Below are 72,089 nucleotides of genomic sequence, written 5' to 3'. Positions count from 1 at the left end.
ATTAGGCTATGTGCACACGGTGCGGATTTGGCTGCGGATTCGCAGCAGTGTTCCATCAGGTTTACAGTACCATGTAAACATATGAAAAACCAAATCCGCTGTGCCCATGGTGCGGAAAATACCGCGCGGGAACGCTGCGTTGTATTTTCCGCAGCATGTCAATTCTTTGTGCGGATTCCGCAGCGTTTTACACCTGTTCCTCAATAGGAATCCGCAGGTGAAATCCGCACAAAAAACACTGGAAATCCGCGGAAAATCCGCAGGTAAAACACAGTGCCTTTTACCTGCAGATTTTTCAAAAATGGTGCGGAAATATCTCACACGAATCCGCAACGTGGGCACATAGCCTTAGGGTTAGGGTTGGAATTAGGGTTGTGGTTATGGTTAGGGGTGTGTTGGGGTTAGGGTTGTGGTTAGGGGTGTGTTGCGGTTAGGGCTGTGATTAGGGTTATGGCTACAGTTGGGATTAGGGTTAGGGGTGTGTTGGGGTTAGTGTTGGAGGTAGAATTGAGGGGTTACCACTGTTTAGGCACATCAGGGGTCTCCAAACGCAACATGGCGCCACCATTGATTCCAGCCAATCTCGTATTCAAAAAGTCAAATGGTGCTCCCTCACTTCCGAGCCCTGACGTGTGCCCAAACAGTGGTTTACCCCCACATATGGGGTACCAGCATACTCAGGACAAACTGCGCAACAATTACTGGGGTCCAATTTCTCCTGTTACCCTTGTGAATCTAAAAAAATGCTTGCTAAAACATAATTTTTGAGGAAAGAAAAATGATTTTTTATTTTCACGGCTCTGCGTTGTAAACGTCTATGAAGCACTTGGGGGTTCAAAGTGCTCACCACACATCTAGATAAGTTCCTTTCAGGGTCTAGTTTCCAAAATGGGGTCACTTGTGGGGGGTTTCTACTGTTTAGGCACATCAGGGGCTCTGCAAACGCAACGTGACGCCCGCAGAGCATTCCATCAAAGTCTGCATTTCAAAACGTCACTACTTCAATTCCAAGCCCCGGCATGTGCCCAAACAGTAGTTTACCCCCACATATGGGGTATCACCGTACTCAGGAGAAACTGGACAACAAATATTGGGGTCAAATTTCTCCTGTTACCCTTGGGAAAATTAAAAAATTCTGGGCTAAATAATTATTTTTGAGGAAAGAAAACGTATTTATTATTTTCACGGCTCTGCATTATAAACTTCTATGAAGCACTTGGGGGTTCAAAGTGCTCACCACACATCTAGATAAGTTCCTTTGGGGGTCTAGTTTCCAAAATGGGGTCACTTGTGGGGGGTTTCTACTGTTAAGCCACATCAGGGGCTCTGCAAACGCAACGTGACGCCCACAGAGCATTCCATCAAAGTCTGCATTTCAAAACGTCACTACTTCACTTCCGAGCCCCGGCATGTGCCCAAACAGTGGTTTACCCCCACATATGGGGTATCAGCGTACTCAGGAGAAACTGGACAACAACTTTTGGGGTCAAATTTCTCCTGTTACCCTTGGGAAAATAAAAAATTGCAGGCTAAAAGATCATTTTTGAGAAAATAATTTTTTTTTTTATTTTCATGGCTCTGCGTTATAAACTTCTGTGAAGCACTTGGGGGTTCAAAGTCCTCACCACACATCTAGATTAGTTCCTTTGGGGGTCTAGTTTCTAAAATGGTGTCATTTCTGGGGGATCTCCAATGTTTAGGCACACAGGGGCTCTCCAAACGTGACATGGTGTCCGCTAATGATTGGAGCTAATTTTCCATTTAAAAAGCCAAATGGCGTGCCATCCCTTCCGAGCCCTGCCGTGCGCCCAAACAGTGGTTTACCCCCACATATGGGGTATCAGCGTACTCAGGACAAACTGGACAACAATATTTGGGGTCCAATTTCTCCTATTATCCTTGGCAAAATAGGAAATTCCAGGCTAAAAAATCATTTTTGAGGAAAGAAAAATTATTTTTTATTTTCATGGCTCTGCGTTATAAACTTCTGTGAAGCACCTGGGGGTTTAAAGTGCTCAATATGCATCTAGATAAGTTCCTTAGGGGGTCTAGTTTCCAAAATGGGGTCACTTGTGGGGGAGCTCCAATGTTTAGGCACACAGGGGCTCTCCAAACGCGACATGGTGTCCGCTAACAATTGGAGCTAATTTTCCATTCAAAAAGTCAAATGGCACGCCTTCTCTTCCGAGCCCTGCCGAGTGCCCAAACAGTGGTTTACCCCCACATATGAGGTATCGGCGTACTCGGGAGAAATTGCCCAACAAATTTTATGATCCATTTTATCCTACTGCCCATGTGAAAATGAGAAAATTGAGGCGAAAAGAATTTTTTTGTGAAAAAAAATTACTTTTTCATTTTTACAGATCAATTTGTGAAGCACCTGAGGGTTTAAAATGCTCACTAGGCATCTAAATTAGTTCCTTGGGGGGTCTAGTTTCCAAAATGGGGTCACTTGTGGGGGAGCGCCAATGTTTAGGCACACAGGAGCTATCCAAACGCGACATGGTGTCCGCTAACGATGGAAATAATTTTTCATTCAAAAAGTCAAATGGCGCTCCTTCCCTTCCGAGCCTTACCATGTGCCCAAACAGTGGTTTACCTCCACATGTGAGGTATTGGTGTACTCAGGAGAAATTGCCCAACACATTTTAGGATCCATTTTATCCTGTTGCCCATGTGAAAATGAAAAAATTGAGGCTAAAAGAATTTTTTTGTGAAAAAAAAGTACTTTTTCATTTTTACGGATCAATTTGTGAAGCACCTGGGGGTTCAAAGTGCTCACTATGCATCTAGATAAGTTCCTTGGGGCGTCTAGTTTCCAAAATGGGGTCACTTGTGGGGGAGCTCCAATTTTTAGGCACACGGGGGCTCTCCAAACGTGACATGGTGTCCGCTAAAGAGTGGAGCCAATTTTTGATTCAAAAAGTCAAATGGCGCTCCTTCCCTTCCAAGCCCTGCCGTGCGCCAAAACAGTGGTTTACCCCCACATATGAGGTATCAGCGTACTCAGGACAAATTGGACAACAACGTTCGTGGTTCAGTTTCTCCTTTTACCATTGGGAAAATAAAAAAATTGTTGCTAAAAGATAATTTTTGTGACTAAAAAGTTAAATGTTCATTTTTTCCTTCCATGTTGCTTCTGCTGCTGTGAAGCACCTGAAGGGTTAATAAACTTCTTGAATGTGGTTTTGAGCACCTTGAGGGGTGCAGTTTTTAGAATGGTGTCACTTTTGGGTATTTTCAGCCATATAGACCCCTCAAACTGACTTCAAATGTGAGGTGGTCCCTAAAAAAAATGGTTTTGTAAATTTCGTTGTAAAAATGACAAATCGCTGGTCGAATTTTAACCCTTATAACTTCCTAACAAAAAAAAATTTTGTTTCCAAAATTGTGCTGATGTAAAGTAAACATGTGGGAAATGTTATTTATTAACTATTTTGTGTCACATATCTCTCTGGTTTAACAGAATAAAAATTCAAAATGTGAAAATTGCGAAATTTTCAAAATTTTCGCCAAATTTCCGTGTTTATCACAAATAAATGCAGAATTTATTGACCTAAATTTACCACTAACATGAAGCCCAATATGTCACGAAAAAACAATCTCAGAACCGCTAGGATCCGTTGAAGCGTTCCTGAGTTATTACCTCATAAAGGGACACTGGTCAGAATTGCAAAAAACGGCAAGGTCTTTAAGGTCAAAATAGGCTGGGTCTTGAAGGGGTTAAACAAAGAAGCCTCCCGGTTAGCAGCATGATGTCCAGGGGCCGCCGGAGAGGTGAGCATATCAATATTTTTTATTTTAATTCTTTATTTTACACATCCCTATTGATCCGATACCGATACCCGATATCACAAAAGTATCGGATCTCGGTATCGGAATTCCGATACCGCAAGTATCGGCCGATACCCGATACTTGCGGTATCGGAATGCTCAACACTAGTCACAACACGTACCGGAGCCACTGACGTGTGAAACCGGCCTAAAGTGGGGTCTACGTCGAACTGTTGCCAGCCTCCATATTCTGACCACCTGGGCAATCGGTTTTATATCGCTAATCTGCTGCCTTTTAAAGACTCCCATGACCGCCCAGAAATAATGCAGAATAATAGTAGCATGATTACCAAAAATATATAAATAACTGAAGAAAATGGTTATCATTATTATAATTGTTATACAAAAACCTAGCTCTTAATATATATTTTATATTTTTTTAAAAATAAGGTAACTGAAACATCAACTTAAAGCTGCACCGAAGATCTTTTATTGCATTGCACATAATGGTAATACTAGTGATTTTTCTTTGCTCTCTTAGGGTATGTGCACACGTTGCGGATTTTGCTGCGGATCCGCAGCGGATTGGCCGCTGCAGATTCGCAGCTGTTTTCCATGCGGTTTACAGTACCATGTAAACCTATGGAAAACAAAATCCCCTGTGCCCAAGGTGCGGAAAATACCGCGCGGAAACGTGTTGTATTCTCCGCAACATGTGAATTCTTTGTGCGGATTCCGCAGCGGTTTACACCTGCTCCTCAATAGGAATCCGTAGGTGTAAAATCGCAGGTGGAATCTGCACAAAATCCGCAGGTAAAACGCACTGCGTTTTACCTGTAGATTTTACAAAAAAGGTGCAGAAAAATCTGCACCCTATTCCACAACGTGGGCACATAGCCTTACTGGTGTTAAGCGGCCCACTTTGGTCCATCCAATGTACTACATGATCCACATTCAGACTTAACTAGTCGGCAATGGCATCCTATGAGTGGACCGGAAATTGTTTCATCACCCTCAATTTGTGACTTCTGGACCACACGTAGGACACTGAATAGTTTGGCAAGTCTTATTACGGGTCATGTGCTACACTGAAGGGACAGCAACGCACCACTCAACAGCACTAGATAAGCTAATAAACATCAAAAGTATTTCTATTATGTGATTTACAAACAGGTAATGTAAGGCTACTTATTTATTATCCCAAAATAAGTCTAAAAAAGTCTAAAAATCGTCCTTCATAAAACACGTTTTAAAAAAGTTATTGTTGCAGAAATGCAAGAAAAAGAAAAACAATTCTTTGCTTGTTGAAGTGGTATTTGGTATTCAGAAAATGAAGTATATAATAAAAAATATTTCATTTATATCACTTTGCATTATATTTTCTGTATTAATTCATCATAGTTATGTGCTTGCTATCATTGTATTGTCAAAGACTGTCAATGGCAATCTGTCTGATTTTTTTTAATGTAATCTGAGAGCAGAATAATGTAGGGACAGAGAGCCTTATTCCACCAATGTACCCCTTTCTTTACTGGTTGGTGAAGTTTTGCTAAAATCCCTGTTTTCTTTGCTATAGGTGTAGTAGTGATATGAATGCTGTGTATATTGACAGTAAGCTGCCAACCAGTGGTGTGGGTGGGGCTACACAGATTAGCTGGACTGCCAGGCACATGACACCTAGTCCTGCAGTGATAATCTTTTGCTGAAAATAAACTGATTGCACCAAAACTACAATAAACTGCTGAACAAGTGACATCTTTGGAATCAGTGTCTCTGTCCCTACATTTTGCTTCTCTAAGATTACGTAGCAAACACCTGCTGACAGATCCCATAGCTAGCTGTACTCTTTGTGTTTGTGAGCCTTAGTGATGACAGCAAGTGAACTTTTTTAAAGCTCCGTGGGATATGTTGGCTCTGTATAGACATCAGAAATCAGTACTAAAGTTGTCATGTCCAAAAAAAGTGTATTAGAATATTATTTTTTAAAATATGTGTGACATTTCTTATTATTATTTCTTATTATTTCTAGTAAGTCATAAACAATGGCTTTGTTCTTAAGGGGGAAATAATCATTTAAAATAATCATTTAAAAAAAGGCTTACCTCGAGCTATATAACAGTACTAGCTACATATAGCTGAATCCTGGTCCGATATATATCTGTGATATACCGGGGACATAACTGTGCATTTTAAATCACTTTGCCCTTTAAAATGACCTTGATCCCTGGGGCTCTATTACGGTAAATTAAGTAACAGTCACACAGCCATAGTAGGTGTGCATTGACCAGTACAGCATATCCTATTGCAATTTGTCCACAACTTCATCAAATTTGAAGGGATAACTTCCTGCAACATGTCAGTACTTAGCTTAAAAATTGCATATACCCAGAAAATCCCTATTACAGGCGAATGGCAAACCTCACTATTTATCTTATTACAGGCTAATGACAGAATATGCTTGTTATTTGTCCATAATGGTAGAATAACTCCAGATGTCTGCCTGTATGAATTACTTTATTGATATATGCTAGTTCCAAAATATGTGCACTGGAGCTTATTCCTGAGTGTATACTTCCTACTTTGTCTTATATGCAGGATGTCTGGAGAGGAAATTCTGTAATTACTAGAAAAACGGTGGTAGGTAATGTCTAGGTTACTTTAATATCCAGCGAGGAGGCTTTTCTTTCAAGGCATCTCATACCTGGAATTCTTCTCTCCTTTCTGCCCATGCGAGTAGTAAATTATTGTTATATATTGTTTAAAGTTTTGCAGGACCTTAGAATACAGATCATTTTCTGGACACTCAAATGTAGGTACATTATTTACGGCTCATTGAAAGGAAAGGAGGGGAAACGCTCCAGAGATTTCCCCAAAAAAACAGAGAAAGAAAGAAGCACTGTTCACATTGGAAAACTTGAGTTATGCAATTGATTGTCAACAGATATCGGTGCTGGAAAGGGACGTGTTATGTGAGCAGTGCGGGGGGTGAAGGGGCCCTATGGGCCAGAGGGCCACACTACTGTCATTAAGGGTATGTGCACACGTTCCGGATTATTCGTGGATTTTTCGCGCTTTTTGCGGGTTGTTTCGGCGGTATTCCGCAGCAAAAACGCATAAAAAACGCATACATTGTGCATCCCATCATTTCCAATGAATTCCGCAATTTTTGTGCACATGTTGTGGATTTTTCCGCAAAAAAAAAAAAAACGCATGCGGAAAAATACGCAGCTTGTTTATTAATTTTGCGGATTTTTTGCGGATTTCCCACTACGTTATTGAATTGGGAAGCTCCGGAAAAAAAAACACGAAAAATCCACGCAAAAAAAACTTGCAAAAAGCGCGACAAAATCGCAAGTAAAATGCGAGAAAAGCGTGTGGATTTTATGCGGAAAATCTCCGGTTTTGCTCAGGAAATTTCCGCATAAAATCTGGACGTGTGCACATAGCCTAAAGCATCTCCTCCTTGGGTACTAACTTGTAGAACACTGCCTAAGGCCACGTTCACACGTTCAGTATTTGGTCAGTATTTTACCTCAGTATTTGTAAGCCAAAACCAGGAGTGGGTGATAAATACAGAAGTGGTGCATATGTTTCTATTATACTTTTCCTCTGATTGTTCCACTCCTGGTTTTGGCTTACAAATACTGAGGTAAAATACTGGCCAAATACCGATAGTGGGAATGTGGCCTATAAGGATTACCTCACTACAGACAACCCTTTATTATGTGATCTAGTGGAATGGTCAGCGTCCCTGACCCACCAAACCTAAAATGAAAAACTGCATTGGTTGCTCATTACAGCCGCTAGGGGAGAAATGGAGTATTGCATGCAGTTATTCCGATGAATAGCCATCTGTGTGGGACAAGGGTCAACAACCTCTGGTAGTCCAGCTGTTGTGAAGCTACAACTCCAAGTCACTGTTCCCTTGAAGCTGTGCGCTTTGCAACTGAAATAGTTAAAACATATTGATGAGGATTAATTAGCACAATGACTGCCAGAATCTGTCTGCAATGCTTAGACCTTTTAACTCTATAATTTCCAAAGCTGACAGCTTAGAAGGAACAGTGCTTCCAGCATTTTCCAACATGTGGCTGTCAGGTGACTGTCAGGAGTTCTAGATTCACAACATGAAGAGCACGGCCGGTGCCAATATAAGGCAAGGACCAACTATGGACTGAGCAGCCTTCCACTGTGGCTTCTAGGCCGGCACTTTTTCACGACAGATTGCTAATGTTTCCTTCAGCTCATTGTTATTGGTGTACTGTGGTATATTATGTATTGAATACCAAAATATATACCTTAGTTGGGAAGTTAACTGTGGTAGGGATGTGTTTATTTTCTTCACAGTGTTGGAAAGTATGGAAAACTTATTTCCCAATAACAAAGTACACTTTAATTAATAGATCTTTTATTAAAAATAAATTATTAATATTAAATTAAATAAATTCCACAAATGAATGTGTTAATCAAAAATGTTTCTGTCCTGAGATAATCTTATAAATGTTCCACTGTGTAATGGCTGTGTCTGACCATACAGGAACATGTTTGGATATACCACAGCTCCTGGGCAGGTGGGAAGCAAAAGAGTGCACAGACAGAACAGCACGGGGTCACAGATGATTCTTTATTTGATGTAAGACAAGTTTTTAAATAGACAGGGAAATGTTTTACCTCACAAAAAGAATCAGCTGAGATCCCCTACTGTATTGTCTGTATACTCTTCCCCCTGCCCTGTGGTATGATTGAACCATGTTCCTGCACGGTCAGACACGGCCATTACACAGTACACAGCAGGGGCACATTTATAAGATTATCTCAGCACAGCAACATTTTTATTTTACTCATACAATTATGGAGCGTATTTTTATTTCAAGATCAATTGATTAAAGTGTGCTTTGTTCATGGGATAACCCCTTTATAAAATAAACATGGTTGTAATAAAAAGGCCAGCCAATTGTTATACCATTCAATGAGAATTAAAGATTTTGACTTTGGACAAGTTCAGAGGAGCTTATTTCATGGTCCATACATGGGCCACAGTACCCAGACTGGCCGTGGGCCTCATAATCAGAACTTACAGTTTAATAGGCACATATGAGGCTGTAAATTTGAGTTGGGAGATCTGCGGTCAATGTGGACCATGAAATGTTCCCCTCTGAACCCAGGCTTAGGATTGTGCCATTTATAGATCACAAGTTGTCTAAATTTCACTGTGTTCAGATGCAAACACAATGACCATATTAGAAATTTTGAAACACCAAAAGTATCACGAGTGTAAGTGTTATGATTCATTATGGGATTCGTGGCAGCTCCGGTTCTGCTATAAATTTTTTTTTCCTTTTGGTCTAGCAAGAGTTAATGTCAGTCTATTGCTGGCAGATTCTTTTAGACTGCTCAGCTGATGTTGGTTGGTGATCACTCCCACATTCCTTTAAATAGTCACATGACCCATCAGCTGATCGCTGGTAATAGTGTTGTTCTATGCATACCAGCTTGGAGTGAGGAGCTCTCTTTTGTCGGTGGTGTTGCTGCTGCTGTGAGAGTTTGGACTCCTGGTGCCATTTTCTATGCTGCTTTTGAGCTTAGCATCAGAGCCTGAAGCTGGTTATTTATTCCTTTAGCTTTGTCTGTCCAGTGTTTGTCACTTCCCCTGTATTATTACCATCTCCAGTGTTGAGGCTGGTGTCCTGGCTGGCCAGTGCACTAGCCAGGGTACATTGAGGTGACAGTCAGAGACTAGGCACGTGATGGTGGCGGTTGGAAGGACCCGCATAGGGCATTAAGGGAGCTTAGGGACAAGCTCAGGTTGGTATCAGAAGGTGTCCTTTCCCTAGCTCCCTACCGTTAGGGCCTTCCTCTCCCTTTTCCATCCTGTCATATCTGTATGCTGTGTCATCTGCTGGACTTACCCGTGTCGAAGAGTGACAATAAAAGATGAATGCTTGTATTTAATGTTCTAAGTATCATGATCCGGTCTGGTTAAACATAAAAAAAACTCCACCAAGTTTTTCGCTGCTATATTCATTCATAGTATTTGTCACTTTTTATCAATCTGGTCAGACACTAATTGGAAACTCATCCTACATCGGTCTTTATGGATAGAATAGCAGCATCTCATTAACCAAAATAAATAATTTTGTGTATTATTTATACAACAAAAATACATCTACGGCAGTGTTTCTTGATGAAATTGGGCACTGATAAGATAGTACAATGGAAAAATGTATAATTTATTTATAAGTGGAAAAGTCGCCTAATGGCTTCCAGCTTTTATTTCTCTTTGGTGGTGAGATCTTTGATCGTGATGGCTCCTATGGACAACTGCTTTACCTCAGTCCATGTTAACATGTTGAAGTCTGGAGTGGCAGTTTTAGAGGAAAAGGAGAGCATTATATATGACCAAACATGTCTGCTGTATTAATGTATAGACACTAATGGATATATCCCATTTCTGTCAGCAAGAGATAAGTAACAGTCCCCCTCCATGAAGTAATGGTGATTATGGGATATAGCTAGAGCATGTCTAGGACAGCGCTATTTATATACTCCTAGAAAACCCCTTTAATTCATTTGTTCCTACTCTCAAAATACCAAGATGACATCACATGAAAACTTGCTCATGGTTTAGTTATTAGCCGTAATTAAAATGTCAAAAATTACAGTCCACATCATTTTTCGAGAATATACGGCTGTGTTCTATATTTAGATGCTTTATGCCCCATACCGTTTTCTTAGGTAAAATAAGAATGGATTATGAGGTGTGATTGTGAACAGGAGCCTTAAAACCACAAGAAAAACTAACAATCGCAGGGCACTTTCATCATATACTTTCCACTCAACAAAATATACACTTTGGTTTCCCTTAAATAACTCGATGCTAATCCATCTATTTGCTCAGTGAAAGTTACTACTCGGCTAACACTTTGACTTGTTGACTTTATAGAGCGCGGTTTAAGCACTGAAAACAAAACACAGAAGACTGGTCTTATTATGTGGGGAATAGTGTATGACTTGTCCTGGACATCCTGTTCACCACCATTCCTTAGTCCTGTGTCTTTTTGGCATGGCTTGGAAATTGGCTGCCTTAAGAAATATGGAATGAAGTCAGGTTAGACTTGATTTATGACCATACGGTCACTTGTAAAAATGCTTCGACTAAATACAAAGTTTTAAGCAAAATATAACTTTTTGGATCAGTCATAATTACACATTGTACAGTATTTTAGTTTTAAAAAAAGTTGGACCTAAAGTGAGTATAGATATGAACACAATGTCCATGAATGGATGATGTGTGAATAAAAAGTTGGCTTTAATGTTATTATTATGTTATATTTCAGGAAACAACAGAAAAAAAAATATTTTGGGTATATGATGTACACAACAAGTTCAACATAAAGTAGTGTTTACTTGAGCTGTGGTTGGAAGTCTATCGAAATGATGCTCACGAAGCTTATCTCGTACATCCTTTGAAGACAGGGGAACATGATCTTCAGTCTTCAGGTCTTAGTGCTATGTAGACAGAAGGCCAACCCTTGGGAGTTGACCCCATGGTTGTAAACTCCTTTCCTATTAAAACTCTTTGGAGAACTTCTAGGCTTTACAGTAGTTAACTAATATAGCTAATATCGGAGATGAATGCTTTTTAGCCAAGATGACCATAAATGATGTCAAAAGAACACATTTTATAAATGTCAATAATATACCATGGGGAAAGTCAGTGCAGTATGAATCAAGCAAATGCTACATGGCTATGCTATAGTTGGCTGGCATCATCATGTAATGTCACATCTCATTAGACATCATTTCACCACTATGAGCAAGAAAAGCAGCAGGTGTGATGATGGAAACAATATTTATAGTATTTAAAGTGAATCTGCAACCAGGATTTGCTATGCAATCTGAGAGCAGTATGATGTAGTCGAGACTCTGATTTTGATTCATTCACTGTTTTTTGTGCTGCGGATCTAGCAGTGCTCTGAATGATGAGCTCTGTATAACCCCATCCATACCCAGGGCCACCATTGGGGAATTACTGCCCTGACTAGCGTAAGGGGCCCGATGACCAGAGGGGGCCCGCATCAGGCCCCATCTCTTCTGGTCATCGGGCCCCAGCAGCAGGATTCTTACGATGCAGAAACTGAACCTACGTCCAAGATGCAGGTTCAGTTAAAATCTATTGCCATGTGGGCCTGGGCCCGCATGGCAATAGTTAAAAGCTGTCAGACAATCGGAGACTGTCAGCTGACGTCAGCGCGCACGTTGCCGGCGTATGACATCATTGTCATTTGCTGGCGAGTGCGCACTTGAACTGTGTGGAGGGAACTTTGCAGCAGGAGTATGGCAAGGTATGGAGAAAGGTTTTTTTATTTTTATTGAAAGCAGCAGGGGGGAAGGATGGAGACATGGGGCAGGATGGGAAACACAAGGGGAAGAATGGAGACACAGGGGGAAGAATGGAGACACAGGGGGCAAGAATGGAGACACAGGGGGCAAGAATGGAGACACAGGGGGCAAGAATGCAGGCACAGGGGGCAAGAATGGAGACACAAGGGGCAAGAATGGAGGCACAGGGGGAAGAATGAAGACACAGGGGGCAAGAATGGAGACACAGGGGGCAAGAATGGAGACACAGGGGACAAGAATGGAGACACGGGGCAAGAATGAAGACATAGGGGGCAAGAATGGAGACACAGGGGGAAAGAATGGAGACACAGGGGCAAGAATGGAGGAACAGGGGGAAGAATGAAGACACAGGGGGCAAGAATGGAGACACAGGGGGAAAGAATGGAGACACAGGGGGCAAGAATGGAGGAACAGGGGGAAGAATGAAGACACAGGGGGAAGAATGGAGACACAGGGGCAAGAATGGAGGCACAGGGGGAAGAATGAAGACACAGGGGGCATGAATGGAGACACAGGGGGCAAGAATGGAGACACAGGGGGCAAGAATGGAGACACGGGGCAAGAATGAAGACATAGGGGGCAAGAATGGAGACACAGGGGGAAAGAATGGAGACACAGGGGCAAGAATGGAGGAACAGGGGGAAGAATGAAGACACAGGGGGCAAGAATGGAGACACAGGGGGAAAGAATGGAGACACAGGGGGCAAGAATGGAGGAACAGGGGGAAGAATGAAGACACAGGGGGAAGAATGGAGACACAGGGGAAAGAATGGAGACACAGGGGGCAAGAATGGAGACACGGGGCAAGAATGAAGACATAGGGGGCAAGAATGGAGACACAGGGGGAAAGAATGGAGACACAGGGGCAAGAATTGAGGAACAGGGGGAAGAATGAAGACACAGGGGGCAAGAATGGAGACACAGGGGGAAAGAATGGAGACACAGGGGGCAAGAATGGAGGAACAGGGGGAAGAATGAAGACACAGGGGGAAGAATGGAGACACAGGGGCAAGAATGGAGAAACGGGGCAAGAATGGAGACACGGGGCAAGAATTAAGACATAGGGGGCAAGAATGGAGACACAGGGGGAAAGAATGGAGACACAGGGGGCAAGAATGGAGACACAGTGGGCAAGAATGGAGGAACAGGGGGAAGAATGAAGACACAGGGGGAAGAATGAAGACACAGGGGGAAGAATGAAGACACAGGGGGTAAGAATGGAGACACGGGGCAAGAATGGAGACACAGGGGGCAAGAATGGAGAAACGGGCAAGAATGGAGACACAGGGGGCAAGTATATAGACACAGGGGGCAAGAATGGAGACACAGGGGGCAAGAATGGAGACACAGGGGGCAAGAATGGAGGAACAGGGGGAAGAATGAAGACACAGGGGGAAGAATGAAGACACAGGGGGCAAGAATGGAGACACAGGGGGCAAGAATGGAGACACAGGGGGCAAGAATGGAGATACGGGGCAAGAATGGAGACACGGGGCAAGAATGGAGGCACAGGGGGCAAGAATGGAGGCACAGGGGGAAGAATGGAGACACAGGGGCAAGAATGGAGACACAGGGGGCAAGAACAGAGACACAGGGGCAAGAATGGAGACACAGGGGAAGAATGGAGACACAGGGGAAAGAATGGAGACACAGGGGAAAGAATGGAGACACAGGGGCAAGAATGGAGACACAGAGGGCATGATGGAGACACAAGGGGCAGATGGAGACACGGGGCCAGTTTATGGGGCAGGATGGAGACAGATGGGGCAGGATCATGGGGCAGGATGGAGACAGATGGGGCAGAATCATTGGGCAGGATTGAGATAGATGGGCAGGATCATGGGGCAGGATGGAGACAGATGGGGCAGGATCATGGGGCAGGAGGGAGACAGATGGGACAGGATCATGGGGCAGGATGGAGACACATGGTGCAGGATAATGGGGCAGGATGGGGATACATGGTGCAGGATGAATACAATGGAGACAGATAGGGCAGGATCACGGGACATATAGGGCAGGATCACAGGACATAACATGGGGGCAGAATGGATACTGATGAGGGCAGGATGGGAGAACGTATGGAGCCAGGATGGGAGAACATACGGCTGGAGCTAGGAATGAGACACACGGGGGCCAGGATGTGGGATATTATTATTATCATAGGGGCTAATTAAAGGATATTATTACTGCAGTCATGAATTTATTTTATTTTTTGAGGATACTGTTTTAAATGGGGGGCGGTCCTTTTACTGTGCAGAGCGACACTATGTCCCCTTTTTTGTCTTCATCTGGTTTAGTGTAGAAATTGGGAAAAAATTAATGTGTTCTGCAAGGGTGCTCTAGATAACTGTGTTGTTTCCTGTGGAGACGAGCCCTGGCTGGAAGAAGTGATGACGGTCTGTGCTGGATGAAGATGAAAAGCAAAGAAGAAGGACTTTACTTAGAGATGTCACTGGTGAGTCAGTGTGTTACCTGTACACTGACACTATACACTGTATACTATATACAGTGGTCCTGTGTACAATGTCACCAGTGATCACTGTTTTACCTTCACACTGGCACTATATGCAGAGCTCTTGTGTTTAATGTCATTAATCACTGTATACAAGGGACAAAAAAACGGTCATAGGAGCGCATGCGAGACGGTGAGCTGATATAACATCTTCATGTATTAGTTTCCTCAACGTGTTTCAATGGAATTGCTCCGTCTTCCTTAGGTGGCAGTTATAACTACTACCTGAGGGAGACAGAACTATTCCGTTGAAATGTGTTGTGGCAACTAATAAATGAAGATTTTATATCAGCTAACCATCGTGCATGCGCTCCTATGACCGTTTTTTTGTCCCTTCTTGTTTTATTCTCTTGCGAGGCATCCGGCTAGAGCTGCAGCTTATCTTCCATTTTAAACACCGCTAACACCAGCTTGGTGCTCCTGTGAAGCCGTTGGTCATTTTCTTTTTCTCTATAATTGATCACTGTATAACTTGTACAATATATACAGCGCTCGTGTCATTGTTGATCACTATATTACCTGTACAATGATACTGTATACAGAGCTCCTGTGTATAAAGTCACTGGTGATCACTGTATTACCTGTACACTGTACACTATATACAGAGCTCCTGTGCATAATGTCACAGGTAATTACTGTATTACCTGTACACAGACACAGCAAACTAAGTACTGATCTCCTGTGTATAATGGCATTTATGGTGAAATTAGTATTTTTTTTTTAATTAATGATCAGTATTGTAGTATTCAGTCACTATGTGGTGGTAATATGTTGTCCAGCCATGGTATGGCGGTATTTGTTCCTTGTATGTGCTGTTATCTGGTCACTATGTGGTGGCAATATGTGGTCTGGTCATGGTGTGGTGGTATTTGTTCCTTGTATGTGATATTATTCCATCACTGGTGGTAATATGTGGTCTGGACATGGTGTTGCGGTATTTGTTCCTTGTTTGTGGTATATAGGTCACTATGTGGTGGTAATATGGTGTCTGGTCATGGTGCTGTGGTATTTGTCCCTTGTATGTGATATTATTGGTCATTTTAAAAATTGAAATAAAAATATCCCAAATTTGTATTGGATATTTTAACAAATGATCAATAGGATAGAGTAGAGTAGTGCTGTGCCAAAAAAGTCTACCTTATTGTGGTGGCGGTTTAAAATTTTTTTTGGCCAAAACAAAAGCTGCTGGATATATAAGTGATCTGGTGATGGGACCTGTTAATGTGTGATTGGTGAAAAGTGGAGTTTTTTCAAGAGAGAGCAGTGGGGCTGTGGAGAGTGCGAGGGGTGGAGCCTGAGCGCAGTCTCAAGGGGGCCCCCAAAATTTTGCCAGTATGGGGCCCTAAAATTCCTAGTGGCAGCCCTGTCGATACCACTGACTGGATTGACAGCTTTTTTGTACACTGTAGAGTGACAAAAGCTGCTAATCAGTGGTGGAGGTGGGGTTATACAGTGTAGTTGACTAGGAAGTACCAGACGCCTAGTCCTGTTGTGATAATCTCCTTCTGATAAAACACCAATTTTATTGAAACAAAATACACAGCCTAGTAAGTGATATCATTGGAGTAAGGCCATCATCACCTAATTCATGCTGCTCTAAGATTACATGGAAAAAGCATGCTGGCAGGTTCTAATAACATGTATAACATTTTGATTTTTCTACATTGAGCACAGTAAGGGGGCTTTGTGATAGTCATCACATTTTTGTTAAGCCCCTTAAAGTTGCAGCATCTTTAAACTGCTTTTACACATTAGATAATTGCCATCAGATCTGAAGAACATGGAAACTGTCCCATGGCATCTGACGGAAGGAGAAAACAGGATGCATTTTAGATTTTCATCCCTTGTTCCCCAGCAGCAGCCTATTCACTTCTTTAAAAATATTTACACGTACACTTGTAAGAGTGGTGGACTGTACTGTCACATTCATGCCCATGAAAACAAGAATCCCAAAATGTAAATTATGTCATGCATTTTATACATATGTTGTGTCATGTGAAGCATAAAGATAAGTGATATAATAAGTGATATAATACATAGTGTTGTGAGGGTTATCTTACCAGTTAGACATAGTAGGGACTGTCATGTTTAAAGTTGGCACTAGCCCATGGTAAGAGGGGCACGCCTCAGTAAAAGAGAACTACTTCCTGAGGCTCTGAAAGGGAGGTACAGTAACCAAGGTCAAGTTTGAGTTGTCGTGGAGAAGCATCTATCGGTCGGGGCAGTGGGAGGCCTTGCAAGGATCTTTTGAGGACATTCCTGCAGTGTCTGAAGCTCAAGGACAGGTACTACGAAGAGTGCCTTATCCTCTTGCGTACATAAGAAATTGGATGTGAAACCACTTTAAGGCAAGGTAACAGATCCTGGTTGCACTGCAAAGCTGGATGGGAAAGAGCCAGTAAACGTAGAGATAGTCCAGGAGAAATGGATAGTAATGCTGTAAATGTACTGTGTTAAGGAAACAAAGCATGAGAAGTGTTGTGTCCAATACTGCATGTTACATTCTGCTGAACTTGAACTATCCAGTAAATTTTCAGTTATTAAAACAAACTACGTGTCCCCTGACTTATGTGCGGTGACTCCTGAAGATGGAGGCCTGGAGACAGCAGAGGCTTGCAACCTACAAATGAGTGTGATGCACCCGACAACTAACAGCACATGGAGACTAGGACACGATTTTCCTGTAAAGTGTAAGGGCGTTATGGAGCAGCAGCTCATCCATGGCTACAGCCCTCAGTCACTTTACACCAGGGTTAGGGAACCTCCGGCCCATCGGGCCCATGGTGACTTTTCATGCGACCCGCAGGCAGGTCACCAGACTCCGCAATGCTTGGGCGGCAGCCGTATCCTGCTGGCTGTCGGCCCTTTAACCCCCAAGTGCACGGCATGCAGCGTTCATTACAGATCCCTACCTGCCTGCACCTGAATGATTACATCAACTGGGTGGGCGGGGTTAGCGCTGTGGTGGGCGGGGTTAGCACTTAATGCGCTCCTATCCTGGAAGAGGAGCTACTGTGCTGCTAGAGAGTCCAGAGCGATCTCTGTGCAGGCAGCTTTGTGCCTTCCCAGGGATCTCTGTGCCAGCAGCTCTGTGCCGGTCTGCTGGTGATCTGTGACCCCGTGATCTCTTACCCCCCAGCTATGTGCCCCCATGTGAACTTTATGCCCCTCAACTATATGCCCCCCTGTGATCTCTGTGCCTCCCAGGTATGTTCCACTCTGTGATCTTTGTGCCCCCACCGTGATCTCTATGGCCCCAGCTATGTGACCCTTGTGATCTCTGTGCCAAATAGCTACCTGTCCACCTGTGATCTCTGTGCCCCAGGGCTTTATGTGCCCCCAAGTGATGTGTATATTCCCCAGTGCTGCATTTACCCCAAAAGTGCTGTATATCCCCCCGAGTACTTTATATCCTCCCAGTGCTGTATATCCCCCACCTGTGCTGTATATAGCCTCCAGTGCTGTACATAGCCCCCAGTGATGTATGAGACCCCACCGGTGAGGTATATTCCCCCCAGGGACACATATACCACCAGTGCGGTCTGTGCTTCCTAGTGATGTATATAGCCCCTCAGTGATGGCTATTTCCCCCAATCTCCGCGTTGATGAATATGTCCCAGCATCTCCTGTGATGTCTATGCCCCCCCAGCCCCTCCTGTAATTTATATGACCCCAGAGTCTCCTGTGATGCATATACAGCAGTCTCAATGTTTCCTATGTTATGTATGTACAGCAGTCCCAGTGTCTCCTATGTGATGTATATATAGCAGTCCCAGCTCCTCCTATGTGATCAAGATAAACAAAAGTTGGCCTAGCCATTAATGGCACTTCCTAATTAAATACTACCTTTAAATACATAGGAAGCAGATGCCAAGTAAGTTAAAAATTACAAGAATCTTTATTAAACACTGTAGCACAAACACTTTAATTTTTTTATATATTTTTCGGTGGGTATACACCAAATGGATCTGCAAACACAGGAATATTCTTGCCAAAATATATGTGTACAATATATTTTTTTTTTTAGATAAGTTGGTTGCTAAGTTAGGACAGAGGAGGAACCAACATTAATAAAATCCAATTTTTGAAAATAAAATGTTCATGCGGTTAGTGCTTGTAAAGTTCGACGTCAGTACGTAAACATAGGATTTTCCAATAAGTAATGACTCCCTACATCACAAGACTTCTTAAAGCAATAAATTCAAGTGATTTAATTACATTAAAGGAGGGTCAGTAAGCCATTTGTGCTAATCTATTCATCAAATAATTTCCAACAAAGCAAGATGAATCACATAGTAGTGAGAGAACCAAAGAACTAAAAGGCACACTCCTCATGCAAAACCTTGTGCACCATTCACATAATAATAGTGCTGTTTTCAGTGCATGCCTATTCCATGTAGTATTTGTACCAGAGTATAAACAGCGCAGTACACAAGTTTAAGGTGCATTGTGCTTTTCAATTATTAAATAGTGACAAAGAGGAGAGAAAAAGTCCTAAATAATACATAACCAGGCTGCAGAAGGCTCCCCGAGGCACGTTTCACGTTAGCTTCTTCTTTATTGGGGTCAGTGATGTACAGCAGTCCCAGTGTCTCCTATGTGATGTATATACAGCAGTCCCAGCATCTCCTGTGTGATGTATATACAACATTCCCTGTGTCTCCTATGCGATGTACAGTAGCCTTTTCCTTTACCCTCCAATTCTTCCCTCCCCTGCCAATCCAGGGCCTCATAGGGCTAGTATGACGAGCCGTCATCGAACGGGCGGGGGCGCCAGTGTGCAGGTTCTAGGGTACCAACCTCCGCTGGTAGGTAGGATAACTCAGGTCAGTACATGATCAGGCACCTCCCTGTGGTGCCGTTTTTGGTTGGTTTGGCGATGGTGTTTTTTGATGTACTCACAATTTTAATCAGAATTCAATAAAGACTTTTTAATGTTAGGAGAAATGGTGAGCCCTCTAATTATGCTACTAATTATTTATTCCATTGAACTGTGAACTAATTTTGAATTAGAAGCACTTATGGCAGGTTTCCTTACAGGTCCCATTAATCGTAAGACTTGGTTCTTAGATGCTAGGGATGCATTTAATCAACGCACCAATGCGGGTGATTCAACAAAATCATCAGATCTGAGGGAGCTATTCCACGAGCTGAACAGTTGCTACAGGGACAACATCAAATCGTGGTGGGAGGTCCAGTACCTAGAAAATTATATTAAGGATAAAATTATCCCTCGGGGACAACGAATTAATATTACGCCAGCACCCAGAAGCAGATCTCCAGAACTCCTCCAGTTGTGGCGCAGAGAGCTTGTGGATAATTCCCTGAGACTTATGCAAATCCTCCTGAATGAGGAGAAATTAACTTTGGTGAAGACTGATAAGAGATTGACAGAATTAAATGATAATATCAATAAAGTTGAACAAGGTATTCAATCACTTAGTTGAGGATACTAACACGTGTTCGACAACAAATACAGACATATTGTCATGATCCATGTTTGGATCTGTAGCAGATTTGGTTTTCTTCAGATTAAAACCTTTTTTCCTTTCAGGTCATCAGGGGTTAATGCAGTTTTTCCCCGGTGGCCGCTGGTGTAATTGCATTGCAGCTTGTTCTGCTGATGTGGGTGGTGACCACTCCTACCTTCCTTTAAAAGGTCACCTGGTGCATCAGCTGACTGTTGGTTATACAGGTCCTTTGGATCCCAACCTTGCTGGAATAGGAGCTTGCTTAGTGCTGTTGTTCTACAGCTGAATACTCATTCCTGGTGCCTTACTCTGCTGTGCAGTGCATTGCAGCAGAGAAAGCTAAGTGTGGCGTTATTGTTTCTTTGTCCCTTTGTTGTTTGTCACTTTACCAGTGTTGTATTAGTGCAGAGGTGGGACCAGTGCTCTCACCTGCCAGTTCCCTACAAAGGGATTAGAGCAGGGCAAGTGAGGGACTAGGTATCCTGGTCAGCGACGGGTTGAAAGAACCCATATAGGGATGGTAGCAAGATCAGGGCACAGCCTCAGGTGAGTGCAGGAGGTGCCCATTCCCTGTTCCCTACCGACAGGGCCCACCATTGTTAAAATGTCCCCGGTGTACCCTTGTGTGTTTCGCCATTTTGTGACCGACCACCTGCCAGGTTGTGTCACACCAGGACAGTCACATTGTGATACATATCTTCTTCTGACAGAAGAAGATAGTGATAGGGGTGAGCCAGCTAGGACTAATAATCTAAATAGAGATAATAAACCACAAAGAGAGAGATGGATGAGATCCTGGAAAAGGAGGTTTGGTGTGGGCAGGGGGGATGCAAGCTACTGCCCTGGTACATCCTCATATCCCTCCTCCTCCAATCATTTTTTAGAGAGGAGACCTGGGGCCCATATCTTCTAAGGGAACAGGTCGTAAATGCCATATATTGACATAAAAGCTGGATGTAAATATGATTATCAACTTATCGTCCTATCCTGTGACTGATTGGGATAAATCTGCATTGACCAGGGGTCTTTAATTTGTACCGACAAGTAAATATGATGAGTTCAATTGGATAAAAGATATTAATCTCTTTGCTGGAAAATTAAAATGGATAAAGTTCTTTAAGCAGCATGATCGGGCTCAGTGTGATGCCCTGAGGATAGATATAGAGGATTTGACTGATGTTAGAACATTGGCCGATTGGCTTAAAGAGTGGCAGAGACCAGAAGGCCTGGGACCATTTACTGACCTCTAACCCTCCAGGACAAGAATGCCCCTTTTGTCGAATAACAACAGTATTGACATATTTACTAAACTTGTGACTACCGAATTGAGAAAAATAAGCTCTAGTGGACAGAGGGGCCATTCCAATCTATCTTTAATGGAAAGGAAGACCTTGGATGATCTATCATCAAGGAGAGAGCTAGTTTTTAAATCATCCAACAAGGGGGAAATATAGTTATTATGAATCATTCAACTGACAGGGATATGTGTCAGAGGATCCTCTTAGACAAATCCACACATGGGATACTACGAAAGGACCCCACAGATTATTTCAATTCCGATCTTGCCTTAACACTTAATTCAGCCTTAAATAGACGTATCATCATGAAAAATGAGAAGGATTTTATGTTACAGAAAACACGGACAATGCCTGTTTTTTATGCCCTTCCAAAGGTGCATAAAGGTCTCTCTTCATTGAAGGGATGTCCTATTGTCTCTGGGAATGATTCCATCTCCAAAAATTGTGGTAATTATATAGACAGAGTGCTTCGGGAATTGGTCACTGCGCTTCCCTCCTATGTAAGAGACACCTCGGACCTCTTGCTGAAGATAGAGGTTGTCACCCTTGATGATAACACCTTTTTAGCCTCCAATGATGTAGAGGCTTTATATAGCAGCATTCCCCACCAGGCGGGTATACAAGCAGTTGAATATTTTCTAAGATCTCGAGGTATGCAATTCAATTCACATAGTGTATTCATCTGTAAATTATTACAATACATTTTAAAACACAATTACTTCCTTTTTGATGGAGTCTATTATCACCAGCTCAGGGGCACAGCTATGGGTAGCCCTTGCGCACCCACCTATGCTAACCTGCTCCTGGACTGGCGGGAAGACACCATCATATATGGTGAGGACAAAACCGCCTGGTGATGCCCCCTTATTATACTCTGGGGTCGCTATATCGATGATATCTTGATTTTTTTGGACAGGTGACGTCCTCTCCTTTGTCAGGTTTGTCCAGGATCTGAATCAGAATGAAATGGGCTTGAGATTCACTGCAGAAATACAGTTCTATCAATTTTCTGGACTTACATATCAGGAAGGACGATACTGGTCATTTGAAGACTAAGATTTATAGAAAACAGACTGCCATCAACAGCTTATTGAGCTGGGGTAGCCATCATCCCCTGAATCAACGTAAAGGTATTCCCAAAGGGCAGCACCTTAGGGTCAAAAATTGTTCGAAGGCCTCTGTCTACTATACACAAGCTAAGGATCTTAGGGACAGGTTCCTGAATAGAGGTTACCTTAAGGATGCCCTCAGGGAGGCATTCCAACAAGTGAAACTTGTACTAGATCCAGTCTCCTACAGCCTAAAAAAAGAAATACTGATGAAGGCCTGAGAATTATCAGCAATTTTGATAGATGCTCCACCGAAGTAAGGGGCATCATTGGTAAATACTGGAACATATTGAAAGCAGACAGTGAAATTTGTGATCTTCTCCCTGCCTTACCAGCCATCACATATAGGAGAGGTAGATCAATTGATGATCAGTTGGTCCATAGCAGTTTTCTGGACCCGTGGAAGCGTGTTAAATGCGAAACGACCATAGTCCTGTTCTTTTGCCTGCATACCTGCATTCCACCTGCCCTCAAAAACCTTGTTCTTGAAAATGTTTCTTAAATAAAGGACTTAGGTTTTTATGACACGGTAAACGGATTGTTGCTGCTTTTGTCTCTATTTTGTATTGCCATAGCAGTTTTGTGCCTCCCCAGAATAAGGGTACATGTTGGATAGGAGGAAGGTTGGCATGTTCAGATGTGGTAGATGTTCCTTTTGCAATTACATTGAAGTTGGTAAGCAATTTTGTAGCACGATCAATGCTAGGATATTCAAGAATAGGCATTTCACAAATTGCAAGATATCTGGGGTTTTCTACCTCTTTAGGTACACTTGCCCTCTTAGATTTGTGAGTAAGACCAAGAGGGAATTTAGTAGACGCATTGGAGATCATCTTGGTGACATTCGCCATGCAAGAGATACCCCAATATCTAGGCACATCAGGGAAGTACATGGGGAGACCTGGGCTCTTTTTCCTTCTGCAGTATTGAATTGAGGTGGTATCTCAGTCAATCCGACGAGGGGATTGGAATAAAAAAATCTTGATAAGGAATTGAGGTGGATCCACAGGTTGGACACTGTCTCACCAAATGGCTTAATTGAACAAATGCATTTCTCTAGGCTCTATGCCATTCTCTACATACTGCAACCCATTTGGTTTTGGCCTTACCACTTTATCAGTCCTAATGGACCACGGTGGTGATTATCTTCCCCTATTAAGGGGATTGTTATATATATTTCTTTCTTCCTGATAAGGGGTGATTTCACACTATATATTGTATCGATAAGGCAACCTGTAATATTTTTTTGAGAATACATTATGCTTATTGAGAATAAAATATATCTTTCTGGCATCAGAATATTAATTGTGATCCGAGATTGACAACATGTGAATCATCATGCCCGTCATCTAGGTGACATAGAATCCACTGTTTATTATGTTTGTGTTCCAAATGTGCTGTGGTGGAAGGCAGCGCGATATCTGCTTATACATACTGAGGTACGGTCCTGCGCACTGCCTTTCCAGCAGTTGGATAGGCAGTCATCTTTAAGAACTGAGGTAACTCTGACTGAGTTCCCATCATGTGATGTACTAATCTAAACGGTGGAACGTACGGCCATCTTTATTATTGTTATTAGGCCGTCTATTCAGAGTGCAATACACTGATTTCCTTTCCTGCCGGTGGAACACAGTGGTGACATGCATGCCGCTATGGGACGGAACTAGATTGTTATTCATTGGACGCATGTTAGTTATGAGAGAACTATTCACCGGATCTATTAGTTCCGGACAGGCTGTCTATTCAGAGTGCACCGCACTGATTTCCTTTTCTGCCGGTGGAACATACAGTAGTGGTGACACGCATGCTGACAATGAATGGGTACAGGTGGGTGTGTAAGAAATTATATAAGCTTGGCATTTCCTCTTGGATGCGTGGCATCACACCAGAGGGAGATTGTCCCCAACATCGACTGTTACATGGTCTTTGTGCCTGTCTGAGCTGTGCCTCATGCTCCAATGTGATAGAATCGGACAATTTCACTCACCCCAGAACGGGAAAATCCTACCCCATCCGGGGATACCATACCTGCAACTCCAACTTCATGGTGTACCTAATAAAATGTCCCTGCGGCCTCTTATACATTGGAGAAACAACCCAACACATCAGGGACAGAATTGCTAGCCACAAATTGACCATTCGTTGTGGCAAGACCTGGCTTCCCATACCAGACCACTTCATTAAATTGAAACACACGGCACAACTCAAATACCAGGTCATTGAACATGTACCTAGACCTAGGAGAGGGGGTAACCACATTAGACTACTGAAAACCAGAGAAACTTACTGGATTCATAAATCTAAACACCCTGGCTCCCAAAGGTCTTAATAGAGAGATTAATTGGCTAATATGACTTTACTAATTTTACCATTTATTTTGCAGAATCGCTAAATACGAATGTCATTAGGTGAGTTCTTCCATCCAATCTATTATAGCTAGCCATACTATCTTAACAACTTCCAGACCGTTCCTGTGTGTCTACATATGCCCCACAACTGTACCATACTACAGGGCCATCCCCCACACACATACTCTCTGCCTTTGTTATAATAGCATCCATATTGTGCACACCTACATTACCCCTCTACATCAGTTTCCTTATGCCCGTTTAGCCATGCCCACATTTCTAGTTCTCTGCATCGCCATTATTTAACCCACAGCCGCTTCTACTGCCCCTCCCCTTGCCTCCATAACAACCGTCGCTATGGTTTAATTACCAAGCATGCACAGTGCACCCTTTACAACAGCGACACGCCACTTCCGGTCTCGGTGACGCACTTCCGGTCCAGCGATATGGGGCACAGCATTTAAACGCCGCAGCACCTTCCCAGCACATGCCAAACAACCGCACACTGAGCAGGGCGCGGATGTGCCTCTCCATAAACCTACACCACGCAACAAGCAGGTAAACTTTGCTTCATTGCTTTACCTTACTACGGCGCCCCCATAGACCCTTTAGTGCAGCTCCCTGACTCCTAAGTGCAGCTCCCCACTACATTAGACAGCGGGTATACCTGTCAGTTCCTTGTGCCACAACCACCTACTCTGGCTACAACATTCTGCAGCATTGTACCCTATTGCTACTATTTATTAGCTCCTTACAATGTCCTGATAGACTCTTAATTGTAGCTCCCCACTACATTAGGCAGCGGATATACCGGTCAATTTTTTATGCCACAACCACCTACTCCTGCTGCAACATTTTGCAGCATTATTATATCAGACAACATCTCTAGGAGACCACAGTCATGCCATTTTTGCTCATAATATTACACTATTTTACTGGGTATGGCATCATCATTAAACCACTACTATGCCTTCCCCCCCCCCTTCTTTTACTATACTAGCTAGTCATTACACGTATTGCGTACACATAGCCATCTACGTTCCAAGGCTAGTTCTTTTGCTTATATCTTTACTTTTCCTGTAACATCCCCTTTATTCATTGCAGTCTCGGGCACCTAAACACCAAGGGTCCCTTTCCACATTCTTTACCCTCTACTCTGGCTACAATAACCAAGGTAATATATGCTTGTCTTATTTTATGTCACTCTAAAGTCATGGATCGCTACTACATTGTGCTATGTCATGTTCTACGTTTACACCAACTATTACTGGTTGCCCTATCTCTGTTCGATGCATCTTTCTATGTTAGTAACCGTCATCATTTATGCTATCAGGCTCAATTTGCTACCTAGTATCCCTTTGTAAATTATGTATATATTGTATATAGTATTCAGTGTTTTCTTATTCTCTCCAGTAACCCCATGACTAAGACCCTGGAGGGTCGAAACATTGGGTTTTATATGAAGTATATCACTGCACTGCTTGTGGTTTATTTATCTGTTTGAGACTATCTTTGGAATAAAATTGTGAAAACACGCTTGCAAACTGACAAACAAGAGTGTGCGGTGAATTTCTACTACTCTTTCTGAATGACAACATAAAGATAAGTACTCTTTGCTTGACATCATACTCCTGATGAACCTTGGAAGAGGGGAAACGCGTTGTAGTGTAGCATTGAGAGGCACCTGTTAGTCCTTTTGTATTGTTTTTTTTTACATTGGTTATTTGAATATTGTTCAGAGGAGTTTTTATGACCTATTGGTTGCAGTATCACTGAATTAAGGGAGATACTTTGATGGGACAGATAGGGAGCATCAGGGGTGGGCTGGGCCAGATGGCAGGGAGGCAAAAGCCCCCCACACCGCTCCCCCAGGTGCACAGGTCAGCACCGGGGCCGGGAGCTTTCTCTGAGCTGTGTGCATGGCCGTCTAATACCTTGACGGCTGCCAGCTCCGACTTCCTCCACCCTCTCTGGACATCTGGTCAGGTAACATGCTTGTAACTAGAATGTATGGGCTGCTTGCAGGTCCTGACTACAGCCCTTACATTCTAGATGTCTCAGTAGTGAATGTGCTAGAATGTATGGGCTTCTGTCAGGTCCTCTCAGCAGCCCATATAGTCTAGCTGATTCACTGCTGAAAATGATACAATGTATGGGCTACTTCCAGGTATAGCGTCTACCGTGACAAGAAGAGGAGCTGCTCTTGCTGGGGATTGCTTGTGAAGTAAGTATGAAAAACAATTTCTTTTCTTTATAAAATGAATTAAATGAGTGAGGAGGGGGTGCAAATGATGGAGGGGGGCTGCAAATGATGGAGGGCAGCTGTAAATGATGGAGGGGTGCTGCAAATTATGGAGGGGGTGCCGCAAATGATGGAAGGGGCTGTCAATGATGGATGGGGGGCTGCCAATGATGGAGGGGATACTGCAAATAATGGAGAGGGTGCTGAAAATGATGGAAGGGTGCTTCAAATGATGGAGGGGGTGCTACAAATGATGGACGGGGTGTTGCAAATTATAGAGGGGGTGCTGCTGAAAATTATGGAGGGTGGCTGCCAATAATGGAGGAGGTGCTACAAATGATGAAGGGGGTACTACAAATGATGAAAGGGGGCTGCCAATGATGGAGGGGGTGTTGCAAATTATGGAGAGGGTGCTGCAAATGATAGAAGGGGAGCTGCAAATGATGGAGGGGGTGCTACAAATGATGGACCGGGAGCTGCAAATTATAGAGGGGTTGCTGCTGCAAATCCAATGACGGAAGGGGTTCTGCAAATGGTGGAGGGGGCTGCAAATTATAAAGGGGACCGCAAATGATGAAAGGGGGGTTGTAAATGATGGAGGGGCTGCAAATGATGAAAGGGGGCTGCCAATGATGGAGGGGGTGCTGCAAATGATGGAGAGGGTGCTGCAAATGATGAAAGTGGGGCTGCCAATGATGAAAAGGGGGCTTCAAATGATGGAGGGGGTGCTGCAATTTGCAAATGATGATAGAGGGGGCTGCAAATGATGGAGGGGGCTGCAAAGGATGATATGAGGGAGGGGACTGCACATGAAAAAAAGGGGACTGCACATGATGAAGTGGGGGGGAGAATAGGGGACTGCAAATAATGAAGTGAGCGGGAAGGGGGACTGGAAATGATGAAGAGAGGGAGAGGAAGACAGCGAATTATGAACTGAGGGGGACTGCAAATGATGAACTGAGGGACGGGGACAGCAATTGAATTGAAGATGAGGGATGGGGAGAGCAAATGAGTACCTGGGGAGAGCAAATTATGAATTTGCAGGGTGGTGGCAGTAAATGGTGTATTGAATGTGAGGGGAGAGCAGTTGATAATGAATAGAGGGTGGGGGTGGAAGAGTGAGAAGACATGCCAATGAATTGGGGCGTAAGGGGCATGTAAATTTAATGAAGCGGGAGCGGGAGGCACATAGTGAGGGACGTTGAGGATGCAGTGACTAGTAATGAATTAGGGGAAGAGTACAGGGGCTAATTAATGTATATATTAGGTGGGGAGAATTGCTATTTATAGTTGGTGGGGGCACAGTGGTGAATCTTAATTTATGCTTGGTAAGGTAGATTGCATAATAACCAATTATATATTTATGGTGGGTTCACATCTGTATTCAGATGTGTAGTGTAGAAGAAAGGAAAAAAGTGGAGAATGTGCTCTGGAAACAGGGCTCTAGGTAACTATGTGTTATTTTATGCAGAGACGAGTCCTGGCTGGAAGAAATTATGGTGGTCTGCGCTGCATGAAAAAGAAAAGCATAGATAAGGGACTTCAGCTAGAGACGTCACTGGTGAGTCAGTGTGTTACCTGTACACTGACACTATACACCTGTTCACTGTACAATAGGGTTGAGCGACTTTTGTTTTTATAGGATCGGGTCAGATTTCACGAAACCCGACTATTTCAAAAGTCGGGTCGAGTGAAATCGGCCGATCCTATAGAAAAGTCGGGGTCGGGGTCGGCCGAAACACGAAACCCAATGCAGTGCATTGGGTTTCTAATGGTTCCCAGGGTCTGAAGGAGAGGAAACTCTCCTTCAGGACCTGCGATCCATATTAATGTGTAAAATAAAGAATAAAAATAAAAAATATTGCTATACTCACCCTCGGACGCGCCCTGGTTGTAACCGGAGCCTTCCTTCCTAAGAATGAGCGCCTCAAGGACCTTTCGATGACGTCGCGGCTTGTGTTTGGTCGCGTGAGCGGTCACATGGGCATCACGCGACCAATCACAAGCCGCGACGTCATCGAAAGGTCCTTCAAGCGCTGATTCTTAGGAAGGAAGGCTGTGGGTTAGAACCAGGGTGCGTCCGAGGGTGAGTATCTCAAAAATTTTTTTTTTTTTTTTTTTTCCTAATTTTCAAAAAGCAAGTTTGCAATTCATATTTCATGTATTTCATATTTGACGCGTTTTGGCACGATAGAGTGCAACCTTTTCTTGTATATTATATATGGAGGTAGCTGCTCCTGGTATGCACCTACTCACACTAGTTTGGATGTGCCAGTCTTTTTTCTGTCATTTCAGGTCAGTACAGGGTCAAGCACCTCCCTGTGGTGCTGTTTTTGGTTGGTTTGGTGATGATGTTTTTTGATGTATTCACAATTTTAATCAGAATTCAATAAAAACTTTTTAATGTTTGGAGATACGGTGAGCCCTCTAATTATGCTCCTAATTATTTATTACATTGAACTTTGATCATTTTTATGTGGCCCCTGAATGATGATAGAAATTTCCAAATGGCCCCCGGCCGGAAAAAGGTTCCCCCCAACCCCTGCTTTACACACTTAGCATGTCTTTAGGAGACATTGGAGTAATAGCTATTGGACAAAACTTACTAATTTAACATGTACGGTAGTTAACTTTTAGTGATCAAAAAAAATATCAAACATGCAGAAAAAAATTGTGCTAATTGGAAAAAATAATACAAAGAAAAGAACAAAAAACAAGATAAAAAAATTGAAAAATGTCAAATTGTGTATCATTTTTATATTTTTATTTTATGACTAGGAATGCTGGGAATAAATGTTCTGGAGGCTGCCAACATGTACATGAAAGGGTTAGCTATTTTCTTTGCATTTCATTTTGTAGTCCTGCAAGGTGATAAAGCAGTGTGGGAGCACACAAGTCAAAGGATAGGGGGGAGGGCGGCATTCCCTGGTAGTGAGAAGGCCTGGTCCACTTCACTCAGACCCACTCTGCAGCTGCCGCTGTCACTCACTGTCTCCGCAGGGAGCTGTGTTTGCCCTCTATATCTTCATGACAGGTTGCTCCCATGTAACTAGCAAAAACAACATTGGCTTCCGCCTAACACAACCATTTGTTAGTGAGGTGCAGGATTTATCCCACAAAGGAGCATTAAAGTCAACATCACGAATGTTTTCTCTTTTCCCTTCTGCTCATCCTTTTATTTCTAGTGTCAACCTGCATTAACCCTTTCTGTATAGGCCATGTCCACTTACATCTCAGACAATCATTTATTTGGAGAGAGAGGGTAAATTTTATTAGTTTTAACATATACTATTAGAATAAATCTTGTTGTAACTTTGCAATAGAGTCATAGTTATCACTGGGCTGATTTTGTGGAACTTGACTGACGGTACATGGGGGAGTTTATGTTTACATATTCTATCCATCCGGACAAAGTATAATACATAGTTCCCTGTGGATGCATGCTGCATCCATGAATTAGCTATACATGACAGATGATGGCAGCCATGGTCCCCTAGTGAAAGTTCTCGCACAGAAGCCAACGAGACATCAACATGAGGATGAAATGTGAGCTGAGTGATTCTGAGGGTGGCATTACTGTTGGTAGAAGACTGTGTGGTTTAAGCTTCAAGGAATCTGCTCATCTCCTGACAGTTTTCAAGATTGTTCTCAGTTTTGTTGGCAAAAATGCCAGCAGAGAATGGCTTATCTGGTTCCAGATGATGAGATGATGACAGTGACACTAATGCTACTTTGTATCAACAGTGGTTCTATGTGTGGTGAAGCAAGTGGAACCTTGAAGTAGATGTGCTACCAAGAAGAATATCACACAAAAGACCCCTGTCAGATAAAAAAGAGGGGATCTTGATTTCTGCTGCACCATGAAGCTTCTAGTGAGAAAATGTCTTTTAATTTTACATTCCCACACTCCCATGTACAGTGGTGCTTGAAAGTTTGTGAAGCATTTAGAACTTTCCATATTTCACATAAGTCCTACACTAAAATAAAGTAAATGAAACAAATGAGTTAAACCTATTGGATCATGTGTGATACTTGTTAATTTTTTTAAGTAAAGAAAATGATTCAATATCACATGTCTGTGTTAAGGCAAAAGTATGTGATACTTTGGTTTCAGTATCTGGTGCAGCAATAACTAAATCTAACCATTTCCTGTAATTGTTGGTTGGTAGTGATGGGCGAGCACTAAAATGCTTGGGTGCTCGTTGCTCGGGTTGAGCAAATTGGAATGCTCGGGTGCTCGACCTGAGCAATGAGTCCAATGCTGGGCCGGACTGGCCATCTGGCAATTCTGGCAAATGCCAGAAGGGCCTGTCTGGTTGTGGGTTGCCTTGTCTGCTGCGTTGTTAACAGAATCTGTGTTCCCAAGACACCCATACTGTTAAGAGTTGTAATGGAGGACAAAGTCGCTGACTCAGTCACTAACCCCACCAGGCCACAGTTATCATTAGAAATAATGGTCTTGTAGTAAATCTTGCTTTCCTCTATCCAGGGTAATATTAGTAATATATCCCATCTAATGCTTGGGGATGGGGACAGCAGGGGCCTGTGTAATTTCAAATGCCAGGGCTGAATTTCAGCCCCAGTCCATACCTGGTCCAATGTAAATCTATGAGAAACTCGAGTATTTTTCCGGCGGCCCCTCTGGCGGTCTGCAGAGGGGCTACAAATTGCAGAAATCGATGGGAACAGTGCTCAAATGAAATGGTAACAGCATTGGGAAGACCCCTGGAAGCATTTCTGACTCCCAGGTCACTGCTGTTAATATTGTTGTCAGAGTCTTACGCCACTTTTACAGACTCACAATAAAACATACAAAAACGAAACCAAAATGGATTTTCCTGGGAAATATGTTAAGGAACATTCTTTCCAGTGTAATGACTTGTATATAAGGCAAAATAAATAACCGGAAACAAAAATGCTCCTCCACACTTTGGGCTATGTTAAAACGTAGCGTTTTTTATGCATTTTTCAACTTTAGCATCGCTTTCAACCAAGACAAATGCATTCACTGCGAAATGTCATAACATTTTACACCTTTATCTGGCCATGTGGTGTGTGACACATCATCAGACACATCCTGCTTCATTTATGAAGGAGGGACTCTGAAAATCACAAAGCCTATTTTTATAGGGCCATCAGGTGGCCTTTACTATTCTTAAAGGGCCAGCAGTCAGCCCTCACTATTCTTAGAGAGCTATCAGCCGGCTATACTTTGTTGTTCCCATTATTAAACAGTGGGTCTCCTAAACTGTTATTACGTATGCAGTGAGTAGCAGTGCTGCCAAAAATTAGGACGCACTCCAATACCTCTTTGAAGAGACGTACAGGAGGGCCTCCTGAAAACAATGTTCCCATTATTAGGAAGTGGGTCTTTCATAGTGTTTGCCTTTGCAGTGAGTGGCAGGGCTGCCCAAAATTTTGATGCACCCCAATACCCCTTTGAAGAGATGTACAGGAGGGCCTCCTGAAAACAATGTTTCCATTATTACGAAGTGGGTCTCCCAAAGTATTTACCTATGCTGTGAATGAAATGGCTGTCAAAAATTTGGATGCACCCCAATACCCCTTTGATGAGACATGCAGGAGGGCCTCATGAAAAAATATTCCCATTATTAGGAAGTGGGTCTACAGTACTTTTTGCCTATGCAGTGAATGCAAGGCCTGCCCAAAATTTAGATGCACCCCAATACCCCTTTGAAGAGACGTACAGGAGGGCCTCCTGAAAAAATGTTGCCATTATTAGGAAGTGGGTCTCCCATATTGTTTGCCTATGCAGTGAATGCAAGAGGTGGCAAAAATTTGGATGCACCATAATACCCCTTTAAAGAGACATACAGCAGGGCTTCCTGAAAACAATGTTTCCATTATTAGGAAGTGGTCCTCCCATACTGTTTGCCTATGCTGTGAATGCATGACCTGCCCATAATTTAGACGCACCCCAATACCCATTTGAAGAGATGTACAGGAGGGCCTCCTGAAAACAATGCTCCCATTATTACGAAGTAGTTCTCCAATACTGTTTGCCTATGCAGTGAATGCAAGAGGTGCCAAAAACTTGGAAGAACCATAATACCCCTTTGAAGAGAAATACAGGAGGGCCTCCTGAAATCAATGTTCCCGTTATTAGGAAGTGGTCCTCCCATACTATTTGCCTATGCAGTGAATGCAAGGCCTGTCCAAAATTTAGACGCACCCCAATACCGCTTTGAAGAGACGTACAAGAGGGCCTCCTGAAAACAATGTTCTCATCATTAGGAAGTGGGTCTCCCATACTGTTTGCCTATGCAGTGAATGCAAGAGCTGCCAAAAGTTTAGTCGCACCCCAATGCCCCTTTGAGGAGACGTACAGAAGAGCCTCCTGAAAACAATGTTCCCGTTATTAGGAAGTGGTTCTTTCATGCTATTTGCCTATGATGTGAAGGCAAGGCCTGCCCAAAATTTAGATGCACCCCAATACCCCTTTGACGAGAAGTACAGGAGGTCCTCCTGAAAACATTGTTCCCATTATTAGGAAGTGGTTCTCCCATCCTGTTTGCCTATACAGTGAATGCAAGGCCTGCCCATAACTTAGAGGCACCCTAATACCCATTTGAAGAGACATACAAGAAGGCCTCCTGAAAACAATGTTCCCATTATTAGGAAGTGGGTCTCTCATCCTGTTTGCCTATGCAGTGGATGCAAGGGCTGCCAAAAATTTGGACGCACCATAATATCCCCTTGAAGAGACGTACAGGAGGGCCTCCTGAAAACAATGTTCCCATAATTAGGAATTGGGTCTCCCATACTGTTTGTGGAGCGCCCACTAGGACTGTGGGTTACTCGGGCTGGGTCCAGTGGTCACGAAAGGGGTAGTCACGGTGGCAGTGACCCGTCAGTGGCCCTGGGCGTCCAGTAAAAGGGGTTAATGGCAATGGGAGGAAAAGTCTAATGTAGTATTTTCGTGACGTCACCTACAGTACTCGGCCAGGGGTGGCCGACGCTGCTTAAAGGGGTCCTTTGGGAATGATGGTATTGCAGCAGAGATGGTCTAGGTCCCCACAGGTAGAACTTAGTCCCCAGGGCTCCCGGTGTGGTTGGTAAATATAATAGACAGTGAAGTGCATGAAACAATTGGAGCACACAAGGTTGCAGTCTCTTTACCTTTTACTGGTAGTATGCAGCCACAGTCCAGGGTATGGATCACAGGTGATGGTAAGGTCAGGGCAGCCTGTAAACGATTCAGAATCCCATTATCCAGGTGGGGTTGAAAGCCTTCCTTACTGCGCTGTGGTTTAAGTTCCTTGCTGTCTGAGACTTCATACAAGGTCCTCTCTTTCTCTCTGTCCCTTTTTAAATGTACACTACCCGCATGGCAGGCAACTCGAGCGGTTTTACAGGTGTTTCTTCTCATAGTGACTCTGGGCTCTATCTGCTGCTGTGCCTTCAGGTGTTAATGGTGGCCAGGAGATTTGGAATCCCCTGCCGCTGGTTTCTGCTGTGGGGCATACAGTTATTCTCGCAAACTTGGAATTCCGGCCTCCGGTTTCTGTGCTTATTCTGGAGTGAACCCACTCGCAGCTCCAATCCCAGTATCCTTCCTCTCCTTCACCTCTATTCCCCTCACAGTCTCTTACAATCTGCAAGACTTCTGTCAGGAGCTGCAGAACCTCGTGTCTGCACGGCTTAAGCTCTTCTCTTGACTGAACTCCTAACTCTTCTTCCAGCCAGAATATATAGGGAAGCTGCCCGGAATCCGGGTCTCCCCCTTCTGGCCTGGAGTCAGAACAGTGTTGTGTGTACATGTTACCTGTTAAAGGGAATCTTGTCAGTTCCAGGCATGGCATCACCCTTCCCATGAAGAAGGCAAGACCACTGTAACAACCGGATTCCTGGGGTGTTACATTTGCCTATGCAGTGAATGCAAGAGCTGCCAAAAATTTGGATATATTATAATACCCCTTTGAAGAGACATACAGGAGGGCCTCCTGAAAACAATGATCTCATTATTAGGAAGCAGTTCTCCCATACTGTTTGCCTATGCAGTAAATGCAAGACCTTCCCAAAATTTAGTCGCACCCCAATACCCCTTTGAAGAGATGTACAGGAGGGCCTCCTGAAAACAATGTTCCCATTATAAGGAAGTCGGTCTCCCATACTGTTTGTGGAGTGCCGCAAGGTCTGTGGGATACTCGGGCCGGGTCTGGTGGTCACTAAGGGGTAGTCACAGTGGCAGTGACCCGTCAGTGACCCTGGGCGTCCAGTAAAAAGGGGTTAATGGCAATGGGAATAAAGTTAATGTAGTATGTTCGTGATGCTACCTGTAGTACTCAGCCAGGGGTGGCCGACGCTGCTGAAAGGGGTCCTTTGGGGATGATGGTATTGCAGCAGAGATGGTCTAGTTCTCCACAGGTAGAACTTAGTCCCCAGGGCTCCCGCTGTGGTTGGTAAAGATAATACATGGTGAAGTGCAAGAAAGAATTAAAGGACACAAGGTTGCAGTCTCTTTAGCGTTTACTGGTAGTATGCAGCCACAGTCCAGGGTACGGATCACAGGTGATGGTAAGGTCAGGGTAGCCTGAAAGCGATTCAGTATCCCCTTAGCCAGGTGGGGTTGGAAGCCTTCCTTACTGTGCTATCTGAGACTTCATACAAGATTCTCTCTTTCTCTCTGTCCCTTTTAAGTGGACACCACCCGCATGGCAGGCAACATCTTACAGGTGTTTCTTCTCGTTGTGACTCTGGGCTCTATCTGCTGCTATGCCTTCAGGTGTTAATGGTGGCCAGGATATTTGGAATCTCCTGCCCGCTGGTTTCTGCTGTGGGGCATACAGTTACCCCCACAACCTCGGAATTCCGGCCTCCGGTTTCTGCCCTGATTCTGGAGTGAACCCACTCGCAGCTCCATTCCCAGTATCTTTCCTCTCCTTCACCTCTTCTCCCCTCACAGTCTCTTACAATCTGAATGACTCCTGTTAGGAGCTGCAGAACCTCGTATCTGCATGGCTCAAGCTCTCTTCTTGACTGAACTCCTAACTCTTCCTCCTCCTCCAGTCAGAATATATAGGGAATTACCCTGAATCCGGGTCTCCCCCTTCTGGCCTGGAGTCAGAACAGTGCTGTGCGTACGTGTTACCTGTTAAAGGGATCCTTGTCACTTCCAGGCATGGCATCACCCTCCCCGTGAGGAAGGCAAGACCACTGTAACAACCGGCTTCCTGGGGTGTATTAGGAAGTGGGTCTCCCATACTGTTTGCTTATGCAGTGAAGCAACCGCTGACAAAAAATTTGGAGGCATTCCAATGCCCCTTTGAAGAGATGTAGAGGAGGGCCTTATGAAAAAATGTTCCCATTATTAGGAAGTGGGTCTTTCATAGTGTTTGGAGGATGAGGAAGAGGAGAAGGAGGAGGACAACAGCAAATAGCCATATCAGGAAGCATATACCCATGTGTGGGTGTGAAAAGGTGCATGGGAATAGACCTCCCAAAAAAAGACACTGGATTTGATTTTATGTTACGTTGCTATCATTCGGTAGTGTTGAGAAGTCTGGCCCAATCCAGCCTTTGTTCATTTTTATAAGAGTTAGCCTATCAGCATTTTCAGTTGACAGGTGGATGCGTTTAAACGCTAGTGACAGGGCAGGACCTCCAAGGCCTAAAGAGCCTGTTCATGCCATGTGTCCAGCTTGGGTACCCAATAATTATAAGGTACAGAGGAATCACAGAGGATGTTGGTACGGTCAGCAAGGTACTCCCTCAGCACCTTCCTAAACTTTGCACTCCTTGTAAGAGTAGTGTGGCCAATGGGTCGTTGGCTGCATATTTGCGCTTGCATTCCAAGGACTGGGGTATGGACAACTGAACAATGCACTGGGACAAAGACGTGGATGTGCTTGCTGATGGTGTTAGTTAAGTGTGTGCAATGACAGGTGTAGGTCAGGAGGCATCTTCGCATGCACCATCGACAGGTGATTGGCTTGCACACACAACAGCAGAAGAAGCAGTGTTGTCACCCGCAGACACTGTTCCTGGACCCTGGGGTTTGGCCCACAAAGTCGGGTGCTTTGCTGCCATGTGCCTGATCATGCTGATAGTGGTCAGGCTGGTAGTTTTGCTACCTCTACTGATGCACGTCTGGCAGGTGGTGCAAATGGCCTTTTTGGGGTGATCTCTTGCCCCGCTTCAAGTGGACCAGGCGAGAGGTCCGAATCTTTAAATGGAAAAGTAAGCAGCTCTTTGGAGTGTCCAAGTGTGGGATCAGTTGTCTCCAGGCACTTGGCATGGTGGGAGGAAGGAGGATAAGTGTGAGGAATATACGGTCCAGACTCACAGCTACTGAGACTTGAATGTGTGGAAGACAGGGTTGTCTTGGTGGTGGCAAAGTGATTGGAAACATTATCTGCTATCCAATCAACAACCTTTTGACACTGCTCTGGGTTCAATAGTGGTGTGCTGCAGTCCCCTAGTAATTCGTACAAGAAGGTCAGGCGAGAAGATGTGAGTGTTTGTTGTGGCACAATTTCAGCTTGCCAATGGCCACGGCCTCAGCTTCTGCATGCACCATCACCATCATGTCCATTTCCCTGTCCCTTGACACGTGGATGTGCTTAAATGCTAGCGGCAGGGCAGGACCTCCAAGGCGTAGAGAGCCTGTTCATGCCACGTGTCCAGCTTGGATACCCAATAATTATAAGGTACAGAGGAATCACGGAGGATGTTGGTACGGTCAGCAAGGTACTCCCTCAGCACCTTCCCAAACTTTGCACTCCTTGTAAGAGTAGTGTGGCCATTGGGTCGTTGGCTGCATATTTGCGCTTGCATTCCAAGGACTGGGGTACGGACAACTGAACGCTGCGCTGGGACAAGGACATAGATTTTCTTGCTGATGGTGCTAGTTAAGTGTGTGCAATGACAGGTGCAGGCCAGGAAGCATCTTCGCATGCACCATGGACAGGGGATTGGCTTGCACGCACAACAGCAGAAGAAGCAGTGGTGTCACCCGCAGACACTGTTCCTGGACCCTGGGGTTTGGCCCACAAAGTCGGGTGCTTTGCTGCCATATGGTGGTCAGGCTGGTAGATTTGCTACCTCTACTGATGCAAGCCTGGCAGGTGGTGAAAATGGCCTTTTTGGGGATAATGACAGAGTCTTTAAAAAACAACCAGGACTCGGGAAGACCTAACAGTTGGATTGGCAACTTTTTTCTTGTTGGTGTTACGGAGAGCGTTTGACCGCATTCTGTCTGCGGCCACAACACTTCTTCCTGCCTATTGGGGTGCTACACCTCCCTCCAACTGTGTGCTGCTGTCTTCGCTTTGTATGTCCTCCTGCCAGATTCGGTCAGTTACTATATCATCCACCAGCTCTTCTTCCACTTCCACAACCTGGTCCTCCTCTTTACTTTCTGGCAATTGTGTCTCATCATCATCCACCTCTTGTGACACTTTCCCACCATCGGCTTTGTGTGACCGTGGCTGCTCAAATATTTGGGTATTGCTACATGCGATCTCCTCTTGCCCCACTTCAAGTGGACCGGGGGAGAGGTCTGAATCTATAAATGGAAAAGTGAGCAGCTCTTCGGAGTGTCCAATTGTGGGATCAGTTGTCTCCTGGCACTCACCATGGTGGGAGAAAGAAGGATCAGGGCGAGGAATATGCGGTCCAGACTCACGGCTACTGAGACTTGACTGTGTGAAAGACAGGGTGGTGGTGGTGCTGGCTAAGTGACTGGAAGCATTATTCACTATCCAATCAACAACCTTTTGACACTGCTCTGGGATCAATAGTGGTGTGCTGTGGTCCCCTAGTAATTCGTACAAGAAGGTCAGGCGAGAAGATGTGGGTGTTTGTTGTGGCACAATTTCAGCTTGCCCATGGCCACGGCCTCAGCCTCTGCATGCACCATCACCATCACATCCCATTCCCTGTCCCTTGCCACACGCCTTGCCCATTTTAAATGGAGGACAATATTTTCCACATTCACTACAAATGGCTGAATTTGGAGCAAACGTATATGTGATCCATGTGACAGACAAACCACAGTGTTATATAGCTGACCTGTAGGTAACTATTTTTGCCAGCAAACTGTTTCAATAACTTTGCTAACACAGTGCAATAAAATTTTAAGGGAGGCCAGAAATTGCAGAATTTCATGAGCACTTTTTATCTCTGATCCGTATGTGACGGACAAACCACAGTTTAAATAGCTGGCCTGTAGGTAACTATTTTTATCAGCAAACTGTTTCAATAACTTCGCTGATACACTGCAACAAAATTTAAAGGGAAGACAGAAATGTCAGAATTTGGAGTGCACTTTTTATCTGTGATCCGTGTGTGACGGACAAACCACAGGTTTAAATAGCTGGCCTGTAGGTAACTACGGATTTTTAACAGTTAACTGTTTCAATATCTTTGCTAACACACTGTAACAAAATTTAAAGGGAGCCCAGAAATAGCCGAATTTCGACACTTTTTATTTCTGATCAGCGTGATGGACAAACCACAGTTTTTAATAGCTGGCCTGTAAAAAAATATTCCTGGCCCTTATACCTGGGGCTATGTCACAAAATATCTATAATAGCAGCAGCAGAATGAACTGGAATGGACCCTCTTGCTATATGCACTGCAGTCTGCCACATACACTGCCTGCCTGCCTAGCACTGATATCTATGCAGCTTTATTAGTCCTCAGAAGGACTGTTAGTTGAGATGGCTATGTGTATAATATATAGTATACCCACACTAAGTAGGAACTAAGCAAATCTCTCCCTAGCTCAGCAGCAATTCTTCCTACACTGCCTGATTCCATAGTAGACTGTGACAAGCATGGCAGCACCAGGTCTGATATAGACCTGATGATGCTGTGTGGCCAGCCAATCACTGTACTGCCACAACCAACATGGCTGCGGCATTACAGTGTGTGGCAGACAATCCCTGCATGTTCATTAGCTCTCTAAAGAGCGCCAAACATGCAGGTCGGGTACCCGAGCTCCCGCCGAGCAACCCTGGAAATACTTGGCGAGCTTAGAGCATCTTGAGCAGTAAGATGCTCGGGTGAGTAATGAGTAGTGGCGAGCATGCTTGCTCATCACTAGTATTGACACGTTGGACATATTTCTATGGCAAACCTGCACATTACCAGCAGCAACTGTAAAGAATAGGGTGCTCCAAGGTCACAGACAATCTTCTAGATTATACAGGCCTCATCCACTCTAAAATTATTTTTTTGTGTGTTTTTAAAATGATGCAGAAGGGGAGATCTGAGTTTGAAATTATTTTCAGCCTATCTTCTAGATTATGTGCATCTTTGTAATACAATTTCTCAAGGCCATCTTTTATGCCCAGCTTGAGAAACGCATCTGTTACACCTATCTTCTGACGAGCATCTTCTACATTACTAACGTGATTCAGGAGGGGAGATCTCAGTTTGAAATTGTTTTGAGCATCTAGTCTATGTTACACAGGCCTCATCGACAGGCTCCCCAAAATTATTGTTATTAATGTAATACAGTAGGGGACATCTCTCATACAAATTGTTTGGAACCTGTAGTCAATGATATATAGGCCTCATCCTCACCAAAATAAAAATCTGATACTAATGTCATACAGTAGGGGACATTTCCCTTTGAAATTTTTTGGAGCAGATCTTCTTTGTCATACAGGCCTCATCCACACTGAAACAATTCTTTCTTCTGTCAGTAACGTGATTCATTACGCCATATTTCACTTTCTATTTTTGTGCCACTGAAATTTAGATGTGTGCAGAGGCTGTGCAGAGTAAAAAATCTAATTTTTAGTTGCTTGGTGTTCGTGGTGTATGTGGGGTAGGTGTTAGTGTTTCTGAAAGCACTAGTGAATCACTAACCTGATGTCCTATCCAAAGACAACTGCCAACTTCTGTTTCTGAATGTTTTACTTTTTAGTGTGCTGTATTGTTCTCATGTAATTGCAGTCTCTGATATCTTTAGTGGGGCTTATGTGCCTGCTGTTGCTGCTGGAAATGTTAACACTAATTTGTGGAAATGTGAACAGTCCTGCTTGGGTGTCCATCTGCTGGGTCGGGCTAGTGGAAGACCTGTGGGTCCCTATTATAAAATTTTTACTGTGTTAAAATTGATGCTACTTTGTTTGTTGGTGTCTGCCACTAATTTTTTTAAATGTGAACACTCCTGGTTGGGTGTCCATCTGCTGTATTGGGTGTAGTGTAAGACATGTCGGTCCCTATTAGACTATTTCTATTGTGGTGAAATTGATGTCAATTTGTTGGTTTATGCAAATACATTTTCGGAAATGTGCAGATTCCGCATTGGGTCTCCTTCGTGTGTGTTGCCTGTAGCAGTAGGCCTCCAATACCAGCAGTCTTCCACTGTCTTTTAGTCAACTACCCGTGTTGCTATCCTTACATTATTCTGACAATAGTAATCTACAAAACTGATATGTTTGCCACCTGAGTGAGGCTGAGCATCACTTTCAATTTTTTTGGGGGGGGGTTATAACACTTATATAGCGACAATAATTCAACATTTGGTTTACAGACATTTATAGACATTACTGGCACTGTCATCATTGGGACTCACAATCTAAATTTACCATGTGTATGTCTTTGTAGCACGGGTACAAAAATTATTACTGGGAATAAAACCTCACAAACACAGGTAGAACATACAAATCTGCAAGGCTGCTAATATTTTTCCGTTGACAACTGAACGTTTCTGTGGTTGGAAGGCTATCACTGCAATGCAAATTGTGTGCCTCACTGCTGTGTTGAGGAAAAACACTGTCATGATTGTCTTCCAGCATATTTTAATACTGCAGCATGGGCAGTCCTTTTCTAGAGGGGCAAGCAACTGGCAAAATTTATTTTTGTATTGTGGATAGAACACACTGGCAACCAAGTAGTCAGCACTATTTGGAATCATAACTATACGGGTAACAATCATGTTGCAGAGAGTGCTGTAAAAAGGCGCTTATGAGTCGGTCTCTTTTTTTAGGTCAAACTCCACAGTGTGTTGTGGCAGGATAACACTGAAGCTTTCTTCCTCCATCCTCTCCTCACAACCACGGACAACATAGAGGGAATTATTATCATCTTCATCTCCTTACTGTTGCGCGTCCATGACCTCTTCCTTCTTGTCCTTTTCATGGTACTTCTCCATTTGTTCCACTCATGGCAAATGTCTGTGAGACAACAGACTTGAACTTATAGATATTGTTAACCCCAAACGTATCCTCCTCCGCTTCCTCCTCTTCCCCCAGGACCACCACAAACACCTGCTCACCCACACTATTTACAGTGTGCTCCAGCATGTAGATGGCAGTAATAGGGATGCTGATGATGACATCATCACCGCTAACCATCGTAGTAGCCATTAAGAAAACATGCAGAAGGGCACAGAGGTCCTTCATCTGTATCCAGTATGCAAGTGTGAATTGCACCACATACATACTGCGTTGTGCCAGGCTATGAAACATGTCATGCTGCACCAGGTCTCAGCGCTGCTGCCAGAGTTGCTGTAACATGTGCAGAGTTCAATTCCACGGTGTGGTCATATTGGATATCAACCAGTTAACATGTAGTCCGAAAGATCTCTATACCAATTGAAATGCTATTATGGAAGTCAACATGTCAGTGGTTTCTGCAGCAGCGCATCCAGGCTGGGACACTGGCGAAGGAATTGCTGTACCATCAATTTGAGGATGCAAGCCATGCAAGGCACGTGTGTAAGGATGGCGTGGCATAGGGCCGCCACCAAGTTTGCACCTTTATCGCACACAGCCTTCCTTGTCTCCAGGTTGAGTGTAGACAGCCATTGCTCAAACTCAGCAAGTATAGCTGTCCAGAACTGTTGATATGTATGACTGCGATCTCCAAGGCATATTAATATAAACACTGCCTTATTACGGTGAATCCTGGCTGCGCAGTACAGGGGTAGGAGAAGGATTTTCTCTGCAGTGTTGGAATGTGTGTTTAATTAAGGCAGACTTTGAGAGCACAGGTGGAGGCCCTAGAGGAGGTGGAGGAGGCAGAAGCACTGCAGGAACAGTTTCATACAGAGGTTTGTTCCTCAAGCCCTGGGGATTCCAAGACATGGTGTTTAGTGACACCTTGGTGTCTACTGCTTTAGTTCTCTATCCCTTGGTGTGTACTAGTTAGTTCTCCAACCCAAGCTGTTTAGTAGTTTAGTTATCCAACCCTTGTTGTCTATAAGTTTAGTTATCTATTGAATGGTGTGTAGTGGTTTAGTTCTACAACCCTAGCTGTTTAGTAGTTTAGTTCTCCAACCCCTGTTGTCTAGAAGTTTAGTTATCCATCTTGTGGTGTGTAATAGTTTATTTCTCCATCCCCAAGCGCCTTGCAAGTCTTGGGGATTGCAAGACTTGTGGAGCAGCCCCTTCCCCGACTGCCTCCATAGCCACCAGAGTCATACAGTGCCCAGTTATGGAGATGTAACTCCCCTGTCCATGCTTGCTCGCCCAGGTGTCATTGTTGAAATGCACTGTGGTAGACATAGAATTTTTCAGGGAATGGGTGATGTTGGCTGCGACTTGTTGCTATAGGACAGGCAGATCTTTCTTAGAGAAGTAATGGTCACTGGGCAACTGGTACTGGGGAACTGTGACAGCCATCAACTTTTGGAAACCATCTTTATCCACAAGGCAGAAAGGCTGCATTTCTGTGGCCAACAGATTGGAGTGGCCATGCAATGATCACAGAAATAACAGGCCATGAGTCAAACAGAAACAAGCACTGTGATCTTTGTAGCGAATAGCTCTCAGCTGGCCCCTATTGTCCAGACAATGACACAATTGGACGGTGAATCATCTGAGGAAGCCAAAGGCTGTTTACAATAATTAGTTCTCAGAAAAGTAATAGTGAGTGTACGGCATATCCACGTCCAGATTAGAACACATGGAATATGTGTATATCTCGCCGTACGATCACTGCTAACTCCACGATAACCCTACACTCTTCGCTGCCAACAACAATCCTGTTTTTAACACAATAAATAAATACAGGCTGATTGGATGCCATTCTTCTTTTGAGGTTCACATCATCAGGGTGTTCCATCCCCTCTCCCTTAGAGTTGCAGTCATATACCGGCCCCAAGGCTCACCCATCCACTTTCTTGACCACTTTTATGTATTGATGCCAGACTTCATGTCCTCTGAATTGACAACCCTTATCCTGGGAGACTTCAACAGGCCCAGCTCCCCAACTGCATCCCAGCTTCTATCTCTAGCAAATTCTCGTGGCCTCTCACAACTTTCAAACTCTGAGACACACAAATAATATAATAATAATAATTTTTATTTATATAGCGCCAACATATTCCGCAGCGCTTTACAAATTATAGAGGGGACTTGTACAGACAATAAACATTACAGCATAACAGAAATCACAGTTCAAAATAAATACCAGGAGGAATGAGGGCCCTGCTCGCAAGCTTACAAACTATGAGGAAAAGGGGAGACACGAGAGGTGGATGATAACAATTGCTTTAGTTATTCGGACCAGCCATAGTGTAAGGCTCAGGTGTTCATGTAAAGCTGCATGAACCAGTTAACTGCCTAAGTATGTAGCAGTACAGACACAGAGGGCTATTAACTGCATAAAGTGAATGAGAACATGATGCGAGGAACCTGATTGTTTTGTTTTTTGTTTTTTATATAGGCCACACAGGGATCGTTAGGTTAATGCATTGAGGCGGTAGGCCAGTCTGAACAAATGAGTTTTTAGGGTACGCTTAAACCTGTGGGGATTGGGGATTAATCGTATTAACCTAGGTAGTGCATTCCAAAGAATCGGCGCAGCACGTGTAAAGTCTTGGAGACGGGAGTGGGAGGTTCTGATTATTGAGGATGCTAACCTGAGGTCATTAGCGGAGCGGAGGGCACGGGTAGGGTGGTAGACTGAGACCAGAGAGGAGATGTAGGGTGGTGCTGAGCCATGGAGTGCTTTGTGGATGAGGGTAGTAGTTTTGTACTGGATTCTGGAGTGGATGGGTAGCCAGTGTAATGACTGGCACAAGGTAGAGGCATTGGTGTAACGGTTGGTGAGGAATATGATCCTGGCAGCAGCATTCAGGACAGATTGGAGCGGGGAAAGTTTGGTAAGAGGGAGGCCGATTAGTAGAGAGTTACAATAGTCCAGACGAGAATGAATAAGTGAAACAGTAAGAGTTTTTGCAGAGTCGAAAGTAAGAAAAGGGCGAATTCTAGAAATGTTTTTGAGATGCAGGTAAGAAGAGCGAGCCAGTGATCGGATGTGGGGGGTGAATGAAAGGTCAGAATCAAGGATGACCCCAAGGCAGCGGGCATGTTGCTTTGGAGTAATGGTGGAACCGCACACGGAGATGGCAATGTCAGGCATAGGTAGGTTAGTAGAGGGAGAGAACACGAGGAGTTCAGTTTTTGACAGGTTCAGTTTCAAATAGAGGGAGGACATGATGTTAGAGACAGCGGTAAGACAATCACTGGTGTTTTCTAAAAAGGTCGGCGTGACAACAGGAGAAGAAGTGTATAATTGGGTGTCGTCAGCATAGAGATGGTACTGGAACCCAAATCTACTGATTATTTGTCCAATAGGGGCAGTATACAAAGAGAAGAGGAGGGGGCCTAGGACTGATCCTTGAGGAACCCCAACAGTAAGGGGAAGGTGAGAGGAGGAGGAACCAGCAAAACATACAGTGAAGGATCGGTCAGAGAGATAGGAGGAGAACCAGGAGAGAACGGTGTCCTTGAGGCCGATGGAGCGGAGCATAGTGAGGAGGAGCTGATGATCCACAGTATTACAAAGACAGTAATACCCCTGATCTTGACTTTGTTCAGCTCAGGTCAATTTCCTACCTAGATGACTCACCTCTTACCCTTTGTCCCCCATGAAATTAGGAGTATAACCACAACTTATAATATGCAAATTGTCTCTTCAGTACTTCGCACTGACGAGAGCCAACAGCCCAAAACACTGTGACTACGAATTGAGATACTGATTTGGCTTTTATCCTAAGTCATATTGCATGACTCGTTAAAGGGTTGATTGTGACTTGTAGGATCGCTACTTCTAACAGGTGGTGCTACAGAGTTTAAGTCCTTTTTTTCTCTGAAGAGGTAATTTTCATATTATATTTCCCAGAGGAGCATTGCACAGTGAATAAGCCTCCTTACCTTGACAAGCCAGAGCTGGTATGTCACTCTCCATAAGGAGAAACGTTGCCCCTTAGACTCCAGTCCAAAGCCTCTCATCTAGCCAAATTATTTCTCATGCTTCGCTCTGACGAGGGCCAACAGCCCGAAACACAGTGTCTGTGAATTGAGATACTGATTTGGCTTTTATCCTAAGTCATATTGCATGACTCGTTAAAGGGTTAATTGTGACTTGTAGGATCGCTACTTCCAACAGGTGGCGCAATAGAGTTTAGGTCCTTCTTTTTTCTCTGAAGAGGCAATTTGCATATTATATTTCCCAGAGGAGCATTGCATGGGGAATAAGCCTCCTTACCTTGACAAGCCAGAGCTGTTATCTCACTCTCCATAAGGAGAAACGTTGCCCCTTAGACCTCAACCACAACTTAGAAATTTTTAGGTGCTCCCTAAAAACATATCTGTTTAGGTCAGCCTATCACGTTCCCTAATCAAAGTCCTTTTCATATACTGTATATCGCTTATTCTCTACTTCTCTGAGCATAATTCGCCATCAAACTCAATCGTACCTAAAAGGCTCATGCAACCTTTTTCAACCCCCATTTTCTCAAGATGGTTGTACCATCATTGTAAATAAGCACATGTAATTGCTGTCACCCTCACCTCATTGTAGATTGTAAGCTTTGAAGAGCAGAGTCATCATTATTTTTGCTTTAATTGTATGACCGTCTTAATATTGGTAATGTTTGTCTGTTCTATATGAACTGTTGACTTGTAAAGCTATGTGGAATGTATTTGCGATATGCAAATAAAGGTAATAGTTAGTAGTAGATTGAAGATGGTGAAGTTTAAGTTGTTAGCTTTGCCATGTATAGGAGGAAAGAAACTTTTACATGAGAATAACTGCACAAAGGAGGGTTTGCTGCTGTGCTGACACAGTGTGGAGTAGGGTGAACACAACAAGCTACAGAATTGTGAGAGGTGCAGGCGGAGATGTTACGGTGGATTGAGAAAGATGGGCTGTGTTTGGTATGTAAGGTCAGTCAAAAACTGCAGGCATGTTCAATTCCATATCAGCTAACAAACTGTCAGTCACCCCAACTGTAGGGGGTAAGCAAGTGGACATTCTTCGGCCAGAGACCTGTGTGACAATACATGCCAGGATGAGGGAGAAAGAAGAATCAGAAGATGCGGTTAAAGGGGTGGATGGTAGTTGGTAAGGTCCACTAGTCTGCAATTTAGCAGAGTGACATTCCCAGATTAATGCATGTTGATCCTGCATGTGCCAGTTCCTACATGTAGCACTGAAATTATTTCATTTTTTTTACTTTACTTTTTTTAAAAGTTGACAGCTAACGTAGTTTTTTAGATTTTTTCGGGTCTGAAAAAAGACCCAAGATAGGTAATTGCAAAACCCTGAACACTGCTGTCCACTGCCAGAGTTGGGGCTCAGGATGCATTGGTGGTGGTTGTTCCATAACTCTGTCTCCATGTAACATCCTCGACTTACTATTCTTTTGCTGAGCTACTCTGCTACATGCCTCTGGGTTTACACAAAGTGTGATCTACTGCCTCATCGTCATCCTCTCTGTTCTCTCACTCCTTGCCCTGATAGTCACCCTCCTTTTCTACCACCTTTGACAGCACAGTACAGTCCGTGGATGCGTCAATTATCTGAGCCTTGTCACGAATTGTTAACTTTCATCCAATGGCGTTAACGTTTGCTGACAACGGTTTGGTTTATGCTCAGACCCAGCTTCGTCCAGCCATGGATCAAACTGAGAAAAAATTTAGCCATCGGTGCAGATGATTTCCTCCTCTTGACGCTGTGACTCTTTAGACTACACCTCCTATGACCATGGCATACAATGTGTACAAAGATGTGGAGACTCAGCCATCTGTGGTTCACAACAGTCAGTTGGGCACTTGCAGAGTTGTGATGTGGGGAAAAAAAGGATAATTGGGGTTCCACCACTGAAGACTGTACTGTGTGATGTTAAAATGGAGGAAGAGGAGCAGAGGCCACTTGATGCAGTGCTTCCCATCTACTGGAGCACATGTTCTTTCTGTCCCTCATCTACAGAGCGCACCACTGTATGGTTGCCAAAGAAAGGGAGTGAAGTTGACTGTCCAGTAACAGAAGTTGTAAAAATGCTGCGCAATTGCTCACTGCAGCAAAACAAACTGACTTCTCATCCCTCATATCACACCTGTCTCACAACCCTAAACACCTATTCAGTACTTTCAATTCTCTCCTGTATCCACCAGCTCCCCCTCCCTCTCTCTCATCTCAGCTGAAGTCTTTGCCTCACCACCTGTAATCTTGACACAATAACATCCCACCTCATTCCAAACTTTACCCCAATCTTCATCACAAGTCTAAACCGTCTTCAACCTGTCTCTAACAGCTGGTGTATTCCTTTCTGATTGAAACATACCTCGATTACACGCATCCTTAAAAAGCCCACCCTTGACCCATCCTCTGTGTCTACCTATTGCCCCATATCTCCCCTATGCCTTCAAACTACTGAAGCAACATGTTCATTTTGAACTGTCCTCCCACCTCTCCTCTTGCTCCCTCTTTGACCACTTACAATCTGGCCTCAGACCGCACCATTTCACTGAAACTGCCCTGACTAAAGTAACCAACGAGCTGCAAACCGCCAAATGAAAGCGACACAAGTTTTGTCCTCGTCGTTCTCCTGGACTTGGCATCTTCCTTTTACGCAGTGGACCATTCTCTCTTACTTCCGACTTTCTGGTCTGTTGACATTTCAAACTTGGCCCTTTGTTGAATGTCCTCGTACCTAACATACAGGACATTCAGTGTCTCTCACTCACACCAAGGTTCAGTTGTAGAACCGGAAACTATGCTTGGAGGGCACATGCGCGCTTGCGCTCCCTCTTAAAAGGACCGCCTGCACCAGCCTAAGGTATTTCCAGCCTATAACTGGGCAACACCTTCTATTTAAGGCTTCTCCTCCAATATTGAGGTGCCTGAGCTACGTTGTTAGTTTGCCTTGCATGCTTGCTAGTTGTCAGGTTCCCCAGGTCTGCCTGTCTGCTTGTCTACCCTGTACCCATCTGCTCTTACCTGTCTGTGCCCGTCTGCTTATACCTGTCTGTGCTCTTCTGTCCATCAGCTGGTCCAAACCACACCTGCCAGTGCCCATCTGTCTAACACCTGGTCCAGACGTCACCTGCCAGTGCTTTTCTGTTCTTCAGCCATTCTCATCTGCACCTATGGTTTCAGAATCCCTACAGTGCCTGCCTGCATTTTTCCTCCCTCCTTTGGGCTGTAGCATCTTACCCACTGTAGGGGGTTAGCTTCCACCTTCTGTAGGTCAGCCATAGAGTAGAACCTGGTGCCACCTCTTTGTGTCTCTTGGGTCGCAGTTTTCACCTACTGCCACTTGTCCGATTAGGGATTTGGCAGGCCACCTAGTTACACCCCTTCCAGGCTTTCAGATAGATACCGAACCGTGATTCCACCACCTTGCCTGTTACAGTCTCCATCTGCTTGGTTGGATGTAATGGAAGAGGTGTTGGTCCCTGCTATACTAGTTCTATTCTTTTGCAATTTATGTCACTTTGTTGGTGTCTGCCACTATTTTTTGTAAATGTGTAGACTCCTGGTTGATTCTCCTTCATGTGTGTTACCTGTAGCAGTAGGCTTCCAAGACCGTCAGGCCTCCACTTCCTTGGAGTAAACTATCTGTGTTACTATCCAGAGAGGGTACAGAGGGTACAATTTACAAAAATGTCATTTATGGGGATTTATGTTGCTTATCAACTGCACAGGATCTGCAAATATTACAATCTATTTCAAATAAAGCCAAATTTGTCTCATTGGGCCCTTTACTGTCCGAGCCCTGACATTTGTCCAATCAAAACTTTTTGACTACATATTGGATATTTCCTGATATTGCCTGACAAAAGACGTGCATCCGATCCCCGTTACAAAAACATGAAAGAAGCTGCCATTCCAACTGTTAGATCTGCCTGAGTCTGGTTATTTTTTAAAAACTCTGCCGAGAACCCCAAACAGGCCATTAGCAGCACCTGCCATGCCAGCATCAGCAGGGGTAGAAAAACTACCAGCCTGACCACCATCATCATGATAAGGCAAAAGGCAGCAAAGCACACAACTTTCTGGGCCGAACTCCAGACTCCAAAAATACTGTCTGCAAGTGACACCACTGCTTCTTTCACTGTTTTGCATACAAGCTAATCCCCAGTTCACCATGCCTGTGAAAGATGCCTCGGGCCCAGCACCTGTTGTTGCCCACAGTCAACCAGCACCATCATTAAGCCCGTCCACGTCCTTGTCCCAGTCCAGTCTTCAGTTGTCTATACCCCAGTCATTGGAACTCAAGTGGAAATACCCAGCCAATGCCCCACAGGCCACAGTGTTATGAAAGGTAATTCAGTACCACAATGGACATAGAGGTCAGCGCACATACAGTGACCTGGCAATAACCCAAAAAACAAGAACGAGCTCTGAGACGTGGGAACTCTGTTGACCGCAATCCCTAATCCTCTCAAACCACACTAAAGGCAGCGGTGGATTGCGCCTAACGCTCTCTATGCAACTCGGCACGGCCTGAGAAACTAGCTAGCCTGAAGATAGAAAATAAGCCTACCTTGCCTCAGAGAAATACTCCAAAGGAAAAGGCAGCCCCCACATATAATGACTGCGAGTTAAGATGAAAAGACAAACGTAGAGATGAAATAGATTTAGCAAAGTGAGGCCCAACTTTCTGAACAGAGCGAGGATAGGAAAGGTAACTTTGTGGTCAACACAAAACCCTACAAAAACCACGCAAAGGGGGCAAAAAGACCCTCCGTACCGAACTAACGGCACGGAGGTACACCCTCTGCGTCCCAGAGCTTCCAGCAAGCAGTAAAAAACAAATTGACAAGCTGGACAGAAAAAAACAGCAAACAAATAGCAAAGAGGAACTTAGCTGTGCAGAGCAGCAGGCCACAGGAACGATCCAGGAGGAAACAGGTCCAATACTAGAACATTGACTGGAGGCCAGGATCAAAGCACTAGGTGGAGTTAAATAGAGCAGCACCTAACGACTTCACCACATCACCTGAGGAAGGAAACTCAGAAGCCGCAGTACCACTTTCCTCCACTAACGGAAGCTCACAGAGAGAACCAGCCGAAGTACCACTTGTGACCACAGAAGGGAGCTCTGCCACAGAATTCACAACAGTACCCCCCCCCCCCTTGAGGAGGGGTCACCGAACGCTCACCAGAGCTCCCAGGACGACCAGGATGAGCCATATGAAAGGCACGAACAAGATCGGGAGCATGGACATCAGAGGCAAAGACCCAGGAATTATCTTCCTGAGCATAACCCTTCCACTTAACCAGATACTGGAGTTTCCGCCTTGAAACACGAGAATCCAAAATCTTCTCCACAATATACTCCAACTCCCCCTCCACCAAAACCGGGGCACGAGGATCAACAAATGGAACCATAGGTGCCACGTATCTCCGCAACAATGACCTATGGAATACGTTATGTATGGAAAAAGAATCTGGAAGGGTCAGACGAAAAGACACAGGATTAAGAACCTCAGAAATCCTATACGGACCAATAAAACGAGGTTTAAACTTAGGAGAGGAAACCTTCATAGGAATATGATGAGAAGATAACCAAACCAAGTCCCCAACCCGAAGTCGGGCACCCACACAGCGTCTGCGATTAGCGAAACGTTGAGCCTTCTCCTGGGACAAAGTCAAATTGTCCACTATATGAGTCCAAATCTGCTGCAACCTGTCCACCACAGTATCCACACCAGGACAGTCCGAAGACTCAACCTGCCCTGAAGAGAAACGAGGATGGAACCCAGAGTTGCAGAAAAACGGTGAAACCAAGGTAGCCGAGCTGGCCCGATTATTAAGGGCGAACTCAGCCAAAGGCAAAAAGGACACCCAGTCATCCTGATCAGCAGAAACAAAGCATCTCAGATATGTTTCCAAGGTCTGATTGGTTCGTTCGGTCTGGCCATTAGTCTGAGGATGGAAAGCCGAGGAAAAAGACAAGTCAATGCCCATCCTACCACAAAAGGCTCGCCAAAACCTCGAAACAAACTGGGAAGCTCTGTCAGAAACGATATTCTCTGGAATGCCATGTAAACGAACCACATGCTGGAAAAAACAATGGCACCAAATCAGAGGAGGAAGGCAATTTAGACAAGGGTACCAAATGGACCATCTTAGAGAAGCGATCACAGACCACCCAAATGACTGACATCTTTTGAGAGACGGGAAGATCTGAAATAAAATCCATAGAGATATGTGTCCAAGGCCTCTTCGGGACCGGCAAGGGCAAAAGCAACCCACTGGCACGAGAACAGCAGGGCTTAGCCCGAGCACAAATCCCACAGGACTGCACAAAAGTACACACATCCCGCAACAGAGATGGCCACCAAAAGGATCTAGCCACTAACTCTCTGGTACCAAAGATTCCAGGATGACCAGCCAACACCGAACAATGAACCTCAGAGATAACTTTATTCGTCCACCTATCAGGGACAAACAGTTTCTCCGTTGGGCAACGATCAGGTTTATTAGCCTGAAATTTTTGCAGCACCCGCCGCAAATCAGGGGAGATGGCAGACACAATTACTCCCTCTTTGAGGATACCCACCGGCTCAGATACACCCGGAGAGTCGGGTACAAAACTCCTAGACAGAGCATCCGCCTTCACATTTTTAGAGCCCGGAAGGTATGAAATCACAAAGTCAAAACGGGCAAAAAACAACGACCAACGAGCTTGTCTAGGATTCAACCGCTTGGCGGACTCGAGATAAGTCAAGTTCTTATGATCAGTCAAGACCACCACGCGATGCTTAGCTCCTTCAAGCCAATGACGCCACTCCTCGAATGCCCACTTCATGGCCAGCAACTCTCGATTGCCCACATCATAATTTCGCTCAGCAGGCGAAAACTTCCTGGAAAAGAAGGCGCATGGTTTCATCACCGAGCAATCAGAACTTCTCTGCGACAAAACAGCCCCTGCTCCAATCTCAGAAGCATCAACCTCGACCTGGAACGGAAGCGAAACATCTGGTTGACACAACACAGGGGCAGAAGAAAAACGACGCTTCAACTCTTGAAAAGCTTCCACCGCAGCAGAAGACCAATTGACCAAATCAGCACCTTTCTTGGTCAAATCGGTCAATGGTTTAGCAATACTAGAAAAATTGCAGATGAAGCGACGATAAAAATTAGCAAAGCCCAGGAACTTTTGCAGACTTTTCAGAGATGTCGGCTGAGTCCAATTATGGATGGCTTGGACCTTAACAGGGTCCATCTCCAAAGTATTAGGGGAAAAGATGAACCCCAAAAATGAAACCTTCTGAAAACCAAAGAGACTCTTTGATCCCTTCACAAACAAAGAATTAGCACGCAGGACCTGAAACATTGTTCTGACCTGCTTCACATGAGACTCCCAATCATCCGAGAAGATCAAAATGTCATCTAAGTACACAATCAGGAATTTATCCAGGTGCTCTCGGAAGATGTCATGCATAAAAGACTGAAACACTGATGGAGCATTGGCAAGTCCGAATGGCATTACTAGATACTAAAAATGGCCCTCGGGCGTATTGAATGCAGTTTTCCACTCATCGCCTCGCTTAATACGCACAAGATTATACGCACCACGAAGATCTCTCTTGGTGAACCAACTAGCCCCCTTAATCCGAGCAAACAAATCAGATAACAATGGCAAGGGGTACTGAAATTTAACCGTGATCTTATTTAGAAGGCGGTAATCTATACAAGGTCTCAGTGAACCATCCTTCTTGGCTACAAAAAAGAACCCTGCTCCTAATGGCGACGATGATGGGCGAATATGCCCCTTCTCTAAAGACTCCTTCACATAACTCCGCATAGCGGCGTGCTCAGGCACAGATAAATTAAACAGTCGACCTTTTGGGAATTTACTACCAGGAATCAAATCGATAGCACAATCACAATCCCTATGCGGAGGTAGGGTATCGGACTTGGGCTCATCAAATAAATCCCGGTAATCAGACAAGAACTCAGGAACCTCAGAAGGGGTGGATGACGAAATAGTCAGAAATGGGACATCACCATGTACCCCCTGACAACCCCAGCTGGACACAGACATGGATTTCCAATCTAATACTGGATTATGAACTTGTAGCCATGGCAACCCCAACACGACCACATCATGCAGATTATGCAACACCAGAAAGCGAATAACCTCCTGATGTGCAGGAGCCATGCACATGGTCAGCTGGGTCCAGTACTGAGGCTTATTCTTGGCCAAAGGCGTAGCATCAATTCCTCTCAATGGAATAGGACACTGCAAGGGCTCCAAGAAAAACCCACAGCGCCTAGCATACTCCAAGTCCATCAAATTCAGAGCAGCGCCTGAGTCCACAAATGCCATGACAGAATATGATGACAAAGAGCAGATCAAGGTAACAGACAGAAGAAATTTTGACTGTATCGTACCAATGGTGGCAGACCTAGTGAACCACTTAGTGCGCTTAGGACAATCAGAGATAGCATGAGTGGAATCACCACAGTAGAAACACAGCCCATTCAGACGTCTGTGTTCTTGCTGTTCAACTCTGGTCAAAGTCCTATCGCACTGCATAGGCTCAGGTTTAAGCTCAGGTAATACCGCCAAATGGTGCACAGATTTACGCTCGCGCAAGCGTCGACCGATCTGAATGGCCAAAGACATAGACTCATTCAAACCAGCAGGCATAGGAAATCCCACCATGACATCCTTAAGGGCTTCAGAGAGACCTTTTCTGAAAATAGCTGCGAGCGCACCTTCATTCCACTGAGTGAATACGGACCACTTTCTAAATTTCTGACAATATACCTCTATTTCATCCTGACCCTGACACAGAGCCAGCAAATTCTTCTCTGCCTGATCCACAGAATTAGGCTCATCGTACAGCAATCTGAGCGCCAGGAAAAATGCATCGATATTACTTAATGCAGCATCTCCTGACGCAAGAGAAAATGCCCAGTCCTGAGGGTCGCCACGCAAAAAAGAAATAACGATCCTAACTTGTTGAACTGGGTCACCAGAGGAGCGAGGTTTCAAAGCCAGAAATAGTTTACAATTATTTTTGAAACTCAGAAATTTAGTTCTATCTCCAAAAAACAAATCAGGAATAGGAATTCTCGGTTCTAACATAGAATTCTGAACCACAAAGTCTTGAATACTTTGTACTCTTGCCGTGAGCTGATCCACACATGAAGACAGACCTTTAATGTCCATTGCTACACCTGTGTCCTGAACCACCCAAATGTCTAGGGGAAAAAAAGGCAAAACACAGTGCAAAGAAAAAAAAATGGTCTCAGAACTTCTTTTTTCCCTCTATTGGGAATCATTAGTACTTTGGGCCTCCAGTACTGTTATGAAAGGTAATTCAGTACCACAATGGACATATAGGTCAGCGCACATACAGTGACCTGGCAATAACCCCAAATACAAGAACGAGCTCTGAGACGTGGGAACTCTGTTGACCGCAATCCCTAATCCTCTCAAACCACACTAAAGGCAGCCGTGGATTGCGCCTAACGCTCCCTATGCAACTCGGCACGGCCTGAGAAACTAGCTAGCCTGAAGATAGAAAATAAGCCTACCTTGCCTCAGAGAAATACCCCAAAGGAAAAGGCAGCCCCCACATATGACTGTGAGTTAAGATGAAAAGACAAATGTAGAGATGAAATAGATTTAGCAAAGTGAGGCCCAACTTTCTGAACATAGTGAGGATAGGAAAGGTAACTTTGCGGTCAACACAAAACCCTACAAAAACCACGCAAAGGGGGCAAAAAGACCCTCCGTACCGAACTAACGGCACGGAGGTACATCCTCTGCGTCCCAGAGCTTCCAGCAAGCAGGAAAAAACAAATAGACAAGCTGGACAGAAAAAAACAGCAAACAAATAGCAAAGAATAACTTAGCTATGCAGAGCAGCAGGCCACAGGAACGATCCAGGAGGAGACAGGTCCAATACTAGAACATTGACTGGAGGCCAGGATCAAAGCACTAGGTGGAGTTAAATAGAGCAGCACCTAACGACTTCACCACAGCACCTGAGGAAGGAAACTCAGAAGCCGCAGTACCACTTTCCTCCACCAACGGAAGCTCACAGAGAGAACCAGCCGAAGTACCACATGTGACCACAGGAGGGAGCTCTGCCACAGAATTCACAACAGGGATGGTACATCTCACTGATGGCACACGGGGTTAACATAGTGGAAGCTGGGACCCAGTCGGACCTTGGGATGGAACACATCCTCCCAACACCGATAATTGCGAGCCCTACATCAATCAGGATTGCTGCAACAGTCGACAGCTCCTGCACCACCTCCTCCTCCTCTTCAGCCTCCATCTCTGAAATGAATACATCAGTCAGAAGCAGGAAGCACTACAGCACTGCCTCAGCCAAGTGGAAACAGGTTGTGCTGAAGCTAATCTGCTTAGGTGACAAGCCACACAATGCTGAAGAGTTGTGGACAGTGCTGAAAGAGCAGTCAGATATTTGGATGACACCGCTGAACCTACAGCCAGGCATGGTCGTGTGTGACAATGGCCGGAACCTGGTGGCGGCTCTGAGGCAAAGTGAGCTCACACACGTACCTTGCCTGGCCCATGTGCTAAACCTCGTGGTTCAACGTTTTCTGAAAAGCTACCCAGAGCTGCCAGATCTGCAAGTAAAAGTACGCCATCTGTATGCCCATTTTAGAAAGCCAGCTACAGCTACAGCCATCCTTGCTGTGCTTCAGCAGCGTTTGCAGCTTCCGGCTCACCGACTGGTGTGTGATGTCCCCACGCACTGGGACTCTACACTGCATACGTTGGAAAGGATTTGTGAGCAGAAGAGGACAGTTGTTGACTATCAGCATCAACAAGACCGTTGATATTCAGGTGAGACTCCACACATAAGACCTCAGGAGTGGACATGGATGTCGGACATATCTACCATCCTCCAAAACTTTGAGGACTGCACCAAGATGGTGAGCGGTGATGACACCATAATTAGTGTCACCATCCCACTTTTCTGCATTCTGAAAACCTCTCTGCTAACAATTAAAGAGGATGCATTGCAGGCAGAGCATGAGGACATGGAGCAAGGAACCATACAGGGTGATTACACTCAGCCCAGCCTCATGTCGTTCTAACGTGGATTGTTAGACAATGAGGAAGAGGAGGAGGAAGAACAGGAGCTACTTTCATGCACTATAGATGGTACTACAAGCACAACTGTCACACCGTCTGTTCAGTATGGATTGTCTGAAGACAGGGAGGATGAGGAGGATGAGGAGGAGAAGGACAGCATGGTCAGTCGTTTTGTTGGTGAGGACACAGAAGTCTTGTCTGTTAGCAGTCTGGCATGCATGGCTGACTATGCGTTTTCCGTGACCCTTGCATTATTAAAATTTTTGGTGACGCTCATTACTGGTTGGTGACACTTCTAGACCCACACTACAAGGAGAACCTTCAATCTTTTCTTCTAGAGGCAGACAGGTGTACTAAAATGTTGCAGTACCAGAGGACACTTGTAGCAGAATTACTTAAAAAATTCCCATCTGAGAACGCTGGCAGCAGCCGTCAGAATTTGTTGTACAACCAAGGAGTCCAAGCGAGAGAGACAGAAGTACAATCCAGCTCAGGCAGGGGAACAATGACAAAGTTCTGGGACAGTTTTCTCAGACCCTCCTATTGTGTTTGTACAGGTGAAAGGGGTGCTGTCACAAAAAGTGCAATGTTGGGGAAGATGCTGAGGGAGTACCATGCAGATCGTGCAAACGCCCACCGGGATTTCTCTGTGCCTTTTAATTATTGGGTATCCAAGCTGGACACGTGGCATGAACTGGCTCTCTGTGCCATGAAGGTCCTGGCCTGTCCTGCTGCTAGTGTTCTGTCAGAGCGAGTTTTTTAGTGCCTCTGGTGGAATTATGACAGATAAGCGCATCCGCCTGTCAACTGAAAAAGCTGACAGGCTGACTCTTATAATAAAAATGAACAAGGGCTTGATTGGGCAAGACTTCTGTACACCACCGATACTTTTGCTTTTTGGGGAGGTGTATTCTCATGCACCTTTTCACAACCACACATGGGTATTCGCTTCCTGATTTGGTCTGTTTGATGTTATCCTCCTCTTTATCCTCATCCTCTACAACCACTAGAACACCAGGGTGAACATATTCCGTGATGCAAAAGTCACAAAAAGTTTGTGCAAGGGTGTTTTTATGATGCCCGTTACTAATTTGAAACCAAAGCAAATGTTACTCCCCCAGGGGGAAATGTCATAAAAAGGAGATGTATGTATATTCTTCCCATTTATTCTTATATTTTCCATTTTTCCTATCTTTGGACCATCCTCTTATGCCCTAATGTATACCTCTCCAATATAAAAATATTGCAATACTGTTATATTATATTTTAATTTATATCCCTGTCTCTGAGCTGTTGCTAGGGACCAACATATCTCATTGGACACATTCTGGCTTCATATCTATGAACCTGTGTTTGCCCCCCCCCTTTTGTTATTTTCTTTCATAGGTGGATCCACTTCCTTTATTCACTAGGTCACCAGGGCTAACGTGTTCTGTGCTGCTACAGCCAGTCCAATTTTTGGCAAGGATGTCTATGATGCCCATAAAATATTTTTTTTAAATGTACCCTCCATGGGGTAATTGAAGCATGGCAAAAGTAAAAAAAAAGTTAAAAAATGTGAAAAAAATAAAAAAAATATAAAAGTTTTAATTACCCCCCCCTTCGCCCCATTCAAAATAAAACAATAAAAAAAAATCAAACCTACAAATATTTAGTATCGCCACATTCAGAATTGCCCGATCTATCAATTGAAAAAAGCTTTAACCTGATCGCTAAACAACGTAGCAGGAAAAGAATTAGAAAGGCCAGAATTACTTTTTTTTGGTCGCCGCGACATTGCATTAAAATGCAATAACGGGTGATCAAAAGAACATATCTGCACGAAAGTGGTATCAATAAAAATGTCAGCTTGGAACGCAAAAAATAAGCACTCAACTGACCCTAGACCAAGAAAAATGGAGACGCTACGGATATCGGAAAATGGCGCAATTTTTTTGTTATTCTTTAGCAAACTTTGGAATTTTTTTTCACCACTTAGATAAAAGAGAACCTAGACATGTTTGGTGTCTATGAACTCGTAATGACATGGAGAATCATAATGACAGGTCAGTTTTAGCATTTAATGAACCTAGTAAAAAAGCCAAACAAAAAACAAGTGTGGGATTGCACTTTTTTTGCAATTTCACCGCACTTGGAATTTTTTTCCCGTTTTCTAGTACACGACATGCTAACACCAATGAGGTCCTTTAAACATACAACTCATTTCACAAAAAAATAAGCCCTCACATGGCCATATTGATGGAAAAATACAAAAGTTATGGCTCTGGGAAGGAGGGGAGTGAAAAAAGAACACAAAAAAATGGAAAATCCCAAGGTCATGAAGGTGGTAAATTGGGCCTAGTTTTTAATGAGGCCTTCCTCCACATTTCATCATCCACTGCCACTAGATCACCAAGGTTAATGTGTTTTGTGCTGCTACAGCCAGTCAAGTTTTTGGCAAGGGTGTATATTATCCCCATAAAAAATGTTTAAAAATATGTACCCCCCATGGAGAAATGTTTGTAAGTGCATGGGCATTACGAGTCTAGGAGATCTGCTCCTTTGTAATGGGACAGTTTTTTAGGAGGGCCTCCTCCATGTTTCTTCCAAGGTGGGATTGGAGTGTGTGCAAGTTTGGGTCAATGGATATAGAGATCACTGCACACGTTCAAAGAAGGATATGCTTGAAAGTGAAAGTTTATTTATAGTGATTTCAAGATAAAGCGACTGGTAAATTTTGACGTTTCGGCCAATACATAGCCTTGGTCACAACGTCGCTGCAAAAAACATAGAGATACAACTATTTACAATATAGTATATACAAAAACACAATAAAGATATGTACTGTACAATATATACAAGATATACAACTCGAGGTTTCGATGATAATCATGTACAGAGTGATGACTCTGTAAGACCATGTAACGAAGTATACTAAAGAAAGGGGAGTAAAAAATGATGCACCAAGGGGTGTATATAAACAAGAAGATCGGAAAAAGGGGGGGGGGGGGTTGTTTATATAATGACAAGGATATGCCCACATGTAATAGTGCATACAACTACATTATGGATAATTAAGAAAATAGTCTAGAGGGCCAGACAATGGCCTGAGAAACTATAGTATATCTAGATAAATCATGCTATAGACATGCTATGAAAAGGTGACACGGCAAATGAGGGTGGCCCACCTAGTATGCAGAGTAAGTCTCAGTTCAGGGTGTCGCAAATGTGGTACTGATAAGAGGTTAAGTCCTAGTGGGAATGGAGGGTAAAAAGTATATAAGTAAATGTGAGTCTGGTAGTACATTATGGATCTGGTATAGAGTGTGGGGGAATATGGAAGAGAGCATAAACGTACCCTGTAATTATCATAGATACCCGTGTATTCAGGGTTGGACAATGTCTTTTGGAACAAATAAAGTAAATGGATATTCCAGTCGGGTGCCAGGAGCCTATAGGAGAATATAATAATGAGGATACGTCCTAGTAGTGATATGCTGCTATAGCTTATAAAAAAGGAAAGGCACCTGACCTGTGGATATATAGGCTACAGTGTGTAGTCCGAGAGTAGGCTAATATGATAAGAGCTCCATAGGGTAAGATGCCCGTATGTGTGGCACTAGCTGAGAATAAAAGATATGTGGCATTAGATAACAAGTTAGAGGACTAAAAAGAAATGGGAATACTTATCTGGTAGTAGAAACATACGTCCGGTTAGGCGTAGTGGTGCACAGCTGATACAGCGGTGTCAGGAGCAGGGGTGGGAGATCCCAGGTGGAAAATGCCCTCTAAGATTAGCGTTTAGGCAGTGACACAGCCGTGTCTATTAAGGTGCTGGCGTAGGCGTCAGGGATCCCAAGGAACCAGCCGGTGCTGACACATCCGTGTCCAAGCTAGTGGCCGGCGTAGTGAGGGAATGCGTCCTGCATAAGATAAGCGCTCAAATATAGAGCGCTGCTGGGGCTTGTGGCCGGAAGTGCACCAGACGCCGGCGCGTGCGCATATGGAATGGTGGGACGGAGGAGCCTCGGGAGCGCCGTGAGAGCCGGCGCGTGCGCAAATGGGATAGCGGAAGTGCACCAGACGCCGGCGCGTGCGCAAATGGGAAAGCGTACCGACTCGCACAGGGTGCTGTGGATGCCGGCGTGTGCGCATCTGTGATGGCGTTCTAATAGACCAAGGGAGTAGGGAGAGCGTAATCTGCGGTGGTCAGATGAAATGACCTGATGCCCTATAATGTGTATATCTGGTTAGGTGTGATAACTACGTAGGATATGAGTGTAATAATGTCCTATAGGTCTGGAGGAAGAATCAAGAGTGTATAGGATGGTAAGATATATTGATGTATGGGGAAACAAACGTAATGAGAAAATAAACTGATGTTGGAGCTGTTACCCCTACTTACAGTGATCTGGTGTGTAAGGAGTAACCAGAAATTAACCTAATGCATATATCTTGAAATGCACATTCATACAAGGATATGGCATACCAGGAAATGCAGGCAAAATGTCAAAAAACAGGCAAAATGTCAAAAAACAAAAAACAAAGAAACGCAAAGTCTCTGTGGTGATACTACATGACACAACTATATATGAGTAGGAGTCCAAACCATAGACACAAAAAGAAATTATAAAGGAAACTTAGAGGAAAAAGTAAGAAAACGGAAGGAAACTTAGACAAAATCTGCACTAAAGTGGGGAATCTTACCAACTCCACAAAGAGGATTGCCGAGTGGTTGCGTGCGACTATTCAGTGGGTCTAGGGGGAAAAAAATGCATTATGTTAGCCAGTCAATTTCACGGTTGAGGCCTCTCGGGCTGAGTGTATCCAACGTATAGATCCAGTACGTTTCACGCTGTTTCAACAGCTGGATATGATTACCACCCCGTCTCGGTCTACGAACCTTTTCAAGGACCTGGAATCGTAGTTGGGATATGTTGTGTCGGGCCTCTTTGAAATGAGCCGGCAGGGGCAACCAGGTTTTTTCGCATCTAATCGTAGATTTATGGCTTGTGATTCGATCCCTGATTGCCTGAATGGTCTCGCCCACATACAGTAGGCCACATGGGCATTTGATGATATATACAACATAGTTTGATTCGCAGGTATGATATTCCCTGATAGGGTATGATTTCCCCGTACGAGGATGGACCACTTCACTCCCTTTGATTATGTTAGAGCAACATGTGCAATTCAAACAAGGAAATGTGCCCCTCCTCGTCTGGCCACTAAGTGTACGGGTTACAGTTTGTTTTGAAGATCCCACATCGGCCCTAACAAGTCTGTCCTTTATATTTGGTGGTCTGCGTAAGCACATCAAAGGGGGATTTTTGAAGATCGCTATACCGGGATATGCTTTCGAAAGAAGGGGCCATTGTTTGTGGATTAAATTGTGAACCCTCTGCATAGATGGATGGTGGCCGTGGACGAAGGGTAACCTAGATGGTTTTGGCAGCGAAGTTGGTGTGGGATCTATTTCAGATAAAACTTTGGTCATCTCTGTCTTCAGGAGTGTACCTGGATATTCTCTGTCTTCAAACTTTTTGGACATTTCGTGTAGTCTGGATTGTCTAACGGTGGGGTTTGACACAATTCTGGAAACTCTCTTAAATTGGGATCTCGGAAGACTGTTTCTGGTAGATTTTGGGTGACAACTGCTGTATTGTAGGAGGTTATTCCTATCTGTAGGTTTGGTATAGATATCAGTGGTAAGGGAACCATCGACATCCTTACAAACTTTCGTGTCCAAAAATGTGATGACATCTGTGTGATGTGAAATAGAAAATTTGAGCTCTGGTCGGATTTCATTTATAGTGTTAAAGAAAGCATTTAGGGAAGTATGGTCGCCTTGCCAGATGCAGAAAATGTCATCTATGTAACGATACCATAGAAGAGCATACTGCTGGAATCGTGTATCGGGATAGATGAAGTCTCTTTCAAAGCGATCCATATAAAGGTTTGCATATGCGGGCGCTACATTTGAACCCATGGCGGTTCCGCATATTTGAACATAGAAGTCATCCTCAAAGAGAAAATAATTTTCTCTGAGTACCAAGTTGAGTAACTCAAGACAAAGATCTTGTGAACGTGTGTCCACTCCCGCCTCAGATAAAGTTAGGGAGACCGCCTCTATCCCTGTGTCGTGTGTGATTGATGTATATAAACTGTTGACATCTAAGGTACACAAGATGCTATTAGTTGGAACTATGTTGATGTCCTGAATTTTTCTGAGGAAGTCGCTTGTGTCAAGGATAAAGGATTTGGTTTTGTGGGTATATGGCGTGAGTATCTTTTCCAAATAAATGGATACCGGATTGAGGATGGAGTCCGTGGATGCCACGATGGGGCGTCCAGGGGGATTCTGTAAGTTTTTATGAATTTTAGGAAGAATGTATAAAACTGGAGTAACTGGGTGGTCGTTTGTCAGGAATGTTTTGGTTTTGGCATCAATGGTTTGTAGTTGTGAGTGTTTGTTCAAAATGGTGTCAATTTTTCTCCGAATATTATAGACTGGATCTGATTGGATTTGCTTATACGTGGTGGTATCTGCTAGTTGTCTCCTAATCTCAGCTACATATTGATTTTTGTTCATCACTACGGTGGCCCCACCTTTATCCGCAGGTTTAATTACAATGTGGCTATTGTCCTTAAGTGAAGCAAGTGCTTGTTTTTCAAGGGGTGTTAGATTATGTCGGACCGGGAGGAAGCCTAAACGTTGGTCCAGGATGGTTTCTTTAATATCTCTGTCTAGGAGAGAAATAAAGGTCTCTACAGCATGATTAGTTTTGGGAGGCATGAACTTACTGGGGTTCCTTAATCCTAATTGATCTAGTGTAATTAGTGGTCCTCCGTCCCTGTCTGGTACTGTCCCTAGTGTGTTGCTAGTGAAGAGTGGGTTGTCCTCAAAGTGCACTTTAAGTCGTATACTGCGGTAGAAGCTTTGTAAATCCTTCTCTAACTGAAAGGAATCCCATCTGGGAGTAGGGCAGAATGACAGACCCTTATTCAACACCCTAAGTTCAAGAGGGGAAAGAGAGTAGTCAGAAATATTTACTACCAGGTTTGGACCCCTACCTGTGAGCGAAGAGTCATCTGGCGTTCTCGGTCCTTTCCTTCTCGACCTCCTGGATGGCGACCACTTGGGCCTAAAAAAGGCACTCTTGTTGTTGAAGTCCCACCGACGTCGCTTCCAGAGCCAGGGGAGGATCCCCCAGCCGGTGAGGAGTCCCCGGAAGCTGCAAATCTTCCTGCCGGGCGGCGTGATCTTGGGTGAGGTCGCCTGTTGGTTGTTTCGTCCCATCGATACACTCTGTTTGTCAGATAATCCTCGGTGTCTCTTTGAAATTTAGTCCGTTTCCTTTCTTCCAAGGTCTTTTGGTGTGTCGATAGGATGGAATCTACCTTGTTCTTTAAGGTGTTGAATTCTGAATTGGTGAGGGTAGAGGTAAGCTGTGTTTCGATGGTTACGATTTTTTCTTCTGTCTCTTTTATAGCTTCCTGTAAATATTCAATAGTTAGTAAAATGATATCGAACGAACACTTGTTGAGTATTTTTTGAAAGGTAGTGCAATATTGGTCGTTGTCAGAGAATAACGTTGGTCGGAGGTTGCACCGCAGGCCTCGTGGTATCTTCCCTTGTCGATGGTATTCTCCAAGGGTGGCGCAATGTAGGTCGTAGGCTATAAGTCTTTTCCTCTCCTTCTAAGTTTGGGTCAAGGCGGCCCTTGCATTCATTGCATAAGGAAACTGTATGATAGGGCCAACTGAAGACTGAAGTGGGTTTTTCCTGTGGCCATCCAGTATCTGGGTTCAAAGGCTTATTGGGGTGCATATGACTTGATAGCAGGGCAGGCCTTGCATTCAATGCAACATTTTTTCAGGAGGCCCTCCTGTACCTATCGTGAAAGGGGTATTGGGGTGCGTTGTAATTCTTGGCAGCCTAGCTACTCACAGCATAGGCAATAACAGCATAGGAGACCCATTGTTTAATAATGGCTCTTTAAGAATATTAATGCCACCTGATGCCACTCTAAAAATAACCTATGTGACTTTAAGAGTCCCTCCTTCAAAAATGAAACAAGATGTGTCTCCTTATATGTCACACACCACATGGCCAGCTAGGGTTGTTAAAGGTTACAATGACATTTCCCAGTGAATGCATTTGTATTGGTTGAAAGCAATGTTAAAGTTGAAAATGCATCAAAATGCTGCGTGTGAACATAGCCAAAGTGGTGGAGGAACATTTTGGTCTGGGGTTAATTATTTTGCCTTACATACAAGTCATTACCCTAGAAAGGATGTACCTTAACATATTTCCCAGCAAAATCCAGTTTGGTTTAGTTTTTTGTATGATTTTTTGGTGCACCTGTAAAAATGGCTTGAAACTCTGACAACATTGCTTACAGCTGTGACCTAGGAGTCACAAATGCTTCCAGGGGTGATCCCCATGATGTTCCTTTGTCATTTGAGCAATGTTTCCATCATTTTCAGACAGAGTAGAAATACTCGGTTTTCCCATTGACTTACATTGGGCTCGTTGCTCGGGTCGAGTACCCGGGTATTCCAATGTGCTCGACCCGATCAACGAGCACCCAACCATTTTAGTGCTCGCTCATCACTACTGAGTACTATTCTTTTAATTTTAATGGAAGTGACAGCTGCCCTTCAATATTATAAATAGGTCTTATTTTAAAGAGTTTTCACTACTGCCAGAGTCAAGGAACATGTATCAAATAAAGACACATTACTGTATCTCTACAATCGTCCATTGCTTCAATGGTTTCCATCAAACCCAGAAGTGATGTCCCATATAATTAGCCACTGATTTGTCAGTTGGAGTGATAATTTTGTAACTGTCCCTTCTCTTGTGCAAGGTTTAAAATGTAGTGAAAAACTCTTTCTTGCCATGCGTTTTTTTTCACTATTTAGTAGGATAACTACTTTTTAATTTGTATACATTTAGTGGGACAAAACTGAGGGAATATAGATGTAGACTCACTGAACTCTTACTTGTTTCCACAAGTGGGAATGAGTCATGCTGCTGAAGACAGTATGATCTCGTTACTCGCATACATTCTTTTCTGTTACTGGAATACTTTCCAAATGATTTTTCTCACATATAAATTAGATAAAACCAAGAAATTCACAGAGATCCCAGGCTTTTTATGCCATCGATCATGATTTATCAGTTACAACTTCAAAACATGAGACATTCCTTACTCAGAACAAACTATGTCCTAGGCATAGGGTTAGAACAAATCTTAAAGGAAATTTTAACAGTAAAAATGGAAAAATATCAGCAACATTTTGCATCTCATACTGTAAATTTTTTTTTACGGATGAATGTATAAATTGAAATTCAAATCACCAGCTTCTTTAAAAATTTCCCCCAAATTTGGAGCAATTCTCAAGTATTGCATTTTAGTTTTAAGCTCTTTAATGCAAACATGGTATTAGAGAGGTAAACGTAACATTTACAGAAATCTGTGGCATGTCAAATTTTCTGATGATACATATGCCTTTTACTTGCAGATTTTTCCCAAAGAATTTTATTGAATGTGGAAAATCCTTTAATTGAAAATGGCATAAGCATTTTTGTTTTGTTTCTGCATATGTCTTTATCAATAAAGTTTTATCAAACATGAGTAAGCAGAAAGTTTCTAAAACAAAGATTACTAAAAAGTTAGCATACCAAATATATACAAAGAAGAAACCAGAAAAAGCACCAAATACCCACCATAGGAATTTAGCCTTAAAGGTACCTTCACACATAACGATATCATTAACGATATCGTTGCTTTTTGTGACGTAGCAACGATATCGTTAAACCCTTCCCGACCTGTGACACAGCGTATGCGTCATGAAAGTCGGTGCCAATCCGACCTGTGACGCATATGCTGTGTCACAGAAAGATCGCGTCCCTGCAGATCGGGTGAAAGGGTTAACTCCCATTTCACCCGGCCTGCAGGGACAGGGGGAGTGGTAGTTTAGCCCAGGGGGGGTGGCTTCACCCCCCGTGGCTACGATCACTCTGATTGGCTGTTGAAAGTGAAACTGCCAATCAGAGCGATTTGTAATATTTCACCTAAAAAAATGGTGAAACATTACAATCCAGCCATGGCCGATGCTGCAATATCATCGGCCATGGCTGGAAACACTTATGTGCACCCACCCCACCCCACCGATCGCCCCCCCAGCCCCCCGATCTGTGGTCCGCTCCCCTCCATCCTGTGCTCTGCTCCCCCGTCCTCCTGTCCGCTCCCCCCGTGCTCCAATCACACCCCCCGTGCTCCGATCATACCCCCCCGCACTCCGATCACCCCCCCCGCACAGCGATCACCCCGTGTTCCGATTCCCCCCCCGTGCTCCGATCCACCCCCCTGCACAGCGATCCCCCACCCCGTGCTCCAATCCACCCCCCCGTGTTCCTATCCACCCCCCCGTGCTCCGATCCACCCCCCCGTGCTCCGACGCTCCCCCCGTGCCCTGATCTCCCCCCCCCTTATACTTACCTCCCGGGATCCGTCCGTCTTCTTCCCTGGGCGCCGCCATCTTCCAAAATGGCGGGCGCATGTGCAGTGCGCCTGCCGAATCTGCCGGCCGGCAGATTCGTTCCAAAGTGAGTTTTGATCACTGAGATATAACCTATCTCAGTGATCAAAAAAAAAAAAAATAGTAAATGACCCCCCCCCCCCCCTTTGTCACCCCCATAGGTAGGGACAATAAAAAAAATAAAGAATTTTTTTTTTTTTTACACTAAGGTTAGAATAGGGTTAGGGTTAGGGGTAGGGTTAGGGGTAGGGTTAGGGCTAGGGTTAGGGTTAGGGCTAGGGTTAGGGTTAGGGGTAGGGTTAGGGTTAGGGGTAGGGTTAGGGTTAAGGGTAGGGTTTCGGTATGTGCACACGTATTCTGTTCCTCTGCGGATTTTTCCGCTGCGGATTTGATAAATCCGCAGTGCTAAACCGCTGTGGATTTATCGCGGATTTACTGCGGTTTTTCTGCGCATTTCACTGCGGTTTTACAAATGCAATTTTCTATTGCAGCAGTTGTAAAACCGCTGCGGAATCCGCAGAAAGAAGTGACATGCTGCGGAATGTAAACCCCTGCGTTTCCGTGCAGTTTTTCCGCAGCATGTGTACAGCGATTTTTGTTTCCCATAGGTTTACATTGAACTGTAAACTCATGGGAAACTGCTGCGGATCTGCAGCGTTTTCCGCAGCGTGTGCACATACCTTTAGAATTAGGCTATGTGCACACGGTGCAGATTTTGCTGCGGATCTGCAGCGGATTGGCCGCTGCGGATTCGCAGCAGTGTTCCATTAGGTTTGCAGTTCCATGTAAACATATGGAAAACCAAATCCGCTGTGCCCATGGTGCGGAAAATACCACGCGGAAATGCTGCGTTGTATTTTCCGCAGCATGTCAATTCTTTGTGCGGATTCCGCGGCGTTTTACACCTGTTCCTCAATAGGAATCCACAGGTGAAATCCGCACAAAAAACACTGGAAATCCACGGTAAATCCGCAGGTAAAACGCAGTGCCCTTTACCTGCGGATTTTTCAAAAATGATGCTGAAAAATCTCACACGAATCCGCAACGTGGGCACATAGCCTTAGGGTTAGGGTTGGAATTAGGGTTGTGGTTAGGGGTGTGATTACTGTTATGGCTACAGTTGGGATTAGGGTTAGGGGTGTGTTGGGGTTAGTGTTGGAGGTAGAATTGAGGGGTTTCCACTGTTTAGGCACATCAGGGGTCTCCAAACGCAACATGGCGCCACCATTGATTCCAGCCAATCTTGTATTCATAAAGTCAAATGGTGCTCCCTCAATTCCGAGCCCCGACGTGCGCCCAAACAGTGGTTTACCCCCACATATGGGGTACCAGCATACTCAGGACAAACTGCGCAACAATTACTGGGGTCCAATTTCTCCTGTTACCCTTGTGAAAATAAAAAAATGCTTGCTAAGACATCATTTTTGAGGAAAGAAAAATTATTTTTTATTTTCACGGCTCTGCGTTGTAAACGTCTGTGAAACACTTGGGAGTTCAAAGTGCTCACCACATATCTAGATAAGTTCCATGCGGGGTCTAGTTTCCAAAATGGGGTCACTTGTGGGGGGTTTCTACTGTTTAGGCACATCAGGGGCTCTGCAAATGCAATGTGACGTCCGCAGACCATTCCATCAAAGTCTGCATTTCAAAAGTCACTACTTCCCTTCTGAGCCCCGACGTGTGCCCAAACAGTGGTTTACCCCCACACATGGGGTATCAGCGTACTCAGGAGAAACTGGACAACAACTTTTGTGGTCCAATTTCTCCTGTAACCCTTGGGAAAATAAAAAATTCTGGGCTAAATAATTATTTTTGAGGAAAGAAAACGTATTTATTATTTTCACGGCTCTGTGTTATAAACTTCTGTAAAGCACTTGGGGGTTGAAAGTGCTCACCACATATCTAGATAAGTTCCTTTGGGGGTCTAGTTTCCAAAATGGGGTCACTTGTGGGGGGTTTCTACTGTTTAGGCACACCAGGGGCTCTGCAAACGCAACGTGACGCCCGCAGACCATTCCATCAAAGTCTGCATTTCAAAAGTCACTACTTCCCTTCGGAGCCCCGACGTGTGCCCAAACAGTGGTTTACCCCCACACATGGGGTATCAGCGTACTCAGGACAAACTGGACAACAACTTTTGTGGTCCAATTTCTCCTGTAACCCTTGGGAAAATAAAAAATTCTGGGCTAAATAATTATTTTTGAGGAAAGAAAACGTATTTATTATTTTCACGGCTCTGTGTTATAAACTTCTGTAAAGCACTTGGGGGTTGAAAGTGCTCACCACATATCTAGATAAGTTCCTTTGGGGGTCTAGTTTCCAAAATGGGGTCACTTGTGGGGGGTTTCTACTGTTTAGGCACACCAGGGGCTCTGCAAACGCAACGTGACGCCCGCAGACCATTCCATCAAAGTCTGCATTTCAAAAGTCACTACTTCCCTTCTGAGCCCCGACGTGTGCCCAAACAGTGGTTTACCCCCACACATGGGGTATCAGCGTACTCAGGACAAACTGGACAACAACTTTTGTGGTCCAATTTCTCCTGTAACCCTTGGGAAAATAAAAAATTCTGGGCTAAATAATTATTTTTGAGGAAAGAAAACGTATTTATTATTTTCACTGCTCTGTGTTATGAACTTCTGTGAAGCACTTGGGGGTTCAAAGTGCTCACCTCACATCTAGATAAGTTCGTTTCGGGGTCTAGTTTCCAAAATGGGGTCACTTGTGGGGGGTTTCTACTGTTTAGCCACATCAGGGGCTCTGCAAACGCAACGTGACGCCCGCAGAGCATTCCATCAAAGTCTGCATTTCAAAACGTCACTACTTCACTTCCGAGCCCCAGCATGTGCCTAAACAGTGGTTTACCCCCACATATGGGGTATCAGCGTACTCAGGAGAAAATGGACAACAACTTTTGGGGTCAAATTTCTCCTGTTACCCTTGGGAAAATAAAAAAAAGCGGGCTAAAAAATCATTTTTGAGAAAAGAATTTTTTTTTTAAATTTTCATGGCTCTGCGTTATAAACTTCTGTGAAGCACTTGAGGGTTCAAAGTGCTCACCACACATCTAGATTAGTTCCTTTGGGGGTCTAGTTTCCAAAATGGGGTCATTTGTGGGGGATCTCCAATGTTTAGGCACACAGGGGCTCTCCAAACGCGACATGGTGTCCGCTAATGATTGGAGCTAATTTTCCATTTAAAAAGCCAAATGGCGTGCCTTCCCTTCTGAGCCCTGCCGTGCGCCCAAACAGTGGTTTACCCCCACATATGGGGTATCTGCGTACTCAGGACAAACTGGACAATAACATTTGTGGTCCAATTTCTCCTATTACCAATGGCAAAATAGGAAATTCCAGGCTAAAAAATCATTTTTGAGAAAAGAAAAATTATTTTTTATTTTCATGGCTCTGCATTATAAACTTCTGTGAAGCACCTGGGGGTTTAAAGTGCTCAGTATGCATCTAGATAAGTTCCTTGGGGGGTCTAGTTTCCAAAATGGGGTCACTTGTGGGGGAGCTCCAATGCATAGGCACACAGGGGCTCTCCAAAACGCGACATGGTGTCCGCTAACAATTGGAGCTAATTTTCCATTCAAAAAGTCAAAAGGCGCGCCTTCCCTTCCAAGCCCTGCCGTGTGCCCAAACAGTGGTTTACCCCCACATATGAGGTATCAGTGTACTCGGGAGAAATTGCCCAACAAATTTTAGGATCCATTTTATCCTATTGCCCATGTGAAAATGAAAAAATTGAGGCGAAAATAAATTTTTTGTGAAAAAAAAGTACTTTTTCATTTTTACGGATCAATTTGTGAAGCACCTGAGGGTTTAAAGTGCTCACTAGGCATCTAGATAAGTTCCTTGGGGGGTCCAGTTTCCAAAATGGGGTCACTTGTGGGGTAGCTCCAATGTTTAGGCACACAGGGTCTCTCCAAATGCGACATGGTGTCCGCTAACGATGGAGATAATTTTTCATTCAAAAAGTCAAATGGCGCTCCTTCCCTTCCGAGCCTTACCATGTGCCCAAACAGTGGTTTACCTCCACATGTGAGGTATCAATGTACTCAGGAGAAATTGCCCAACAAATTTTAGGATC

The sequence above is a fragment of the Ranitomeya imitator genome, chromosome 2 (assembly GCF_032444005.1).
Source record: "Ranitomeya imitator isolate aRanImi1 chromosome 2, aRanImi1.pri, whole genome shotgun sequence".
Lineage (NCBI taxonomy): Eukaryota > Metazoa > Chordata > Amphibia > Anura > Dendrobatidae > Ranitomeya > Ranitomeya imitator.
Note: the sequence above shows the minus strand (reverse complement) of the source record.